Source organism: Papaver somniferum, chromosome 3, assembly GCF_003573695.1.
Source record: "Papaver somniferum cultivar HN1 chromosome 3, ASM357369v1, whole genome shotgun sequence".
Classification (NCBI taxonomy): Eukaryota; Viridiplantae; Streptophyta; class Magnoliopsida; order Ranunculales; family Papaveraceae; genus Papaver; species Papaver somniferum.
Genome location: NC_039360.1, coordinates 206,361,443 through 206,433,531, shown reverse-complemented (window position 1 = coordinate 206,433,531; position 72,089 = coordinate 206,361,443). Strand labels below are relative to the sequence as shown.

General features: G+C 35.7%; 2 protein-coding genes across 5 annotated transcripts; both read right to left on the bottom strand.

Annotated features, from left to right (window-relative positions):
* Positions 1–23,245: 23,245 nt before the first annotated feature.
* LOC113358508 (dentin sialophosphoprotein-like) lies at positions 23,246–31,060 on the bottom strand. Of its 2 annotated transcripts, none has more exons than XM_026602103.1 (12): positions 30,466–31,060; positions 29,519–29,745; positions 28,215–28,288; positions 27,873–27,950; positions 27,299–27,627; positions 26,804–26,872; positions 26,623–26,714; positions 24,473–26,482; positions 24,305–24,382; positions 24,092–24,203; positions 23,898–23,948; positions 23,246–23,810 (listed from the first exon to the last, which is right to left on the bottom strand). In XM_026602103.1, exons 1-12 carry the CDS (start codon positions 30,847–30,849, stop codon positions 23,760–23,762), a joined length of 3,555 nt encoding a protein of 1,184 aa, XP_026457888.1. In that variant the 5' UTR covers positions 30,850–31,060; the 3' UTR covers positions 23,246–23,759. The 2 variants fall into 2 exon arrangements, with proteins under 2 accessions (XP_026457888.1, XP_026457889.1); XM_026602104.1 differs by having other exon boundaries at positions 29,519–29,732; positions 30,466–30,594.
* Positions 31,061–46,326: 15,266 nt separating this feature from the next.
* Positions 46,327–51,354, bottom strand: LOC113358507 (nephrocystin-3-like). Of its 3 annotated transcripts, none has more exons than XM_026602101.1 (9): positions 51,204–51,354; positions 50,534–50,740; positions 49,911–50,184; positions 49,608–49,763; positions 49,296–49,513; positions 49,100–49,191; positions 48,714–48,849; positions 48,276–48,607; positions 46,327–46,954 (listed from the first exon to the last, which is right to left on the bottom strand). In XM_026602101.1, the coding sequence occupies exons 1-9, from the start codon at positions 51,248–51,250 to the stop codon at positions 46,704–46,706; spliced, it is 1,713 nt and encodes a 570-aa protein (XP_026457886.1). In that variant the 5' UTR covers positions 51,251–51,354; the 3' UTR covers positions 46,327–46,703. The 3 variants fall into 3 exon arrangements, with proteins under 3 accessions (XP_026457886.1, XP_026457885.1, XP_026457887.1); XM_026602100.1 differs by having other exon boundaries at positions 49,911–50,193; positions 51,204–51,351; XM_026602102.1 differs by having other exon boundaries at positions 49,911–50,193; positions 51,115–51,211.
* Between the last annotated feature and the right edge of the window lie 20,735 nt (positions 51,355–72,089).

Sequence of the window (72,089 nt, the reverse complement as noted above, 5' to 3'; positions counted from 1 at the left end):
CTTCTTCACTTCTTCAAGTCTTCGCAATACTTGTAATGTCTCATATCCTAATACTTTCAAGCTAACCTATACGAAGTTGTCTCTAGTACATAATCAAGCGACTCTTAAATGAGTTTTGGCTCACTAAAATATGACAACCAAACTTGAATTACCAACGCTTGGTGGGTTCAACCGAGCTATGATCCAACAATATCCCCCTTTGTCAATTTTAGTGACAAAACTATTACATCATATGGACAAACAATTACAAGAATTCATTACACATACGCTTGATTCCCGAATTCAACATCACAATAACCTGAATACATCCAATCCATAAATGTCGTTGTTGACATTATAATAACAAAGCTAATACTCCCCTTAAAGATAAGATAGGTAGATTTTCAATCCGCACGTCTTTGTTATTCCCTTGTAGTCCATATAACTACAAGCATCATATGATATGCTACTCCCCCTTAGTTTATGCTTTTACTTTTTCGTTAGATAAACGTTTAAGCACAAATGTCCTTTCACTTAGTGATACCAATCAATATAAATCAATACCAGTATCACTTGTTTACTCCATATATTTCTCCCCCTTTTTGTCACAAAATGACAAAAAAACGAAAAAATAAAGGACAAACTGGAAGGATCTTACAAATCTCAATAGACTTGCAACCTATAGAGTTAAGCACGAGGGTTCCACACACCATTTTTGATAACCAATATCAAAACCGAAACTACAAAGTAATTTTATTTTGATATGTTACCAAGAAAACAATTGCCCGAAGCAATTTTCCCTAATAGTTTAGCAAACCAAAAATCGGCTAAGCACCTTAGTTCCTTTGCTAAACCGATTGTACAAATACAGTCGCTTGTTCGATAAAACCAAAATAAAGATAACTCTATTTTTCTCATCAGGTTCTAATTATCCATATAACTTAGACCTTTAAATTTTAAACAAGACAAGTACTAGGTTAGTTAACTAGCATTTATTGTTATGGCATTCGATTAGACTTGAATAACTGATAGACACATTTTTGTGTCCGATTTGTCTCGATTCTATATATTGTTAGGGCTCATTTTTGTACTTATTATGGTGTTTTATTTATTTGTAGGTATTTTTGGCCAATAAACATTTTTGGAAAAAATTGGCTAGAAAAGTTGTCGGAAAGCACCCGGAGGACACTTGCTATTCGGACCCCCGGTTTGGATAAGCGGAACCCCCAGGACACCCCTTAAGGCAGCTGCTAAAGGAACCCTTACTCTGGATAAGGGGCGCCCCCCCTTTCTTCACAAATTCAAATTTCAAATTTGGCGGTAAAACAAACCAGCATGCATGCAGATTAGGGTTCGCATTCTTGGGAAGATTTAAGGAGATTCAATCTCGGATTTTGTTGGGCTGGACTTCCTAGAGCATAACAGGGTCGGTATATGTGATTAGATCGAATGAATTGGGTTAGATCGACCGAGAGAAGGAAACAGAGGTGTTGTGGTCACGGGTTGCTGTTGGAGTATTTTTCGACAATTTAGGGATATTAAAGGCTAGAAAAGCTTCCCCAACATTTGTAGTTATCTAATAAAGAGTTTGGAAGTATTGGGAGAGGTCAAATACGCGTGAAGAGAGTTTGGCAGAAAGAAAACTCCGAAACTTGCTGTGGAGATAAACCAAGATTTTGGGGGAGATTTAATCGAGCTGTGGCCTATAAAAGGAGAGGGGATAAGTCATATAAGAGGTACGCAACCTTAAGAGAAGTTTAGAGGAGAATAGAGAGCCGAAATCACGAGTTGAAAATTGTTTTTTGCTGCTGCTGCACCAAGAACACGAAGAACATTGACGCACAAGCAACTGTCGCAGCAAACTATCGTTGTTTCACAGCAGTACCTATGTGTCATTCATCACAGCGGTTGCATTAGGTCTTTAGCTACTATTTCTCCGTGTAACAGTGATTCTGCAACACCGACAAACTATTGCGAATCGTCTGTATTATCACTTTTCATCTTTTTAATCATCTTTTGAGCCATAAACAATTATTTTGAGATCATGATTAATATGAGGAGCTAAACCCCATTGCTGAGGCGATAGAGGGAGCTATTTTTCCAACAAAAAGCAGTACAATCTATTTTATTTAATTTATTGCAATTATTATTATGATTATTTGCCTTGAACTATTATTGAATATGATTTTTATTTGAGTGATTGTGATCTATTTTGATGGAGTATGCTTAGTTTATAGACTCTTGATGCTTCATACTTGGTATTTACAATTATTACTTTTGAAAATCTATTAGTTGCAATATTTTAGAATCAAATTAAACGAGAAAATTGCATGAATATAAATATTTGGACCAAATCACTTTGAACTTGGAAAATAGTGGAATCATAGCCTTAATGTTCTTTTAATATTGATACCAACTTTGTCAGTGTTTGTTATAATTATTAGTGAGTTTTCTATTTAGTTTTGAATTTAAGTCTAAAGTTATCCTTCACAAGTTCGAGAATTGAATCACTTTTTACCACTATCTACAAATCACATCAATTTTTGGCGCCGCCGACGCGGACTTGTTTTTAGGGTTTTAGATTTTTTTATTTTTTTTTATTTTTTTTATTTTTTTTGTTATTATTTTTGTTCTTTTTTATGTTTTTGGGTATTTATCTTGTGTCTACAGGTTCTGGATCATAAAGAAAATTGAGCCAAAGAGTTTGGTGATTTCATAAAGACTTGGAGCTAAAGATTAAAGCAAAAAGAACAGAAAAGAAAACAATTTTATTTTAGACAATTTTAGTTTAGGGTTTGTTTATTTTCTTTTAGAAAAAAAAAAACTGTATTAGGGTTTATTATTTTTGTAATTTTTCTTTTCTTTTTGGACTTTTGGACTTTGGGACATTATTTTTTATTACCCTACGGAAGGGTACTTTAAATATAAACTGTTTGCAGAGAAGGACAACAATTACGATATTGTCTCTGCACCTTGGGTTCGTACACTTGACATCGGAGTCAGTGGCCCGAGTCGACTACAGAGGTTCATCCCCCGTCTGGTACGGGAAGTAAGTTTGTCGAAACACTCGCGAATCCCCTGTCAGCGAGTTACTGTCTTCCTTCGTATGCAAATCTGTTGAGGACTTGAAAATGGCTGCTTTAATTTCCTAGTAAAGGGCAAGGACTGGCCATATAAGATAAGGGTTCGGATTTCATCACCGTTCTCTTCTTTCCCGCCTTAGGAAAACGACACCAAACGCGAACCTAAGCCTAAAATTTTGACTAGAACGAGACCGATAGGGTAACGATCTTAACAGGAAAGTCATTCGAAAAATATTGGTTACTCTTTTAAGCATACTTCGAAGTTCTTGACGGTTTCTGTAAGTTGAATGCGTGACTGCACCGCCTTGTAATACCGGTGAGGCCTTGGGTATCAAAGCTCCACCAAGCTTCCCTCGCCTCTATTCAACTTACTTTAACTCGGATTGATTCCAGAGGGGTTTACTTAAATTGTAACGAATTCCCGTTCGAAGGATTAGAAGCTGGTCTAGAAACAATCTAAGTGGAGCCATCATGCTTTTTGTTTGCTAGAAATCAATAGGTTTGATTTGATTGAGTCGGCCTTGATCAGTGTTTGCTTACCCTTCCAATTTAGAAAATTCTATTGTATGCCTGAACGTAAAAGAGACGCACTAGGTAGATTTGTTAAAGAGAAACCTAATAGTTCTAAGCGTCTCGATTACCTTAATCTAGAGAGTACGACTTTTGAAGAGTCTGTTTTTGAACGTCCTTTGACTGAGGAGAGAATCCCTGTTGCTCCGATAGCGCCAGAAATGGCAACTTTGAAAGCTTTGTTGAATCCAACTAGGACTACTCGTCCCTCATGTATCAGGTTAGATGAGACGGAAGCAACTTATGAACTTGAACCTGGGACCTTATAGCTGCTCCCAATCTTTTTAGGGAAAGAAAATGAAAACTCCTATTTCCATGTTAGGGACTTTGAGGAAATTTGTAGTACCCTCAGGATTAGAAACCTAGATGATGATGCTTTGAAACTTAGGTTATTCCCCTTTTACCTGAAAGATAAAGCTAAATCGTGGCTATATAGTTTGGCTTCCGGGTCAATCGAAACGTATGAACAACTTACATCTGCCTTTTTGAACAAGTTTTTCCCTAGGCACAAAACATCGTCTATTAGGATGCAAATATGCACGTTTTCTCAACATGAGGGAGAAACTTTGTATAGGTATTTGGAAAGGTTCAATGATTTATTAGCCCAATGTCCTCATCATGGTTTAGAGAAGGTTAGGTTAGTTCAGATCCTTTATGAGGGTTTAGATTATCCCACTACAACCACAATAGAATATATGTGTACTGGTGGATTTGAGAACCAAACAGTTGATGACGCGATGACATATTTGCATGAAGTCGCCGAAAAGACCCAACAATGGGAAAGTAGTAGGGGACCCCAGAAAAGAATTCTTCTCGGCAGAGGAAACGTTAATAGGGTAGAAGGAGGCTATGAATCAGAGGCCAAAATTGCTGCTATAGCAAAAAGGTTAGAAGCTGTAGAAGTGGGTAACACTAGTGGTAGATTGAAGCCTTTTTGGTAAGGCCAGAATAATGAAGAGCAAGCCAATGCTCTATATAATAACACTAGGTTTGATAATCGTCAGAAGTTTGACCCATATTCAGAAACCTATAATCCTGGTTGGACAAACCATCCGAACTTTTCATGGTCTAAGGGCCAGAGTCAGGGTCAGTCTAATAATTCTAATGCTCCCCCAAGTTTTAGATACACTAGGAATACATCAGGACCAGAAAATAAAATGACTAGCTTAGAGGAATCTATTAAGATGTTAACAAAAACTCAGGAAATGTTAGCACAAAGCCATGTTAGTTTTCAACAGGAAACCAAGCAGAATTTTCAAACTAATGCTCAGAGCCTTGCTAAGTTAGAACTTCAAGTCGGCCAAATAGATAAAACCTTGAGTGAGAGAGATAATGGTAGGTTCCCTAGTCAGATTAATCCCAATCCTAGAGGAGTTCATGAAGTAGGTGCAAAACCATCGAATCAATTGAATACTATTAGAACCCTTAGGAGTGGTAGAATAGTAGACAATCAGGTAACCATGCCCGATAGTGAACATACTGTAGTTCACCCCTTAGAACCACTAGCTAAGGAAACTGATAAAATTTCTGATGATGCCAACTCAGTTCCTGAGAGGTCTGATTCTGTGCCTAGAGCCCCATTTCCTCAGCTATTAGTACCAACAAAGAAGGAATCGAACTTTAATGACATATTGGAGTTTTTTAAGCAAGTTACCATAAACCTTCCTTTATTAGATGCAATTAGGCAAATTCCTGCTTATGCCAAGTTCCTTAAGGATATGTGTACGCGAAAGAGAAAACTTAGCGTCCATAAGAAAGCCTTTTTAGCTAGTCACGTAAGTTCAATTATTCAAAACACTACAACTACAAAGTACAAAGACCCAGGTTCCCCTATCATTGCTTGTACAATAGGTAAACACCGGGTAGAAAAATATTTACTTGACTTAGGAGCCAGTGTGAACCTACTTCCGTACCATGTGTACACATCTAGGACTTGGTGAAATGAAACCTACTCAGATAACACTGCAGTTAACTGATAGGTCTGTTAAAATTCCTCGAGGTGTTATTGAGGATGTACTTATTGAGGTCGACAAGTTTATCTATCCAGTGGATTTCGTGGTCCTAGATACTCAACCTGTCCCTGACCCAGAGAACCAGATACCTGTGATTTTAGGTCGCCCGTTTTTAGCTACGTCGAATGCGATCATTAACTGTCGAAATGGTGTGATGAATTTATCTTTTGGTAATATGACTATAGAGATGGACGTTTTTAATGTCAGTAAGCTACCTTTATGAGCTAGATGACACATGTGTTGAAGAGGTGAACATGATAGAAGCCTTAGTTCAGAAGTCATTACCAAACATTTTATTTGAAGACCCATTAGAAAGTTGTCTATCCCATTTTGGTTTAGATTTTGATGACGATATCACTATTAAACAAGTGAATGCTCTATTAGAATCTACCCATGTGTTAGACACTGATAGATGGAAAGCTAGGTTCGAACCGTTACCAGTTTCTGAGACTACCCTAATTCCTTCTTTAGAAGAGCCCCCAAAGTTGGACCTTAAACCACTACCCGATACTCTAAAGTATGTGTTTTTAGGCCCATCTGATACTTTAACTGTGATTGTAGCTTCCGATTTGGATAGTGATCAGGAAAGTAGGCTAGTAAAAGTACTTCAAGACAATAAGGAAGCTTTAGGGTGGACTATAGCAGACATTAAGGGTATAAGTCCTACTGTGTGTATGCATCAGATTCATTTAGAGGAAGACTCCAAACCTTCTAGGGAGATGCAACGTCGACTGAACCCTAACATGAAAGAGGTAGTTCGAAAATAGATACTTAAGTTGTTAGATGCGGGTATTATTTACCCAATTTCAGACAGTAAGTGGGTCACCCCTGTTCAGGTTGTCCCCAAGAAATCAGGTATCACTGTAGTCCAGAATGATAATAATGAATTAATCCCAAACCGAGTGACCACGGGATGGCGTGTGTGTATTGACTATAGGAAATTGAACAATGTCACAAGGAAGGATCACTTTCCTCTTCCTTTTATCGACCAAATGCTAGAGCGATTAGCTGGACATAGTCACTATTGCTTCTTAGATGGCTACTTCGGTTATAATCAGATCGTTATTGCCCCAGAAGACCAAGAGAAAACCACTTTTACCTGTCCCTTTGGTACCTTTGCGTATAGACGCATGCCCTTCGGGTTATGTAATGCCCCTACGAATTTTCAGCGTTGTATAATGAGCATATTTTCTGATAAGGTAGAACAGTTTTTAGAGGTCTTTATGGATGATTTTTCAGTATTTGGTTCATATTTTGATGAGTGCTTGCATCATTTGACATTAGTGTTGACTAGGTGTAAGGAAAAGAATTTAGTGCTTAATTGGGAAAAATGCCATTTCATGGTTGAATCAGGAATTGTCTTAGGGCACATCGTTTCTTCAAAGGGTATAGAGGTAGACAAATCCAAAATTGACCTTATTAAGACTCTACAGGTCCCAAAAACCGTAAAAGATATTAGGTCATTCTTATGGCATGCAGGTTTTTACCGTCGATTCATTAAGGATTTTAGATTGATTTCTAGACCTCTTTGCAATTTGCTTGCAAAAGATGTTAAGTTTGTCTTTGATGATGCTTGCTTAAAGGCTTTTGATAGCTTAAGACTTTACTCACTACTGCCCCGATATTCCATGCACCTAACTGGAACCTACCCTTTGAAATTATGTGTGATGCTTCAGATTATGCTATAGGCGTTGTGCTAGATCAGCGAGAAAACAAATTACTCCGTGTGATTTACTATGCTAGCAAAACTATGAATGATGCCCAAATGACCTATACAACTACCGAGAAGGAATTGCTAGCCATCGTGTTTGCCTTGGATAAGTTTAGATCCTATTTATTAGGTTCTAAGATCGTAATCTATACTGATCATGCTTCTTTGAAATACCTTTTGTCTAAGAAGGATACCAAACCTAGATTGATTAGATGGATCATTTTGTTACAAGAATTTTGTCCAGACATTAGATACAAAAATGGTGCAGGGAATGTAATAGCAGACCACTTGTCTAGGCTAGTTGTTAATTCCCTTCCTACAAGGGATAGTTTTCCTGATGAACAATTGTTCTTTGTTTCCCAATCACCTTGGTATGAAAATATAGTGAATTATCTTGTTACTGGTCGAATTCCTCAACATTGGGGTAAGCAAGATCGTTCTAGGTTTTTATCCGAGGTTAAGCATTTCTTTTGGAACGATCCTTATCTGTTTAAGTATTGTCCGGACCAGATTATTAGGAGATGTGTATCTGAGAGTGACCAGTCTAGTATTATCTCCTTTTGTCATGAACATGCATGTGGGGGTCATTTTAGTGCTAAGAAGACTGCTGCTAAGATTTTGCAGTGTGGATTTTACTGGCCTTCATTGTTTAAAGATTCCCATAGTCATTGTGTTTCTTGTGAGCGTTGCCAGAAGTTAGGAACCATTTCCCGTATAAATATGATGCCTTTGAACCCTATTTTAGTGATTGAGAGGCATTGATTTTATGGTTCCATTTCCTATTTTGTTTGGTTATCTTTACATACTTGTCGCTGTAGACTATGTGTCTAAGTGGGTTGAGGCGGTTCCGTGTAAAACAAATGACCACAGGGTCGTAGTCCAGTTTTTGAAAGAGAATATACTTACACGTTTTGGTACGCCGCGATCTATAATTAGTGATGGAGGTTCACACTTTTGTAATAGACCGTTTGCTCTTTTAATAAAACAATACAGTATTACCCATAAAATAGCAACCCCATATCACCCTCAGACTAGTGGTCAGGTAGAGGTTTCCAATAGGGAAATTAAACGTATTCTAGAGAAAATAGTTAATCCAAATAGGAAAGACTGGTCTTCGAGGCTTACTGATGCCTTATGGGCTTACCGTACTGCGTTTAATACACCCATTGAAATGTCACCTTATCTTTTAGTATTTGGCAAGACATGTCACCTGCCTGTTGAGTTAGAGCATCGAGCCTATTGGGCTATTAAGAACTTAAACTTTTCACTTGACAAGGCAGGAGCTCAAAGAAAGCTCCAGCTCAATGAGTTGGACGAGATTCGTAGATATGCATACGATAGTGCTAAGGAGTATAAGAACAAAATGAAACTTGTGCATGATAGGAATATTTTACGAAAGTCATTTTCTCCAGGTCAAAAAATTCTTCTATATAACACTCGGTTGCATCTATTCCCCGGGAAGTTGCGCTCTCAATGGACCGGTCCTTTTGTGGTCCGTACTATTTTTTCTCATGGCGCTGTTGAGATTGAGACACCAGATGGTAGTAGTTCTTCGAAGGTTAACGGTCAGCGATTGAAGCCCATTTTAGAGCCTTTTCCTACATGTGATGTTGAGGAGGTCCCTCTGGAGGACCCTGTTTACCTTGATTGACCATCGAGGCGATTTTGTATGTTGTATATTATTTTTGTAGGTTTTTGGTTACACTTCACCCAGGTACTATCTTTCCGACTTCTCTCTTTACTATTTCCTCATGTTACTTATATTTTTGGTACTGTTCTTTAATTAGAAACATTGAGGACAATGTTAGATTTAAGTTTGGGGGTGGGGTAGAACTTTTTGTTACCTTTTCGTTGCAATAAATAAACTCTAGAGCCTAGAAATTTATCCTTATTAAGGATGGTACTACCCAATCTAAGTGGATGGAAGCATTTTGGTTGTAGGAGTTGAGGGACCAATCTGATTAGATGGAAACATCTAAAGAGTCTATTCATAAAAGCACAGAGCTAAGGTGTTAGAAATAACATGGTAGTTTAGCCATATCTCATTGAGTCCTTTTCAGTTCTATTTTTATTTTTTTGTCTTTTTAAAATATGTTTCTCTAAGTGATTAGGTGGGGCTCACGATTCAAGTTGTTACCATTGCTAAGGTCAAGCATGCATGCAGATTAGGGTTCGCATTCATGGGAAGATTTAAGGAGATTCAATCTCGGATTTTTGTTGGGCTGGACTTCCTAGAGCATAACAGGGTCGGTATATGTGATTAGATCGAATGAATTGGGTTAGATCGACCGGGAGAAGGAAACAGAGGTGTTGTGGTCACGGGTTGTTGTTGGAGTATTTTTCGACAATTCAGGGAGATTAAAGGATAGAAAAGCTTCCCCAACATTTGTAGTTATCTAATAAAGAGTTTGGAAGTATTGGGAGAGGTCAAATACGCGTGAAGAGAGTTTGGCAGAAAGAAAACTCCGAAACTTGCTGTGGAGATAAACCAAGATTTTGGGGGAGATTTAATCGAGTTGTGACCTATAAAAGGAGAGGGGATAAGTCATATAAGAGGTACGCAACCTTAGGAGAAGTTTAGAGGAGAATAGAGAGCCGAAATCACGAGTTGAATTTTTTTTTTTGCTGCTGCTGCACCAAGAACACGAAAAACATTGATGCACAAGCAACTGCCGCAGAAAACTATCATTGTTTCACAGCAGTACCTATGTGTCGTTCATCACAGCGGCTGCATTAGGTCTTTAGCTACTATTTCTCCCTGTAACAGTGATTCTACAACACCAACAAACTGTTGTGAATTGTCTGTATTATCACTTTTCGTCTTTTAATCATCTTTTGAGCCATAAACAATTATTTTGAGATCATGATTAATATGAGGAGCTAAACCCCATTTCTGAGGTGATAGAGGAAGCTATTTTTCCAACAAAAAGCGGTACAATCTATTTTATTTAATTTATTGCAATTATTATTATGATTATTTGCCTTGAACTATTATTGAATATGATTTTTATTTGAGTGATTGTGATCTATTTTGATGGAGTATGCTTAGTTTATAGACTCTTGATGCTTCATACTTGGTATTTACAATTATTACTTTTGAAAATCTATTAGTTGCAATATTTTAGAATCAAATTAAACGAGAAAATTGCATGAATATAAACATTTGGACCAAATCACTTTGAACTTGGAAAATAGTGGAATCTTAGCCTCAGTGTTCTTTTAATATTGATACCAACTTTGTCAGTGTTTGTTATAATTATTAGTGAGTTTTCTATTTAGTTTTGAATTTAAGTCTAAAGTTATCCTTCACAAGTTCGAGAATCGAATCACTTTTTACCACTATCTACAAATCACATCAATAACCAAAACCTCCACTTTGATAAGTCTAACTAAGATCAGAATTAACTTAATTTCTCTTATCTGGAATCGAATTGGACTAAACAATTCATCCCGTAAACCTTACCTTTCATTAAGTCATAAAAAATTCATACAAACCAAATAAATCAACTTGCATAATTATTTACCTCAACCGGAAGCAATTGAAACAACATAGACATTAAAGCACCACAATTGCACCGAATTTTGTAAGCCTAAACGATTGATACCAAACAATAAAGCAAGATAACTATAGTTTTTCTTAACCGGAACCAATTGAATCACACACACATCCATACACAAATAATGGAATAAAACATCAATTGTACCGAAATTTTGTTAAGCAAAAGCAATAAATATATGAAATAAAATCAGGCTTTTCTTAAACAGGAAAACGATTAACTAACAAACTCGTTACCTCAAATTTCGCATCCTCTTCTCCAATATGTTTGCATCTTATTCCAGGGAGAATTGATATTGAAATATCATTATATTGTCATCCTTATGCAAAACAAAAGAATAACAACAACCAACCTTTACCAGAGAAAGGTTGAAAACCTGTTTTTAACTATTGCAAGCAAAAGTTGAAAACCCCGAAACACATATGCTTTTATGCTAAACCAAACGATTCAACATATTGTGACTTTTTCACATATTGTTTCTATAGAAACCCTCATGATCCTTTGATAAATCCTACCAACATGGGATAGAACTTAATCATGCTAAACCAAAAAGTCACCCAAACCATAAGGGTTCATAACATTATGAGATCGAATATCAAGGTAATAAAACCGAAATCAAACATCTCATAAACATACATAGAAATAATATAAAGCATTCAAGCATAGGCTATGTAAATCAAAAACTATCACAAGAAAAATTATAAATCAAATAATTTTATTCATAATAAGATAGTTTTATTCATAATAGACCTAATACAATCATTTAAAGAAATCAAAAATTGATGTCTATTTTCCTGGATTAAGTATTACAGCATATAACTTAATCTCTAGTGGTGCTTTTATTGTTCACTGAGGTTTCTTCAGTGTTCAAACGTTTGAAGCATGTCTCAAGAGACTTGTCTGCAACTACTTTCTGTTTTTCGAGACTAGTAAGTTGAAGTTTTAAGTTTCCAAGTTCACTTTTCATCTCTTCTATTTTAACCTTTAGTTCACCCCGATCTTAAACCAAAGTAAAGAGATTTCCAATGAGTTCTTCAAACTCATGCATAACTTCACGCATACCATATATGGAAACCACTTGGTAAGATCTGAATCATTGAGAGCAAAAATACATTACTCTTCTTGAGATTGATCAGAGTTAGGATCAGAACCGATTCTTGAGACAATCTTCCTGATTCTTCGTTTTGGGACAAAACCTTGGCAGTTTCTCACCTTTCGTGCTTCCCTTTATTACTCCTTGTAACACTGCGAGTTATAGGAGACATACTTTCAAAAAGTTTTACTAAGGGAAGGAAATAAACCTAAGAGAAGATTTGTCATAAAGAATATATACATAGTTTTTAGAAAAACATGGTTTTCGAAACTACATGACATATTTTTCGAATTTCTCTTTTTATTGAGGGGAAGATATTCTCTAAAATATCTCTTATTATTGAAAATAGAAGCTACCATAAACATGTACCCTTGATTTTATGTGTTTTTCTCATCCAAAGATTATGAACACAAAAGAGAATGAGAGTCCGCAGTATTGATACAATTAAGTTGTATCGGGGTAAGCTTTTTCTAGCTTACAGCGAGCATCATAAACTTAGTTCATGTTTCTCCTTGGGAATTTATGCCCAAAATATCTTCTCCCGGAATAATGATCTTTTCTAACTCTCGAGATATGATCATGTGGAGAAGATTTACTGATGTGAGAATTTTCAGGGATAGTTAAATCTCTCTTAATTCTATCAATGAGATTTTCATAAGATTTTCTCATTCTAAGGATTTCCTTATGATTCACATCAGTGTGATTATCTGAAACAATTATCGAAAAATCCTGATTGTTTCTTTTGGCAGAGATTCTCTCTTTCCCTTTCTTCTGGAGTTGTTTTTCATCAAAACAACGATTGTTTCGATATGGGTGAGGAGGAACCTTTTTCCAGAAGCGATTATGAACTCTTTCCTCTGATTCTTTCGAGTTGATCTTATCGGGTAGTGGTATGATCTATCTTTCTACTGAGGAATGGTCTTTCAGGTTTTTAAGACAAGAAACTTCTTTCAATATTTTTATCACTGTATGCTGAAGAAGTATAAGTTTCCTGTCAAGTGACTGAAAATTGTATTCCTTAAGATCACGTTCACGGAATCGGTTCAAAGTTTCCTTCGGACAAGATTTCGTTTGATCATCAGTAGATATACAAGATGGTTTCTTATCCTCTTCTGACTTGATGTAGTTAGGAAAACTACCATCATCTTGATCTGTTTCATATATGACTAAACAAGTTTTATCACAATCTGTAAAAGTCGAGCAAGGTCTTTTAGTTTCCTCAACATCAGAAGAAATCACAACAACATCATTAGTCATAGTCATAGGACGTGTCTCCTTTTCTTGAGAAAGAGATTTACCAAGAGCTTCTAATTTGACAGTGAGATCCATATTCTCTATGTATAGAATATTCAGTTGAATGTCTTTATCTCTGATCTCATGTTTAAGAAGATTTGTCTCTGTCTTTAATATCAGCACTTTAGAAGACAGAGATTTTATAGGCTTTAGGAGTTTTACCAACTCTTTATCAGCATCTTCCTTTCCGTCAGAGATGGACACAGATGTTTTCGCAACTCCTGGATCATGAGTCAACAAAGTAGTAACATCTTAAACTTTTGAGTAGTCATACTCTTGCATAACGTTAACTAAATCAGACATAGATTCAATTTATTATAGGTTGGATCGCACCAAACACATATTGTTAGATCTTTTCGTGTTTGCCTGCTCTGATACCAATTGAAAAGATGAGGGTACCCAAATATACCTCAAACTAAAACTTTTCCACCTATAAGTACTTTCTCCGAAAGTGATTGTCTCGAGACAATACAACAAATCGGTTCACACTTTGTGTAATCGTCTACGGATACGAGATCGAGACACTACAAAAACGAAGTATGTTTACTTGATAAAAGTTTCGGACTTAATCAAACACAATAGGATTACTTATCAAGTAAATAGGAATTAACGTTTGTGTAGTTTACTTTAAATTATAATAACAACAGTTATAATTGCGGAAAATAAAAGTAAATAACACAACAAGATTTTGTTAACAAGGAAACTGCAAATGAAGAAAAACCCCGGGACTTTGTCCAGAGTTGAATACTCTCAGGATTAAGCCGCTATACAAAATCAAACCAAATTCGTATAGTTGAGACCAAGCAACTAAACCTATAGTTCACCTAGTTCCGTCTGTATTCCCACGCCTCTGACCTGTAACAAGTCACGTACTTGGAAAAATTTCTTTGGTTCGTATTCCAAACAGTAAAGGAACAACAAATCTGTTTGGTATCAACTCTTTTCAACCAAGTGATGTGAGTTCGACAAAAGGCTCTTCTGTTTATCTCAATAAACTCCTTTGTCAGGTTCTTAGATCTATCTTATTATTAATTACCAAAGTAATTGTTAAGATTTTAGAATCAATACTTGTGATGACAAAGAATTGTATTGATGCCGATCTACACAATTAATCAATCTAATCTATCACAAAGATAAACCGATTATAGTTGGATAAACACCTGCACATAATCAACTTGAATCTCTTGTGATCAATCACGCACAAAACGGAGTCTGTTAACAATGGATTATCACACGACGTCTTTAGCTCTATAAACAGTCTAAAGATCCCCGTCGAAACTTCGATATAGTTTGAGTAAATCTTATACCAGAAGAGAAGATTCTCAAGCATAAACGAACTAGGTGCAATCAAATTTCAACCACCATTAGTCAATCAAATCAATCGAAAACAAAAGATAAACCGCAATTATCTAGTTTCCCACCAACGGTACTAATAAAGTTTCTCAATCCCAAAGAAGTCTTTAAACTGAGCGGTCGTAAGAGATTTCTCCCAATTAGGTTACTCTCCTCTCCGAATAGGCGGCTTCACCAGTAGTAGCACAACTGAGATAGTTTTGCTGTCTCTGAGGATTAGTTTGCTCGAAATGTAAACTTTGATATTTATAGACCAAGGAAGTTTGGACACCAAGGAATTTGCAAAACCGAAAATATTCTCAAGATATGCAATATATTCTAGATTCGGTTTCCATAATTCCTGGAAATGCTTTGTCCAAATAATGACCGAAAATCTCTTAGAAAATCCCCAACTAGTAAATGCACATTACTAATTTTCATTTTCCAAAAATAAAATTAAAAACCTTAAATAAAAGATTGTTAATTTATTTCATTCGATCCGGGATTTTCTTCCTTTAGCTATTAAGGAATAACTTTGAGCAATTAAAGATAAGCGTTACTGCACATGTTCAAAGTATGTCGAAATCTACTTTGTAAGTCCTTTGAAACCGATTTGTCACACTTCCAAACAAGTTTAGAATTGGTTCATCTGACTTTAAAGAACTACGTGATTGATCAAGAACACTCAATTACCAAACATGGGTTTCACGGTTCTACCAAAACAAGTTTCGGTTCTACCTCCATGTGAGTACTTTTCATAGTCACGCTAGTTACCAAAATTCGGTTGACTAGGTACTAGGATCGGTTCCCCACATATATATGGTATCTAACTTGTACTTGCTGCACATGTCTTTATGATCGGTTCCCCTTTGCCTAAAAACGTGTTGCACATGTCCATAGGATCGGTTCCCCTTTACCCAGAGTCGGTCATATCAATAACACTAAATCGATCATACCATCTCCGGTGATTACTTAAGATCGGTTTCACTAATAAAAGTCATACCAATACAAAAGTCAGGCTTTTGTGAATAGTTTTACCAAGAACATAAAAAAGTCATGAGCGGTTATACTAATCACACACATTGGTAGTTCAAAAGGTATGTAATGAATAACAATGCCAATAATGCCTGGCGTTTTCTCTTTCGATTCACAAAACAAGTTCATGAATTTACTTCCTTAACACAAATGTAAAACACTATTTCCTAGGATGAAATCTTCACTTTATACCCATACATAATCACAATAGCATTCAAACGATTATGTCGATGTCTTATCTACAAAGTTTAATGGTTAAGCAATAAACCTCGTATTGTATTCCTTAATACTACGTCTAACTAGAGTATAATCATTCATGCTTCGCTTTTTTGTTTTGAATATGCACGACTTAAAATATACGTTAGGGGATGAAACAGTTCAAGTCAAATATCACTAACTTCAAGTGGAAGGATGATGTTGTCATTGTAGCTCCTTATTTCTTCACTTCTTCAAGTCTTCGCAATACTGGTAATGTCTCATATCCTAATACTTTCAAGCTAACCTATACGAGTTGACTCTAGTACATAATCAAGCGACTCTTAAAATGAGTTTTGGCTCACTAAAATATGACAACCAAACTTAAAATACCAACGCTTGGTGGGTTCAACTGAGCTATGCTCTAACAGAATGATCTTAATCATCTTTTTCATATTATTGTTTATTATTGTTTCTAGTTAATTATTCAACCAATCCCCATTTAGTATTTATTTTTATTCTAGTTTTTCAATTCAAATAATATATCAATTACATAGCTCCCTGTGGGAACGATCCATATTATCGCTATATTACTAGTTAATTAGTGAGAAATATCTTGAGTTATTTGTTGCACTTATGACAAGCATCAAGTTTTGGCATCGCTGCTGGGAGAGAAGTCGCTAATTGATTTGTTATTTTTTTTAGCTTCTTTTAGTAGTTTAAAGTCTTTTTTACCCTTTTCTTTTAGTTTTTCAGGTTTTTGTGGTGTTAACAACTAGTGAAAGTGTTCAACTCTCATCAAAAGCTGGAGGTAAATTCTGAATACAGGTTCTAAGTATCACTTTTATTTTGTTTTTAGATTTTAATTTGGATTTAATCTTTTATTTTTAGATTTCTCTTATGAATCGTCATGTTTCCTTACGTAAATACATGTACAGTGCACAAAATCAATCATATGACAATAGTAATCAATATAATTTCCAATCTCAGTCTTATGAAAACTACCAACCATACCAAGGGTAAAATCAAAAGAAATATTTTGGCTATGTTCCATACCCTATGGAACCTTATGCATATTCTCATACATATCAACCTTATAATGAGCATATAAGGGAGCAGCCACAAGGATAAGAGGATAGTTTTGATCCTAATCATGACTCTTCTAATTTGGCATATGTGATGCAACAAGATATGAATAAATTGGACCAACAAAGTCAAATTAAGGAAGAGTACAACAAAAAGACTGAAGATACACTCCAAGAACTTAAGGACTATGGATATTAAATGACGAGGGTACCAAGTACACCACAATATGTTCGTATCAACCTATATAAGACACACCTTGTGTAATTTAATTCAGAAAAATACTGTCAAGGAGATTGTTGTTCAACAAGGTGACACTGTGTATATAGGTATCAAAACTGAACTTAACTATTAGGATCAAACCCCAAGTGTCGAATTAATGTAAAAAGTATGTTTACTCTAATTATAAAGACAATCAAAATAATGTGGAAGTAAAGTAAATAAGAAGACACAAGTTTTTGTTAATGAGGAAATCGCAAATGCGGAAAAACATGGGGACCTAGTCCAGTTTTGAATACTCTCAGAATTAGTTCGTTGTACAAAGACTACTACCAACTTCATATAGTTGAGACCAGGTAAACTAACAAAAAGTTACCTAGTGTAATGACTTCATCCACCGATACTGTCCCCACTTAGCCACTGTGGTTATCCGGCAGTGTAGGGTTTTCAACGGGCACCGATGTATTTATCCAGTAGCAACTTCCCGGGAGGTCACCCATCCCTGGATTACTCCCGCCCGAGCACAATTAACTGCAGAGTTTTCTGCCAACTCTGGAGACAATTGTGCTAAAAAGGTCTCGGTGTTAGGAAAGGACAAATCATTACTTATATTCCATCCGGAAAACCACTGCCAAATATCGGGGTATTACACCTAGTTTCTTCAGTATCTCTATGCCTACTAACAATCTAGTCAATGGACGTGAATTCTAAGATAGATTCCACTACTTTAAGTTGCTCAACCTGCTGTGAAGACTTCAAGTACTCAACTCCTTTGGATTGTATTCCCAAACAGTAAAAGACTAATCTGCATTCGGTAATCGCTCTAATATCAAGAACTAAATCAGAGATATTGTTGAGTTAAAAAAAAGGCTCTTTCGTTTAAACCAATAAACTCCTTTGTTCGATTTAGATCAACCAAGATATATATTATCAAGATAATCAGATCTATGTTCACAACCTATCAGATTCAGATCCTGAAGAGAACCACCAAATGATAGATCGTCTATCTATATGACTAGCTATAAATATAAAGAGTAGATGCAAGTTATTTCGCCTAATTAGGTTACCTTCCTCTCTATAATTTGTAATACTATTAGTCTTCTATCACTCTGGCTGCAAAATGAAATGCGAGTGTCAGGATAAGTTTGTACGAAGAGAAAACCCCACTATTTATAGACCAAGTTAAGATTGGACACCAAGGAATTTCCATAACTGAAAATATCAAAAAAAAAATGCAATAAACGCCAATTTTTGTTTTTGTCATTCTAGCTAATATCCATAGATGACAACTCAATATTAGATAGCATACAAGTATAATTTACTAATATATCTTCCATAGATATGTTTTACTTACTTGGAAAATAAAACATATAAATTTGAAAACCTTATAAAACATTCTCAAGTATTTCGGTTTGGGATCTCACCTTGAGTATCAAGGAATATCTTTGAATAAGAAAAATAATATATTTTAGCATGTGTTCAAATTACTCACTATGCCGACATCTTGACTTTCTTAAATAACAACTCATATTCCGGTATTCACACAAACCTAAAGTACATATGAAACCGAAAATACGTTTTTCTATTGGGAATGATCTTGCGAAAGTCCCTAATAGGGATCGTCCTTCTATAGATTCCCAATGCATGGATCGGTCATGCTATAGATCCCAATAGAGATCGGTTCCGCTACACGTCCCCAATAGGAACCATACCACCAATTTTATTAGTTTCTTTAAACTATGAAACAAGTTTGGCAAGTTTACTTTCTTAAACTCGTGTAGTTAAACATAGTTTTCTAGGCATGGAATGAACCCAAAATTCATTACACAATCTAGTAACAAGTTACAAAGATAGTGTTTATGTCATAATTACGAAGTTCAAAATATAGACATTATACTTCGTAATTCAATGTTCCAAAGTTGTGATACAACTTGTATATTCTTGCTTGACACTTTGATCATACTGAAATGATCAAGTCTCCCATACTAGAGATTCATATATATAACTTCGGAAAGAGTTTTTAATTCAACTAAGGAGCTATCTCACTTAGGGTTGAATATTTGTTCTTCTAAAAATCCGAAGGATTAATTTTCTTCTAATTATCTACCACTAGATGTGTTTGATTATAGCATTGTGTAGGTTTTCTGAGTGGAACCAGAAGTAGTTACCCTTTTTTATATGCCTTGGTTTCCATCTTGGACCTTTTCACAACCTCTTCATCAACTAGATTCTCGCAACTTCTAGGATCAATAACTAGACGATAAAATTTTCCTTCTATCGTGCAAGTTGACTGGAATATATAGGTGCACAACCATATAGCTATCTTCTTGAAGTGGTGTAAGGAAACTTTTTCTCACCACAAATTTTACTCCTGGATCTCTAGAAAAAAATCCGTAGGTTCATAATCTTCAGGAGCATCATCAAAAATACCATCATCGCCGCTGTAGTCTTCAGTGAAAAACACCTTATTCACCTCGTTCTTCTTTGTGAAAGTCACTGTCTTTATGTCTAGATTCTACATATTTATTATATCGGCCTCCAAAAGTATTAACTGGGGTTTTACTTTGTGTAGTCACGAAATTAGGTTTACTATTTATACCTGGTATTGAAGTACTACGGTTACTTACTGGAGAGGAAGCAACATTGATACCCCAATTTGAGTTTCTACACGTCGCTTGTTTCTCGATTGCCTAGATCTACGATGTGCATCCGAAATCGAAAAAAGTGAAATATGTTGAGTGTGTCCTGATATTGTTGAGAAAGAGTACCTACTACTGGGCGACTGTTTGTGCTTTCGTCTCCGACAGGTCGTTAAGAGTAAGTATTCGGTAAAACTCGGTGGTATAGTCATCGATAGAATGTGCTCCTTTGCGTAGGTTTTGCAGCTGTTGTTACATCATGCAACGTGGTTATTTGGAAAAAAATCAGCTTACATGTGTTTCTTCATCTTCTCCCATGAGACTAATTTCTTGTTTCCCTCACGACTGCTTTGCAGTTTGCGTTGTTGCTACCACGAAGTAGCTCTTCCACGCAGCATAGTTTCTACCAAAGAAACTCATTTATTTTTTGCACATATTTAAATTCCAAGACTTCCTCAACCGTATTCAACAAAGAGAGTAACTCTTCTGGTTCTAAACCACCATGAAATTTAGGAATCTCTACTTCTATTCCTGCCTTCCAGCGATCAGAATCTTCGCCTCGAATTATTCTACTACCAAAAGGGTTGTCAATACTCTCTTCTGATTTGTCTTCTTCTCTTTCTTCTTCTTCACGCATAATGTTATGCCGAACCAACCTACCTATGATATCTTCCATTATTTGTTTTCTTAATGCATTAAGATTTTATGGAGAAACTCCTCGACCTCGACCTACTTGTAGTCTTGGTGGAATCGTATCAACCCTAGAGTTGATTTGGCTCTGGTAACCACACTAGTGTAGCGGATATTAATAAAAATAAAGAAAAATGATAGTTTGTTCAGACCTCAAATTATTCCTTAGGATCACGACTATGAAAAGAGGTAATTATTTAGACCTCAGTTTCCCGACTATAAATAAAAATCATAAATAAACTTGAACAATTTCAATAAAATGAAATAAATTTTATTAACCAAATGATTTGTTAGAATAATAACTTTGTAGACTCTTAAATAGAGTTGGGAAAAAAACTCTAACTTGTGCAACAAGAAAGGGTGAGAACAACCTGAAACCGACTCAAACGCTAATTTGCTATTATTGGAAAATTTTAGGTTACCTAAAATAATGAAAGTACTCTATAAATAATCCTCTACCCACAAATGGCTACCCAAACAGATTCCTAATAGAAAAGTTATTTAAAAAAACAAAAACTTCCCTAAAACGGCAAAAACGACCTTATGAGGCCCTAAATGATGGAATTCGGCTAAATTTTGAAGATCATTTAACGGTGCATGTCTTGATCATTAGGTCGTTTTCCATCAATTTAGACCCTTCTTGAGATAAACTGCGACACGGGTTTTTAGTCTCCAAACATGCTATAGCTTGCTCATCTGCATCATGTTAAAACTCTCAGAGCCATAGGAATTTTCCATTACTAGGCCACCTATTCTCCAATGGAGGTTAGTCCAGAGATGCCTTTTGACACATCACTCTCGCAGTAAGAATGGATTATGTCCAGACTAGTGTCAATTTTGCATGGTCAAAGAAGATCCAAACTATGATATATTCCTAGGACGCTCGTGGTTGCACAGTAACAAAACAACATCTAGCATGTCACCCTAACCATCAGCAATACCTCTAGTAGACCCTGAGACTATTTTCCATCAGAATATAAGTGACTAATGAATCTGAATATGAAACAGTTTATTGTGGAAGAGGTAATACCAGACATCCATAAGAGTCATATGCAAGTAAGTTTTATTCAACACCTTTATCTGCGGCCGGTCATTCTACGTACTATCAAAGCTTGGGGACCTGATCCCGAGATCAACCCCTCTCTGACCAGGTCATGTGAATGGGCTGCTGATCCTTTTCAATATTTCATCAAGTAGGTATGATTCATCTTTGCAGGAAACATGATAACTAATAAGATATTCATGAGAAAATTAGTATCTAACAATGTGAAGGAATGTCATGGACAATTTCCCGTGACGTTATTGAATTTTCGTAACGAGACTAAGGAAGTGAAACCTAATCCTTTTCAAGTCGAAGACTTAGTCCTGAAGACAGCTAAAGGTGGACACCTCTGCGCATCAACCTCTTCAACAAACGAAGAAGATCCTTAATGAAATGATGAAAGTACCAAGTACACCACAAACTTTTCGATATCAATCTATAAGTTTGATACCTTGCATGATCTATTATAGACAAGTTATTGAAGTTGTTGAAACTTGGAATCAAGTGTATGAAGAATGAGTTAAGAGAATGTTATGTAATGTAATATCTGTATCTTTTAATTCGTGTATTCTCCATATGTAATAGAGTTTTGTCACTAAAATTGACAAAGGGGGAGATTTTTAGAGCATTGCTCGGTTGAACGCACCAAGCCATTGGTAAGTCAAGGTTGGTTGTCATATTTTAGCATCAAAAATCATAAGTCGCTTGATTACATTACTAGAGTCAACTTTTCTAGGTTTAGACTAGGAAGTCTAAAAATGTTTAGACATACAAGTATTACTCCGAAGACCTGAAGATTCCGAAGACATATCGACAATGACCATACTTCCGCTTTGAAAAAGTATCGAAACTACCGATTATACTAGGATTTTAATAAAAAGCTAATGAAAAAGGATTCGAAAAAATATTAAAAATAAATAAAAATAGTTAATTAATCATAATTAAACTAATTCCATACCCAATACATCAATTAACACTAATTAAACTTGGTGGACAAGGGGTTTTTGATATTACTTCAAAATGTCCGTGGTTTGGTGTATTGAGTTGCCCCAAATTCTTTTTGGTCGCCCCTAAAAACCTCAGGTTTATTTACCATAATTGTTTTCTTAAAGATAAAAATATAAAGATATTAATATATTGTTTCCTATTTAGATAGGTTTTAAAATGATATTGAATAAGATCTTATTGGAAGTACATTTATAATGAAAATAAAATGAGGATATATGTGAGAGTTTATTGAAAAAGAGGATATATGTGAGAGTTTATTGAAAAAGTACGAAAATAAACAGAAGCGGGACATAATTTTGAAACTTACAGAAATAGTAGACAAAAATTTTGAAAAAGATTGAGTAATAAATAAAGAGGGAGGATCCCTTTACACTCTTATTTTCACACTATCTCACTCATTGGGACACATTTTTTTTAATCAAAATCAAACGGCAACGTGTATTAAGCTAATATTTTCGCATTGAATTCACTTTTTGTGGGTATGTAGAGCTTTGTAAGACGAACGTGTCTCCAAAATATTAGCTTCAAACATGTTTGATTTTGATTAAGAAAAATGTGTCCCAACATGTGAGATAGTGTGAAAATAAGTATGTAAAGGATAATTCTTCCTCACAGATAAATAAATAATATCTGAGGTCTCCGGATAATTCTTTTCCCAGCCCATATAGATAATTTCTTGACCGGAAGAACTCTCAAGTAAGAAATTAGTGAAATCCTGCTGTACACTTTCCTTGCACTATAATTTAATCTACTGTTCTACTGGTTACAAAAAGCAGATATCCAGGTTCTGTTGCTATAAGATACAAATCAACACAGGTAGTTGTGCTTCACTTATATAATTTCAATTAAAAGAATATGAAAAACTCGGGCCACTGCCGAAACTGGGACTCTGATCAGCTTCACAGATCTAGATCCCCAGCAATTAAACATATATTAACCCAAAAATGGCTCAAATACAAGATTGCATACATCTCATTCACATCTGAGCTGTCGCCATCCTTTACCTTCATGAACAATTATAATGATGGATCGCCAGTGCAGATTTTACATGATTAAACAAAAATATCTCTGCACTCGCTTCTCATCCCTAGCTAGATCCCACAAAAATGTCCACTTTGAGTTCTTCACCGGTTGCAGCATAGAACGAGATCAACGAGTTTAACTGTTGTTGCCCATAAGGTAGGTAACCCAAAAGAAGCTACTTGGATCCGACAACCCTTAGTCTCTTGTGTATGGTAATGCAAAGTCATTAATTCTCTGCTTAAGATGCTAGTAAAACATGAAAAAACATGAGAAAACTTTGACCAAAAGGAAATAAGGTATCTTTGTGATATAACGACAATGAATAAACGGTACCTTAAGCTCTTCATGAAGTAAAATGAATATTTTTTTGAGCCGTTTATGCCTCTGCATTAGAAAAAAAAAAATGTTTATTTAAATTTAACAAAAATGGATACCCTAAGTTATTAGAATGTGGGGGGAAAACAAGTACAGCCGATCTACTCTAACCCTAAAATGAGAAGGTAAACTGGAAGGGGAGCATAACATACTGTTCCACATTGACGGTAGCTTTCCTTGAGCTGCTCGAGGATATCATAATATCTCTTCCTATCCTTAACTTTAGCAAGAGCAAGGTCCTGCCCAAGTTTATCGAAATCATTCCTGCAGCCATTAGATTTCTCATGATCAGTACCAAATTTCAATACTACCGTCGGGTGACAAAAAAACATATGTTAGTATATCAAAAACGAAGACCCGCAAACCTGTAAGTCTCTAAATTCTCATTCAAAGTGCAATAACTCTCATATTTCTCACAATATTCCTGAACATAGTCTTTGTATCTGCAAAAGTAATAACCATCATCAGTATGCACAAAGAAATTTCTATGGCATAATACAAGAACCACATCACAATCAAGTGAGACTACGCACTGTGAGATGTCCTTTATCGGTCCTCTAAGTTCCGGCTCATCCTTTTCATATTTGGAATAAGGACAGTTAACTTCGTCAGAAGAAGATTCCCTCCTTTTCCGGCTGCTATTATGGCTCCCCATCACGAAGCTATCCCTCCTCTCGTTTGGTTCTGGCATGGTACTAGATTTTGAGAGTTTTGACTCCTTTACATTGTTAGGAACAGCCACTTGTCCTGAACTTTTGGTCTCTGGTTGTTGTGGTAGAGAGACAAGTCCCTTTTTATTGGTGCCCAAGTAACCATTCTTTCTCGACTTACCACCCATGTCTGACAACTTATTCAACTGGGACCCAGCTTCAGAGTCAGTGAGGTCCGTCCTCGGCATCTGCGGAGCCTGATACTGCCCAACCCTTTGTTGTTGCCTCATCCATGAATCTTCATTTTCATCTTCTGGTGTCCTCTTCCTAAACGAGCTCTCTTGGGTACCGCCAATTCCAACTCTTGAGTTTGGTGGAGACAGTTTTCTTGACTCTTGGATCGTTTTCGCTGATGTTCTTCCATTTAAGTCCAAGTTATCTGGAACAACAGATTTATTCTTTGAATTCCTAAAAGAGTTGTTTCTACCAAACTGCTTCTTTACCCCCTGAGTTTCTTCTGCAGGAAGTTCACCCAACTCCAACTCTGAAACCTCCCTTCTCAGTACTTTGCCTTTCCGATTGGCGATTGGAGATTTTTCTGGATCAGTTTTGGTAATATCCTTCGGTAAAGACCCCATATATGAATCTCCAACATCACATTCCCTTACATTATTACCAACTGACTTCTCATTACCATAAGCATCTTCACTATGTTTGTCTCTGCTCATGGAGAACTTGTCATGTGGAAGACTAGGACTTCTTTCAGATTCGACACCACGGGCTAAGTTATCAGTGTATCTGTTGGCCATGTCCAACGCCTTTCCTCGCGCATTAAGATCTCCAGATCTTTGACCTAAACGTTGAGCATCTGAAACAGATATCCCAGCCATTGATAGGTTATATCCTTTTCGTGAGCTTGTATCTGAAATTCCATCCCTGCCAACTTTGTTTGATAGATGCACATTATAACTATCGTGGTCAGGCCTATTAAGACTTATGTGTTGTGGATCCTCTGATGCAAAAGAGTCCTTACTTCTCCCAGATGTCTGTGGTGGATTCAAGCCTCCTGGTTTCATCCTTTTAGCACTCTCAGACTTCTCACAGGAGTAGTTTGGCTCCGAACCCTTTCTGGATTTGGCTTTCGCATTTCTATTAGAACTGTCAAGGTCAAAATAACTAGTCATATTCTGATTTTCATTACCGCCATTTCTGACAAAGGACCTCTGTCGGCCATCTCCTGGCTGACTAAGACCAGGCATAACGTTTTCCTCCAGCGATCTCGTGTTTGTTTCAAGGGGAACTGTATCATCATCACCAAGAATATCAATTTCTATATCATCATTAGGTAAGCCTCCAACAATGTCAACTATATCAGACATTCGAGCATCTTGTTTATCTTTACTAATCCCGTTGCGCACAAGTCCATCATCAGGAGTTCTCCAAGGCATAGGTGCGGTCGTGATATGGGCCGGTAAGTTACTCCCAGGTTCTTCTCGGTCATCGTCGCCTGTCATAATATCCACATCAACATCAGAACCTTCTTTGCTGCTTGAAGAGCCATCACTTTCGCTGTCACTACTACTCCCACTTCCAGCCGGGCTTCTACTTTTGCTTCGGCTTTTACTCTGGCTTCCACTGCTTCCACTATCACTACTATCACTGTCACTATCACTGTCACTATCGCTTTCACTAGAACTAGCATGCCCATCACTATGATCCGATGTTTTCTTGTCACCAAATGTCTTAGGAGAATTTTGTTGGATTGCAACATTTTCGGCTATATTTGATTCTTCTACTTCAGATTCAAGTTGTTTCTGATGTTCAGATGCTTTGGGTGTAGCTTTTTCTACCGCACCTTGACGATGTGTTTGATCATGGGCGATCTCAGCTGAACTGGACAAGAATTATTATTTATTTATTTATTTTAAAAAAAAAAAAGTATATAAAATGAACAAAAAAGGAAAAGAAATACATAATTCAACAAATCAGTACAGACTAATGTTCCAAAATCGGTACAATGAAATGGTAGGTACCTTCCACTTCCAGATGATAGTTTCTTGAAGCTTTCCACATCTAAATCAACTCCTGTTTTCAGCAAGTATCTTGGAGCTTCATAAATTGCAATCTGATGCTCAACATAAATAAAACGATAAGACTATAAGATTCGTAACGTTCGTTAAAGATATTTTACTTTAAAAGGTTTTAACTACTAACCTTTTTCAAAATCGGTTCTAGCTTTTTCCAGCAGTTGGGAACTGAGTCGCCTAATTCTTTCTCGAGTCCCTACAAGAGAACGGAATGCAAATATATCAACATTTTTTTTCCTTCAGAAAGTTCAATTTGAAAAACTGGAGTCTGATGCATAACGCAGCGAACTGCACCATCCCCTCTGTTACAATTTGTCAAAGTTGGATATTCTGATTAGTAAAACCTACCACAATTTGGAATACACTGAGTGGCATATATAACAAAATAAAAAAAAATATAATAAAACAAAATAAACCTAATACTTGTACATATTGTTTTTTGGAAAACCAACGATGGTTGTTGACCCAATATAACTCAACTTCGACTTAAAACAAAAACAGCAAGGATAAACATTACAGACGCCCACTTCCTTTAGTTATACATCAGATCATGCGAATCCATATTCATACTAATTATTATCATGTGTTTATAGTAGTGTAGTTGCATTTACGTAACACTTACCTTGATCGTCATCCCTTTTGGATTTTCTAGGAGTATTTTAATCAACATACTCTGCAAATCCTTGGGTGTGGCTTCTAAGCCCTTCTTAATTCTAGATGCTTCACGTCCAACTGCATGAACAGTCCTGCTAGGAGTCACCTTCTCAGTGACTGCATTCTCTTTACTTGATGCACAGGGAACTTCTATAGCTGCTGAAGCCTTTGAAAGACTCCCACCACCAAAGGGAGATGTTGAAGCAACAGGTTGCTCAGGAGATGGAAATGGCAGCCTACCCTTAGGAGGAGTTGCTGAAGAAGATAACCCTGCCTTGAAAACAGATTTAGGGGGACCTGTCATGGCAATGGATGCAGATTTTGAAAGATTACTCCTCATTTGCTAACCTTGTATATGATGATTTATCAACACATTTTAATTTACAGATGACGCCAAACGTATGATTTTAATCTCATAATCGATTACTTTAAATGTTACTAATCAGAGCCGAAGTTTGTTAAGAAAGGAGGTTGATTCTTTTATAGGCTTGCAACAAAAACCAAGGTCTTAGTTGAGCTTTCATAAACATGCTGATGTTTACCTTGAGATAGTGGTTCCACTTTCCTCTTCTTAGGAGCAGGTTCTTTCTTTGACTTCACACCCATTTTCCGCGGATTACCTAGAAAAGTACATTAACATAAGAAGATACACGCAAAAAAAAGTATTAGATGTTAATGTTAATTTAGCAGTTCAAGTAATTTAGATGTAAGCAGGTCAGTCTTTTCAATTTTGAGCAAATTTCACGGCCTTGGGAGAGATGGAAAAATGTATTCAAGAGAGGTTCATAACTAGCATGTGCCAATGATTTAGCTCCTGATTTTTCCCAACATATAAACAAGCAAAATATAATGGAAAGAAACTGAATTGCAGGTAGAGAACTCACTATCAACTGCAGCTGCAGCTATTGATTTCAATTGATTCTTCATAGATGGATTCCCGTGGTCAAGGACAATAGCTCTACAAAATAAATTTAAATTAATCACTACAGTTGTACAAATACATGTCTTCTTCAATTGAGAAGAAGAGGTACAGTCACTTTAAGTTATAAAAAAACCCATGCAATAGCCTAATACTTCAATGGAAAATATTTTAACACAACATCAACTTTGGAAAAGATAGCGAATATAACAAATTGACCACTAAGTTCACCAACTCAAATGGACCCACAGTACAGGAACACCACGATTATTTAATGTTAAACCCCTGAATAGCAATTTCTAATTGGAAATGTGTAGTAGACCTGCAATACAGAGGACATAGTCTGAAAGGACTGCGGGGGGAACTATTCTAAAGGTAACATAAAAAACCCAGTGGGAAAATTTTCAAGGGATCAACAGCAGAGTGAAATCTTAAAGATACAGAATACCGTAGTAAGTCTAAAGATGCATGCAAGAATTAATTACCTAAACTTACAACAAATATAACACACCTAAAGGGGCAAAAACTTGTATTGATTTCAACATTTGGATATCCAAAATGCTTTCTTCACGAGCTGCTAGAAGAGCAACAAAAATGTGAGACCCACCCTAAACCTCCTCACTAACAATGTATATATAGAAGTAAAACTTCAAAAAAGCTATAAGCTTCTCTCAGATATCTTTCAAACTGTGTTTTATCTATCAAATCTAGTTCTTTGAAATTGCCCACCTCCCTCCACCCAAAACAGTTAAGGCTACAGAAAATGGGATAGAACTTTATATCATGCTTCGTGACAGCTTTTTCCAAAGTGTATCACATTTAATTTCAGCTTTCTCCTGGAAACATGGGACTTGAACCAACACATAGCTCCAATCCTATTTCGTATGAAAGACAAGATTTTATAAGAAGTTTAGCAATAGTTCAAATGTCATAATTATCTCCACCTTTTCAATAAAACTTGCCTCTCAAAAACTGCAAAAGAAAGAGCGAGCAACGATATTTCAACATATTTTGCTCTGACACCCACGCGTTAGATCAGTCTTTCTCATCAGTAATATGCAGGATGCAGGATGAGGGAGGAAAATGGTCACAGATAGTAACACTAATAACGATCCATGTAACGGACACATTTTAAACTCAAAGAGATAAGCAAATCCGAAAAGAAGTAATGACGCAATTGGAAACAGTCTAGACCAACCAAAATCCTTAATCACCTAATTATGCAACTCCAAGCAATAAAGCAAGTTGAACAATACACTCATCACATACTTTCTAGATTTGCTTCTCTGTTCAGCTTCCTCTGACCGCATTTTCACATGGTTCTTTGTAGATTCATCCAAGATGCGTTGGACACTTAGCTTTCTCCATGGGCATCCAGATTCAATAAGCAAACCTTTTCCATCGTCACTACTTCGGCGTTCTTCATATATATCACAAAGATCACCCACTTCCTGAGACCATGTAAATCTGAAGTCCTTGCCGCCTACATCAATAACCTGATTCAAGCATTGACTTCGTAAAAAGTTTTTGATGTTTAACAACAACCAGGTTTACACATGCAACCACACAGGTATAATGTAGTAACAAATATTAATCTCAAAAGTTCCTGAATCAAAAAGCCATTTCGGTAGGTGAACAAAAAGGATGCCTGCAACATGTATAAGAACAGCAAAAAACACTAAAACCCACAGCACAGACACTGAGCAGGAGGATAATCCATATACACGTTTCCCCCATCTATGATCAATTAACCTTAACAAATGTGAAGAAATATATAAGTTACGTTCCACTAAGTTTTATTAGTGGTTATGGTTCATTATTTTGCAAGACTTTGTCCAAGGTCATAACAGAATCGTTTGAGTAACTTAGAGCCCCTAGAAAAAAAACTGTCTGACTTGTTCATAAGTTAATGAACACCATACATGAATCCTCTAACTATATTGTTCAAATTTCCAATTTCATGAATGTAATGTATTGTGAAGTGTTTGAAAATCAGACATAATACAATCACTTAATGTGAAACTAACTTAATCCTTAAGATAAGCCTAACATCATAAACTAATACTGAATCAAATTGAAGAAACCCAATTTAGTTTTTTATGCAATTCAACCCTAAAACAAATTTGAGATTTGCCTAACATAGACACTGAACTTAAATTCAATCAAATTGGGGAAAAGAAAAGAAACTTAAATTAGAGAGTAAATAAAGTACTTACGTTTCCGAAGGAATTATTAGCATTAGAATCAAATTTGATCCGAGCAGTTTCACCTTGAGCTTCAACACGTCTGATCCCTTCAACAAGATCAGGAGCAAGACGAATAATCATAGCATAAGAAAGTGGGTCATCACTGACAAGACTATAACTCTCGTCAGGAGAGGATGGAACTTTTGCACTTTCATGGCGGTTTCGAACAGAAGATGAGGCACCACCACCAGTTGAGAGACGATTGGAAGTTGTTGTAGATATAGGAACGATTGGGCGATTAGAAGGTGGTGGAGGAAAAGGAGAACGGTTTCTTTTACCACCACCACGACCTCCACTACCGCCACCACCACTACCTCTGCCTCTACCACCAAGTTTTCCTGAACTACCGTACATGGCTTGAGATGAAATTGAGACGGGCGTACGTTAGCTAACGTACGCTAATCTGATAGAACATGATAATTCGTGAGACGACAAATTGAACTAGACAGATGTAGAGAGACAGAGATAGAAAATCAGAGAGACAACAAGGAGAAGGGGAAGGAGATGGAGGAGGAGAGAAGATGGAAGAGGCTTCTGTTTTTCCTTTTCTTTTCTTTTTTCTTTTTTGAAAATATTTTAATTTACCGAAAAAACGAGATATTCTTTTGATTTATTTGAAGTCCTTTTTATTTGTTGTCTTAGTTCTGTGGAAGTCCTTTAAAGCTATTTAAATTTAGCGAATAATCCCTTGTTGGATGGGACTTGGGTTGGGTAAATTTAGCGAATAATCCCTTGTTGGATGGGACTTGGGCGGACATAGGTACTATATTTCAAAATTTTGGGTAATTTTGGCATAAATTTTATAATCCGAGTTAAATTTGGACAGGCATGAGCATAAATGTCTTCAACCCAAATAACTCGCCCAACCCCAATAACTATAACATTTTATAGTTTGTATTATTATTTATCTAGAATAATTTTAGTTATTATCTTCAAATATAATAATGAATAAAAATTATATATATCTCATTAATAATTCAACATGAAAAAAAAAAACTATATTATTATATATAATCTTCAGTTATTTGGAAATTTAAGATAAATGGAGCAATTAAATTTTATTGTTACTAAAATTTCGAAAATGATACATAGCCAGCTAAATAACAGCTGCCTAGCAACTGATATGATGTGGCAATTATGATGGCAGAGAGAAGGTTTCTTCGCTTTATCCGCGTCATAAAATTATAACAGAGAAAATGGGCCGACTTTTTTATTTGAAAAAAATAAATACTCAGATAAACAACAATTCTGATTAGAATTTTAATAGTAAAATCAAGAAAAAAAATTATGGTTTATTTGCTTCTCTTTCAAGGAGGACTCAATAAAGAGTTAGTTAGCTGCAACAAATTCTCGAAGATATGAAACCTTAATTTGACTTTAGTGGTAATTTGTGCAGGACAAAATCATGATTATCGTGTATATCGATCTTTGGGGTTACATATGTCTCAACACTAGTTCTATACATCAACCATGATCAGATCTGTATGTACTATAATTAATCAATCTAAAGTTTATCTTGATGAAGCATTTGGTTGTTGTGGTGTGATGGTTCTATTTCAATGCAGAATTTTCCGATAGTTGATCTTGTTCGGATAACAATTTTCCTGTTTTTCCATTGCTACAAAATTTGTTGAATGGGTGAATAAGGTTCGATGAAATATTGGTGACGGTAGCAACACATTTTCTTTTTCCCGTGTGGTGTATAGAGAAGAGAATTGATATGAGAAACCCTAGGTTTATTTTATGTGGAAGAAGAAGGGAATGCAGAGGATTTCCATTGATATTACTAAAAAAAAACTCTAACCAACTCCAAAAATTTGTGTTTCATTGTTTTACTTTTTGCTGAGGACGTGGATACCAGAGAGAACACCTCACTCTGCCACGGAGACTGCCACGTTGGATCAACTGTTACGTAGCTGTTATTCAGCTGTCTATGCAGCACGATTGCTAAAATTTGTTATTATCACATTAATGTATGGTCAAACTTGGGTTAACCTAGGAAACCCGAAGAATGTAACTTGAGCAGCATCTCCATGGGTTTCATGGGTTCTAGTTCGGGTCTACTTCAACAAAACCTTCTAGCCCGACCAACCAACTCAGGTCCCATCCCTACTTGTTACTTTTTCTTTCTTTTTTTTCTTTGGTAGTAAATCGTGATTTGTATACTTGTACGTATCACGCTCGGTCACGAAAAGATCTGACAAGAATTTATGATACGGGTCATAGTTCTCTAGGAGGACGAAAAGATCTGACAAGAATTTATGATACGGGTCATAGTTCTCTAGGAGGATATGAGGCACTTGGAGGCGCTATTTTTAAGTTGTGGGCATAATTTGGTATTTTTTTTTCAAAATTTGAGAGAAAATAATCGGATCAGAGGAAAATGTAGGAAGATTTGGTGGAAGGTGATTTATGTTGTTTTTTTGGTATCTTTGAAAGGAAAGAAACTGTAGGGCTTTTGGAAGTAGGGTTATTAGTGTTTTGGCAGTAGGGTTATGGAGGCTGAGTAACTTATTTCTTATAAAACATATTATTTTTCCTTTAATTTTTGAATAACGATGTGTTTAATCTGTAAATCAGGTTTTTCTTTTTAATATAACCATTCCTTATTAAAAAAAATGATAAGATTTGCTTCAGGAATATAATTTTCTCTAGAAGACACATGCACACACACACACATATATATATATATATATATATATATATATATATATATATATATATATATATATGAAAAAGCAACTAACGACAAATTTGCTTCGAGAAAATAGTAAAGGATTTAAGAGTTTCTCCAATGGAATATATGTGAAGATAAACGTCTAAATCCACATAGGATGGATATTTATTTTTCCTAAAATTCTTCTCCAACCCCAACTTCTTAAATCAATGTGAAATTTACATGGCTTAATTTTTGTTAGATGTCCTCAGGGTGAATGTGTGGGTTGTGCAAGGCGTGACAGGCCGGTGTAAAAACTATGTTATACATTTATGAGATAACCTCTAGTCTACCTGGTACTTGCTACTGGAAAAAGACTTTGGTTTGGTTTGGTTTGGTTTGGTTTGGTTTGGTTTGGTTGGTCCTCAGGGTGAATGTGTGGTTTTAGACATTCACCTTGAGGTTGTCAAGTTATCCTAATAAGTTTTTTCTTAACAAAAAGGGAATTAGTCATTTCTATCCCAAAGATATGGGCCGATACACATTCTTGCCCCGTTTTTTTCTACACTATTAAAACTATCCTGTCGTTTAAAGTAAACAGCCAAAATTGTTTGATAAGTGGGACCTAGTTGAGCTGTCAATTGAAAGTCCAGGTGTTAGTCCAAGTGTTAATATCTTGTAATGGGAAAAGACGCATATAGCCTTTCTTCTTCGTTTCAACTCCATCGAATAGGTTAGTATCAGATGTAGATTTCGTTGTTAGAGAAGATGGCGGGAGAGTGGTGAGAAAGATATGGTTTGGGAAGATTACGTGCATGAATTTAGGATATATCCCAAACAACTGCATCTAATGTATCCTTATCAAGATATTTCACACCAGAAATTAGTTAGGGTTTTTCTCAGAATTTTGTTACTCTATCGGTATATAAAGAATCAAGGTCTAAGTTTGTTTCTATCCGTAAACCAGTTGATAAGAGTGAAGTTTATTGAGAAAACCTAAGTAATTTTAGGCGAGTGATTTCTGTATTTTGAAGAAACGGGGAAGGAGATAATGGTTGATGAAGAGTTACTGAACAAGAACTCTGCTGCATATACTAAAAGGTATATTTTCATTAGCTAACTATGCTTTTCATCTTTGTTATTATGAATTTTTGGTTTTCGATTTAGGGATTTCTTACTGGTTCAAATTAGGGTTTTCAATTTTTTCAATTTAAGGCTTTTCAAATCGACTTCAAATTAGGGTTTTCGATTTAGGGATAATCACAATTAGATCTTTACAGTAGTTTATGGAATGATAAGTGTTCTGTTGATGAACATTACATGAATTTTTTACTAAATTGGTCTATTAATGGTACTTTGGTGGTTTTGTATGGATAATATGCCTCTGTGGCTTAGTATGAGATTTTGAATTAAAACTAAAATTCAGAGGATGCAGAAATGTGATCATGTCTAGAAGCTGTGCTTGATAAAAAAAAATTATCTACTTCTTTTGTAAATGGTGTGATAACCCTCATTTTTCCATTCTCCAAAAAAGCATGTATACAGATAAGATGATCCTCTTGCAAGGGTTGTCGTTTAATGAATTGGTTTTTCATAGAAAAAAAAAAATTCAATTTCATACAGTCAATTATGTTTGTATATAAGAGTCATAAGAGTTGAAATCTTACATTGATATAAGAGAATTCTGGTTACACTTCTATGAGTGCCATGTGCATATCCTGTTTGTTGTATGTGTACTGTGGTTTTAGTAGTTTGGTCCAAAATACTCTTTAAAGAATCGTCTTATTTTCGGAAAGGTTCAAAGAAATGATTTTGATTGAGAAGTTATATTCCGAGATTCGTATGCTTATAGAGGAAGGGATATCTGTCACTTGATTAATGAGTTCCTGAATCGAATCTTTTCTTTTTGTTGCGTGTCTTGAAATAATTGGTTGAATGCACACAGAGATTTGAGAAAGTCTACTGATCATGTATGTATCCGTTTATGAGAGTTCTTTGGCATTTTTGTGTGAATTTTCTAGTGCAAATCTGTTATAACTTATTTTGAATACTAGTGACTTATTATTTTTGTTCTCTTGCAGTTACATGAGACCTAATTCTGGACATATGGTTGCAAATACTTGGAGACAGGACAAAGAAAATGACAGGTGATTTGTCTTATTATGCTAGTGAAAGATGATGTTTTCTCTATTAGTTGATAGTTAGCCCCTATTGTGTAAGGGATCATATTTTGTTGTGGTAAACCATGCCATAAACTAGGTTTTTTTTTGTAGCATATGATGATATTTTAGTGATAATAATCTTCTATTATGTAACAGGGATTCAACACCTCATAAAGGTCCAACGACAACTTTATCTCCCAGGAAAAGCCCAAGGCTGATTGAAAAAGCTAAGAGGACGGTTGGTGTTAGTTTAACTAAGATGGTTCTGGATTTTGAGACCATGTTGAGGAGCCGACACAGGCTAGCAGTCAGGGAATTGTGAATCTAGATGATGATTCACTAGGTAACTGAATTCTGGAAATCAGCCGCGGATAAAGTAGATGTTGTTGAAGAAGCTGTCAATGCGACTAAGGAATCAGTGTTGCACCTTCAGAATCTTAATGCAGATGATTGTCACCCGGAAGACCAACCATGGAGCCAACCACTCATATACAGTGAGGGTGAAGATGATGCTGATTGGAAGGAGTTTTTACACAATTTTAGTATGAAAAGCAGTGCTGGTAAGGATAGTGAGGAAGACGATGAAGGTAATGTTCATATTTTGAAATTTTAGAATTCATCGATTATGTTATGTTTACAATTTGATATTAATGTGTATTTGTATATGCCTCTGAACATGTAGATGATCATTATGACCAGTTGTTGGAGACGGATGATGAAGTTGAAGGTAGTGTTGGTTTCTCTTTTAAAATTGGTTTTTACAATGATATAATGATACCCGATGTGTTAATTACTTTTTCCTTGTTGATTGTCATGACTTGAAGTTTTCAAAGAAGTTAAGGAACCACTGATTGATTTTGAGATTGAAAAGGGTAAAGGGAAGGAAATTGCTAATGGATCGGAAGATCATTATGGTCCTGAAATGGTTGGTAGGCCATTACCTAATCATGAAGTTAGAGTGGTTGATAATGGGCAACATTGGTTTGATGACAGTGATTTTGAAGATTTCCTTGTTGCTGCTGATTCAGTGGATAATGAGTTATTCCCTGAACCAGAAAATGAAATACAAGTTGTAGTTGATGACAGAATTGATGAGGGGATGGAATTTCCAGACAAGACCGCTTTTAAGAACATCTCAGAAAATACTGTGTATCTACTAGGACAGAATGCAGGTTTAGTAAGAGTGATAATATTAGAATCAAGGCTGTGTGTAAAGGCTTTGGAGAGCCCATTCTATGTCCGTGGTATATATCTGCAAGGAGGATCCCTGGTGAGGCGACTTGGAGCATAAGAGATTTCCACTTGCACCACACTTGTATTGGGGATCCTTATGGGAGGAATTCATGTGCAAATCCAGAATTTGTAGCTCAACATGTGATTAACAAGCTAAGGGAGTCACATGGAAAGAATGTACCTAAACCTTCTGAGATTGCTGCCGAGTTTTGGACAAGCCACAACACCTTGATCCCGTATCACGTTGCATGGAAGGCTAGAAACAATGTGTTGGAGAGGATAAACGGAAGCTTTGATGAGAGTTTTAGACTCATACCAAGTCTGTGTGAAATGATCAAAAGGACTAATCCCGGATCAATTGCTACTTTCACTTACGGAAGGTAATATTATTTCTTTAATTGTTCGTAAAATTGATTAGTTTGAGTTCTAGTTTTAAAACTTTCCTTGTTTTCGTGCAGAGACAATCGATTTGAATCTGTGACTATATCTTTTGATGCCCCAATGAGGGGTTTTATAAATGGTTGTAGAAATGTGGTTGGGCTGGATGGTTGTCACCTGAAGGGAAAGTATGGTGGTTGTCTACTATCTGCCACTGCTCTTGATGGGCAGAATGGATTGGTTCCTTTGGGTATCATGGTTTGTAGAAACGAGTGTGCGGAGAACTGGTTCTTGTTCTTGAATAATCTCAAGCATAGATTGGCTGATCATCCCGTTGAGCCAATCAACTTCATATCTGATAGACAGAAGGGTTTGAGAGACGCTGTCCAAAAGTTGTTCCCTACTTCACCACATAGGTTCTGCTTCAGGTTACAAACTAACCTCCAACCTGATCATTTTATTGTTACAAAATACATAAAGTATGTTCTATATTCATGGCAGGCACATGTATGCAAACTTCAAAATGCACTACAAGGGATCTAAAGTACACACACTATTTGGAATGCTGCTAGAGCTTATAAGCCTAAACACTTTCAGGTTTGTTTTAGTCCGTAAATGAAATGAGTGACATTTTTTATTCTTAGAAAGTAAAATTCTTGTAACACTAAATATGTTTCAACTGTAGGCACACATGGATAGTATGATGTCAGAGAATGTTAGTGCTTGTCAGTATTTGATGGGCGAGGATCCTAAAAGCTGGTGCAGGGCCTTTTTTGACCACAAGAGCGCTTGTGAACACTTGAGTAACAACTTTTCTGAAAGTTTCAATAACATGATAACCAACATTAGGGAGAAACCTGTCTGCAAGCTAGTTTTGATGTATGGACAGCTAGTGATGGGGCTGTTTTACAAGAGAAGAAATGCTTGTGTTGGATGGGATTCTGGGGATTTGGTTCCTACTGCCAAAAAATTATTGAAGAAGATGTTTAAGAAAACAGGGGAATATAAGGTAGAAGGAGCGGTTGCTGGAAGCTTTATGAAGTCACAAGCATACATAATACAATATTCACTGTTGACCTTGAGAAACATACTTGCAGCTGCATGCAATGGCAGCTGAGGGGTTTCCCCTGTCAACACGCAGTCTGTGCTCTGCAGCAAATCAGGCCCAATTGGGTTGAGTAAGTGTGCAGAACACATGTAATTTTATCTATGATTATTTCTTTATTACCAATATCTGAAATGTTAAACCTGTTTGTTTTTCTTGTGTGCATTTTTATAGGTATTGTGCCAGATACTACTCAGTGGATAACTACAGGACCACCTATTCCCCTGATATGGTGCCATTGGAAGGGCCTGAGGACTGGGATGAGGTTTTTTCCTAACTCTCAACTATTCATGTTTACTTGTCCTTAATTGGATCTGATTTATGTTTGCACTATGAACTTAGACAACCTTTTACATTACATTATTAGGTTTACCTTAAATATCCGTGTGTATCTACTTAAAAGTACAATTGTGATACATGAATTCAAAGTACTCTGTGAAATATCTGAACTCAATTCTTCTCAGTTCTTGTATGAACCCTGTACCTAGCTACTTAATGGATTTTAGTGTTTGGAAGCCGGATTCCAGACCCTGCAGTAACATATATAGTGTAGATATTTAGGATGTTTAATTTTTGCGGCGGCTAAGTAATCATTTTTAGTATTATGCAATATTAACTTCCTTTGTTATTCTCTTATACAACCAAGAACAATTATTGTTCCTCCATTGCTCATTAGGAAACCGGGCCGGCCTAGGAAGAACAGAAGGAAGGCCTATAATGAGACCCTATCCGAGAAGAAAGTCAGGTGCTGCAGCAAATGCAAGCTGCCTGGTCACAACAAGACAACTTGTCCTGGTGGTGCAATTGGCTCTAATACAAAGAGAAATGGGTCTACATCTGAATAAGGCGGACTGGCATTTCAATCCCAATCATCATCACAAGCTAGAAGTGCTGGTGGTTCTATGCCTGCAACGAAGAAGCCAAGAAGATTTACTTGAAACTAGTTTTGGCTAGGATGTCTTTTGTTTTCTTTCAAGTGAGACCTATAAAACTTCATGCATTTGCTCTGTTTATTTGGTTATGTTTTAGATTAGCTTTTACTTTGTTTGGATATTAGCTATCTTCCATAGATATTGTTTTTGGATGTTTTGAGTATTGGATATTTGATTCAATGTTATCAATAAGTGGTAGTGTTAGTGTCGTTAGCTTGCCTTGCTCTATTTTTACGATTTTATGGTTTTTCTATCTGGATTTTAACAGGTGAAGAAGACAAAGTTTGTCGATGAGATCCTCCTGAAGAAATGAGGAAACAAGTTTAACTGAAGGGTATATTGGGCATCTCAGGTCATCCTAAATCTGCCACATGTCAGTTAACACCAGTTAACTTGTAACTGTATGGAAATCTTTGTAACGGGATTAATTTGTAAGTTTTGAAAAAAACGGGATTATTTTGTAAACAACTTAAGAAACTGGGACATATGTGTAAATGACCCTAACAAAAATTAATTCCAATATATTAAATAACCATTTTTATCTGTAATAAAATCTTAAAATTACTAATAATACAATGTACATTTAATCATAAAAATATCACAAACGACACCATTGGAGACGAATTATTTCCCCCCTAAATTTATGTTAAAATTGGAGTGAGGATGTCTTGTTTGTGGTGCCACCTAGGAAACACACAACAACCAGTGGAGGAGCTCTAAGTTTCGGATTTGAGTTTGATATCATTTCGTGTTTAACTTTATATTCCATTTCATGTTTTTATATGGCTTCTGGTTAGCGTGCATTGTATTATTTATTGCCCAAAAAGTTTATATATATTGAAAGATAACGTTTCTTTTTCTCGCTCATAATTACATCAAAATTGATTGAGGGAATTAACTATTCTTTCAAATCATCAATTATGTCACATATCTTACGTAAATCTAATACGTAAATTATGTATTACTTCTTCTTTTCTTTTGTTGATCTATGGATTTAACGATTAATCGAATTGTTTAGGCTATACATAATAACTTTGTATAATTTTGTGGGTAACGTGGAATAATTATAAAGGTTTGTTTGGTTATCTTAATCATCTATTTTATATTGAGTTATAGATAATAAAAACATGGGCTTACATTTAAGAGAGGCATATTTGTATAGCCCTCTCATTAATATAAGAGACTACAGGGGGTTAATTTTGTGATTTTCTTGTTTTGCACCAAATTTTGCAACTATTGAAAAATGGTTTTCATAATAGTTAGATAAATATTTTTTTCTTTCTCGATGTGGGGGTTATGTCATGATTCAACTTCGGCTAATAAAATATCTTTAATTCGTATAAATGATTAAATTTAAACAATCAAAGCATAATAACACTTATGAGATTTCTCCAAAATTTCTAAATTAAAGTGATGTTGATCTCAAAAAGAAATTATAAAATATTTGTCGACATTAATAAAGAATATTGTGAGGCGCGCTGAGTTTTTCACTGTAGAATATCATCAATCATCGTTTTTAGATGATACTATACTCATAAAATTACAAGCAAACTTTTGAGTATTAATCATAATTAGTAATCTGTTGACTTCAATGTAATTACCAAAAAGCTAAACCAATTACAAAATATCGTTGATCCTTAGAACTAACTTATCAATTATGAACTATTAAAACATAATCAGGGGCGGATGTATGCACAGGCTTCCCCTGGATGAAGCTAGGGATCGATCACACAAAAAAAAATCAAAGGTAATAAGTGATAGCTTAATTTAGTCTATCCCAAGCTACACATAGAGTCAATCCAGGGTATGATTTTTCTATCAAGCCAGGGTAAGGAATTTTGTGTAGAGGTTCTTAAAAGGAGGGTGCGACTATGCGTAAGAGAAGTTGTTTTTTTCTAGTTTTCTTCAATTTTCATGTTGGAAATGATTTGTTTAACGGATATGGAAAAATGGGATTAATGGAAGATGCAATGCAATAGGTGTTTGATAAAATGACTGACAGAAATCATATTTCTTGGAATACTAAGTTTTCTGGTTATGCTTATGCGCATATTTTGATTGTGATGGTGTTGTTAAGATGTTTCGAATCGTGGAACGAGAAGGTGTAGAACCACATTTACTGACATGGACGTCATTTATATCGATGTATAAACGATGTGGATTATAGAATTGTTTGGATATATGAGAGGGAAAATAAATTGTTCACCTGGTGAAGTAATTGTTGTGGTTTCATCTTCTTGTGCCGAACTGGATATGTTTTAAATGGCTAAGCAGGAGATCCATGGGTATGTTATTAGTGGTGGTTTTCAGGATTATATGTTTGTGCAGAATTCGCGTATATCTATTTATGGGAATGTAGTTAGCACGTAACGAAGTGCGGTGAGGTCATGGACAGGTGTTTAGTGTCTGATCAAAGGGATGATTAATATGGAATTGGAGAACACTTGACTTACATGCGTCAATCCAGTACCTTTTTTTTTTGAATCATGGTGCTTTGTGGTCTCTTATTATTTGTATTAGTATGTGATTAGTTCTGAAAGATTTATTTTCATACGGTCAACTCGAGTTGGTGCCCTTGGTATCAATATTGCGACTGGTGGTGTTTTCATTCTTCACAATAGGGCAAGTAATGTCGTTTCTGTTTATGTTTACTATCTCTTTGACTTAATCTGTTGGTCTAGTTCTGATGTCCCTTTTTTATATCATGAAGTGGATTTGCAAGATCAGGAGCTTGCTCACAAGATTGGTCAAAAAAAGAAGTCCAAGTACACAAAGGTTCTTTTCTTGTTCTATTAGCTACACCAGTGTTTGTATTTTACGACCTCATCTCCAAATTAGTTGTTGCGCCAATTAGTTGGATACAAGAGTCCTTTATCAAAGATTTAAAAGGTATCTTTTTTACACTATGCAACAAAAAAAAAATATTAAAGCCCCCCCTAATCTGAAATCCTAGTTCCGCCACTGAATATAATCACCTAAATTAAAGTATACTGGTAGTGATGTAATAACTACATAAGTGTGTAATAGCACTACTAGATCGTACAATCATAGATAATCTTTATTAATTTCCTAAGTCTTGTTATTTTTATATAATTTATTTATGATTATCTATACTTCCTTTAATCATCATTTCACTTCATTCCTTTATGCAATCCTTTGATCGTGGGTAGCGATGTCTGATATTTGTATTTCAATTTTCAAGAGTAATTCCACCAGAGCGGTGTTGTACAGTGGTGATGATCTATAAGCAGTTTTTTTTTTGAAGAGTAATTTATGATCAGTCAATTTGACTGAGTTATATATAGGTTATAAACTTTGTTGGTGATCAGTCCATTTGACTGAGTTATATATAGGTTATAAACTTTATTGAAAATTTAGAGTTAGGTCAATAACAAAACTCCAATAGGCATGACGATTGTTATCTTTTAATAACGTATTTCTCATATACACGTTATAAATGTTTACGTGAAACATATTTCAAGATACAAATAATTTTTTATAGCAAGTTATGATTACTCGTACATATGAGAAAAAAACAACTTGGTATTGCTAGTATTTAAAATTACTTGAAATAAGTATAGATATATAACAGTGAGGACCTGTACATGTCAATTGGAGATGTCAGTTATCGTTAATAGATATTTCATGCATTCTTATAACATATGCAGTTAAAAACTCCAATTGATATGTCTATCAGAATAATATTTAGATTCATGTATATACCTTTCACAAGGTAATGTCCACGTGACTATTCCATCGTGAACTTCTAGGTGTATGAACATCCATGCACATAAATTTTTAAGCACGTGAACTTCCTATTACGTTGAAATCATCCAAGAATATCAAAGGCATGGGATGAAAGTTCTAAGAAAAGACAATACTTCCATGACATTCTTAAAACAATCCTAATGGCATGTACACCGAACACCCGTTAGTAACACATGTAATAATTTATGAAAAAATTTCTTATGAACTTCCAACAATGCTATCATTTTCATAAATTAAGACAAACCTAAAACGTACGTGAAACAAAACAGAGTTGCATTCTACAACAATAAAGCGACTTGATCGATTAGGTCAAGCACCAATAAGTACTCAATATTTAAAAAGTAACTTATCATTTTAGAACTTTCACTTGTAAATTACTCAAAGTTAGCTAGTCACAATATTGTGATAAGCGTTCATGAAAGGATCTTATAATAATTAAAAGGAAGTCATCACATATCAATTCTCATCAGGAGAGAATGGTAATTCTTTTCTTTTGCAGTACTAATCTTGTATAATATCTTGTTTTGTTGAGTGCTTCACAGACAGTCTAATCTCATCGAAAGCGGCATCACTTTCTTACTCATACAGGCAAGTTCAATTGAAATAATTTTGAAAGTCCCCAGCTCATTCACACGGATGAACTTCTTAGTTAAAGTTTTGATTCACCCCTTTATTGTTTGTTTAGTTGTCATTAACAAGTATTTGTGGTAAATTTTATTAGAGCATTAGTATATCAAGCTATATTTTGGTTTCCAATTTTGTGACGTGTAATTCTCAATATTGTTAAGTTTACTTCATAAAATTTGGTTTTGCTTGTAGTCTTATGTAAGATTCGTACACCGTCTATGTTTCAAAGTTTGAAAACTAAGTGATATATTTGAAGAAATTTGTCAATAAATACAAAGTTGAAGAATGAAGATAAAAAAATTAAGGACTATCAAGCAAACGTCTATTTAAAAAAAAACACATCACCAGGCTATAGCCAATAATATTAAATTTCCTAATCATATATATTTGAGTTGATTTCATTCTAAAATTTAGCGGGCATGACCTTGATCACTTATTTGATCAAAACACATAAAAAATATGAAGCACAAGTTTGGTTGCATAAATTTGGTATTGGTGTAGAAAACGTATCCAGGTTAGTTTCAAAATCCCAGTACGTAATTGAAAATAACGTAAGGTAACTCAAATACTTAGAAAAATATGGAAGATGCAAATTATCATATATAATGAGTTGGTTTCAAAATCAATAGCTAATTGGAATTTAAACCTGGCTACTTATACATGGTTTGAATTGGTTAAAATTTGATGTACTAGTCTCATAAGGCTCCATCAGTCTTATTTAGGTAAATATTGATAAAATCATATCTTAGGTATGCATATTACCTTGAAAATCAAGTTTATGGATTATTTAACGTTTGATACCCAGCAAATGTCCAACACCTAGTTTTGGTACCCAACATTTAAGATATTAAGGGTCGGTACCTTAACCAGTTGGAGACTGTTAAGTCAAGCATTGACCAAACAAATATATTGTTTCTATAACAGATCATTTACTATTACGTTATTATCCCTAACTGTAGTAACATTGACCCGTGAAGTCCAAATGACTGGTTAGATTTTAGATAGTTTAGATTACAAGTATACCTATCCCATTTCGTCTTTTCTATCAGAAGATTAAAGTGGTGGACATTTTCATTTCATTTTCTTCATTTCTCTCTGCAACGGTAACTCGAAGAACAGAGTAATAAATAGACACTTCTCATCGCTGAAAGCTTGTAGTTTTTTTAGTGGAGATAGTGATAAAAGGTTGTAAATTTTTTGATCTGATTGATGGATTTTTCAAAATCAGATATTATTATGTAAAATTGGGGATGAGTTTCCACTTGATTTCATTTGTATTTGTTGATTGTGATGGTGGTGGTAGTGGTGAGTTGATGGTTGTGGAGGTGGTAATGGTGAGTTTTGATGGTGTTGGTGAATGTTATTTGTGGTGGTGGTCGAGATGAGTGGAATTCAATGAAATTTGATTGTTGAAATGTCGAGAACCAAGACTTGTTGCTAGTGGTGTGAAAGTGGAGTAGTTGAAAGTTCTGTGTAGGTTGGTTAATGGTTACTCGAGTTGATGTAATCGAAAACAGGTGGAATTCTGGTGAGTTAGTGACTGCGAACTGGTTGGTTAATTTTTTCAAGCACTTTGCAGGAGCCTTTCTGGTTATGGAGTTATGTCTCTCTGTTGTATTTTCTCCCCTTTATATAGCTCCTTACCTTCATTTTATAAGCCCCAAAACCCGAATTAGGTAAGTACCCATAAAAAGTTTCATGAAGGACCAACAACAAAACGTTCATATAGTGGAAGACATTAACACTCTTCCCAAACACATAGATCAGACCAAAGCACTAGCTGATCCTCACGTCGTTACAAACCCTCTGTGTCCTGACACAAACAAAATGCAAATGACACAAAGAAAGTGCTACGAAGTAAAAAAAAAACTGCCACCAACAGATAAAGGACCTACATAATTAAAATAAAAGGAAAACAAAATCCTCGGTAAACATTTCCCGATCGGTGTACCTCTCTGCGATCGCTATACACTAAAACGATCGGTATACATTTCCCCGACCGGTATACAGTTTAATTTTTCACCCATTGAACATGGCGATCCCCTGATGCTTTCCACGTCGTTATTATTCGCTGGCACGTTGGAGTTTTAGGGAACTCCCTCTTCCCTCGTTGGAGATGATCTTACAAGCCCTATCTACTAGCAGTTCAATTCTGCTTTGGATCGCACCTACTTGTCCATGCATAAACAATTCAATTCCTAGAGAAGAATCTCCAAATCCAACACTGCTCAGACTTTGTCGGGATTTGTCTCTATTCAACTTGCCATGGGAGCACAGACAGATATCGACACGTGTCAGCTTTCAGATTTATCATCTGATACTCCTTGTCTATCAGAAGAATTACGATTGTATTGAGTAATAATTATCGTCTCAACAAGAAAGAAAAAACACGGCGCTTAATTAACAACGCACATGAAAAAGAAAAAGAAAAATGAATATTACTTAATTATGAAAATTCCCTCCAAACTTTTCCGCCAATATGACCTTTTTTTTCTTTTTGTTTTGATACAGCCGCCAGTTAGTTCATTTGCTTGCTTAAGAAATTGCATGGTTACCGCTGCTGTTGACAATCTCTTCTTCTAGATATATAAAGTTCCTAAACGAAGTCATTATCAAAACTCGAAAGCATTGTCTAACCTTTGGGAGATTTTATTAAGATGATACCTGAATCCTGATGGAGAGTCAACGGTCTAAAGCCGTGTATGTTGAATAAAAAATACAGTATTTTACTACCATCCCTCAGAGCTCCTTTCTTCTTATTCGTAGCAATGTAGCGTGCTTCAAAGTTTCAACATCATAGACATGAACACCATCTTCCTTGATTCCCGCAAAACTGGGTGGTAATCTATTTTCTCAAGTGGACAAGGAAAAACGTCAGTCGGGGTATAGATTCTTCTTCTCAAGAGAGAAAAGAAAAACTCAGAAATCAGATCATAGGAGAGCTAAACATGTAATATTCCTTGAAGGAGAAACCAAAAGTAGCCAAAAGGATCATACTGATTCGTTGTCAAAATTACACTTGGAACAAATTTATCAGTACACGATATCATTGTGGGTCAAAGAGTAAAGCAACAACATTTCATCAGATATCAGACTGCCTGCAGAATATCTCATACATCAGACTACCCATCAAAAAAATAAAAAAAATCTCATTCATCAGACACCTTACTTTATACTTGGCATTACTCGCCAACAAACAAAAGTTACTAACATCAATATGAGTTGAAGAACAGAAAGCAGCAATAGAAACCAAGACTTGATTCATGTGAGAACCGTGAGGAACTCGTATTTTTTTTGTTCAGAGCACGATTTTTTGCCGAGGAAAATTCTACACCTACTGTATTAAACTAATACGGAATATTTTGTTTGTATCTGGTTCTCAGCATGGATAGTCTTCTTTGTAGTAGCACTTTCTCATCTTTCCTTCCCATTTTGTTCAAGTAGAAGACAACCTTCTTTAGCGTAAGCATCACCTCTTCACTATCATAACCTAACTCTTTTTCCTGAATGCTCAGAACCCTGTTCAATAAACCTAGTACCTTCTCGTCATCCTTCCCAAGTCTGCTCTGAATTGATATCAGGCAATCTAGAGCTTCCCCTGTGAAACAGAGACAATGGCCGCATTAGCAGATTGGTAGTGATTATAATAAAGTAGGAGGATACTATAATACTGTAATTTGTTTTCTAACAACATCTTTGCAGGTGTGAAAATTTATTTATTTATGTAGGCAAAACCCAAGAGGTGTCAAGGTTTCTTTGAGCACCCAACCAATCCTCATGGGGCCTCAAACCGTTACTGTTGGTTAAGATTTACTCCAATGATTGGACACAAGGGAATTCCAATCCCTGACCTTCACAGTGTGAGGTGAGTGTTCAACTCTTCAGCCACCTTGTGTGATTATTTTCTCATGAAAACAATTTCAGCAGCGGTATTGGAAGAACCTAATGGAGTTGCAGGTCAAAACCAAGAAGACCAACCATGTTGTTTGTGGTGCTAAACGCTTTGATTAAAGAAGTGTCTAAACACCAATCTCATGGTAGCCTGGTAGGGGTCTTCTTGATCCTCATTAAGCCTTTCTAATGCTTAGTGTCTGCAACATATTATACAGTAACATTCCCTACAATACAACTTCCTTTGATATTAATATTTCATCGAATGGCTGCAGCGCCAGGTTGTTGCACATGCAAGCCGCAGTACACCCAAAATGTTGATGGGTTTTTCTTTATGATTTCTGTTTAACAAGATCGTTTTTCGTGAAAATTATAATGCACCAACCTCTTTCTAGGAATGTCCTCATCATACAGAATTTTTTTATTTTTATCTTCTTGTATTCCCATTCTAAACCAGGAAAGAAACTTTTCTTTCAAACTTGTTGGGTAAACCTAAGTCTGGCCCCCATTTGAGTGACGGACTTTAGCCATTTCCTTGTCTAAATGCAAAGTCTAGTAGTCCTTGGATCCCAGAACCCTAACTTCCAATCGAACTTTTCGCGTTTCTTTCCGCGTAACTGTTTGTGCCCAACAGCCTCTACTGATGGGGAGAAAGAGAGAACCCTGAACTCTGGAACCGAAGGACTAAACTATCCAACTAGACAAGAAAAGGACTAGACTCAGAACTAGTCAGTGGTCCCCCATTTGGGAATTTAGTGAGATGCATTTTTAGAATAGAAGAAAACTAGTTATGTGAAGGTCGAACAGTGGAACAGGTCAATAATGAAGACCATGTGAGCGAAACAGTGCATCCCCAAAGGTTAGTCACTAATGCCAAAACGTCCCTCTAAGCTGCTAAAGCATTCTCCTTAAGATTCAGCTCTTCTGAGGAACTACTAGTAATATCCAGCAACTTTAAGACCAAAAAACTCGGTGAACAGAAGCGGGCAGGACCTTCTCAGAAAGCAATATGAAAAAGGTCCACTTACCAACAAGAAGAGAATCTTTTCCAAACGCTTCCTCACGGATCCGCACAACCTCCGACGTAAGATGCTCAGCCTCATCGTCCTGTCTCAAGTGGTAAAGTGTAACAGCAAGGTGCAACATTGGAACAGAAATAGACTGCTCGTTCAGCTCAACAGTCTTTCTCATGATCTGCAGACCGGATCTCAATAAGCGCTCAGCCTCTGCGTAATTTTTTGAGCGTGAATAAGAAGTGGCGAGATTTATAAGGTGGGTTACTAAATTTGGATGTTCGTTTCCTTTATACTTCTCAGTTATCAGCAAGCACTCCCCTAACAGCTGTCGCCCTTCGTCTTCTCTGTAAATAATTATAAAAGCATCAAACAATATACAGTGATGTCATACATTTCTAGGTCATATCAAAAATAAGTCATCGAAGTGTCTAAGAGGAATGTAATCACCACCTTCCTGCAACGTGAAGCAACTCCGCCAAGTCTATTCTCATTTTCTCCACAAGTTCGTCATCTAATGCTAGGAATTTTGAATCATTAATAACTTTGATACCGTTCTTATACAATCTAATTGCTTCATCAACGTCTCCTGATACACAAAATTATAAAAAGCCATTAAAATTTAAACATTGGATTTTTTTCACAATGGCAACAAATGAAGCCATACAAACGTTTCTCTATAGGATGATAAGAACAAGACATTTGGGCGCAGCAGTGTTTATCATGTGTGGATTTGAGAGGATTGCTCCAATACATTTCTCTATAATCATTACAAAATAATAAAATATAAATGTGAGGTAAGAAACCTTTGCATGCAAAATAAAACTGATACAGCTTACCTTCTGCACACAATGCATGGGCTAGGGAACACATGGCAACTCCAACTCTTCCATCACTTTCTCCGTATAGATTTGTATATATCCTCAGGATTCTGTGAGTGCAACAGAGAAACAGAGCGGGAGAGAGAGAGAATTACAAACCATGCTAATCGAGAGAGACAAACTGATACACTAAAAATATACAGGAAGTATGAACCTGTCAAAAGAATGTTGAGCATCTGCAGCCTTCCCTTCCTTGATCAGAAGATTCCCAAGACCTAACAAAGGCATAACAACATCTTCACTTTCAGCACCTCTGCTGGTCTCTATAATTGTTATTGCTCGGTTAAAAACCTCCACGGCTTTTGAGGCTCTCCGAATAGAAGTATAGACCTTTGCCATCCCCAAAAGTGGGGTTACAAGATATGGACTACTCTGTCATAAAAAAAAGTATCTATTAGCATACTGCTGTTCGTGTAACAGACCCTAATACAGAAATATGTTCATGAAAACAAGACTAGGCAGTTACCTTACCAAATAATCCCTCTAGAATTGCAAGACCTCTTCGATATACGAGCATGGCTTCCTTGAACTTCCCCAAATTAGTATACATACTTCCCATGTGCATCAATACTGAATCCAGTAGAGGTTCTTCGTTCTTTAAAGTAACCACAATCTCATTCAACTGTTATATCAAGATTCCATAGAAAATCAATAATCAGATAGCAATCACTAAAACTTCCATGAGAGCATTCTGCAAGACATTAAGACCAGCTCAAGAGCTAATTAGACACAAACAAATATAAGACTGGCTTCAGATGCGCGAAGTTACCATCTCCAAGAGATACTCAACATACTCAAGATCTCCAACAGCCATGTATCCCAAGGCTATGACATCTAGCATGGCAGCTTGCTCTATCCCTTTAACCCCTGTATCAATTTGCTTTTTCACTGCATTGTAATTAGCTCGAAGTAGATCAATAGCACCGACTAAATTCCCCACCTTAATTAAGCTTTTTACTTTCACGAAGTACTCATGTAACTGTCTCTCTAAGTCATTCATGGCGTCAATGGAGTTACTTGAGCCAGGAAGCATTGTTTTAGACCTGCTAACACTGGACACGTATACCATGTATTACAACACTAGGTCACACTACATATTTGTCTCTCTCAAAATTTTGCAATGATACTTGGCACAGAATAAAATCAACCATCCCAGGAAGTACATTTCAGAATGTAATAGAAGGTATGAACGTCAAATATCAGTAGGAAAAGGAGCAAAGCATTGAAGTGCTTAACAATGTTATGACATTTATCCATCAGATATAAAGGCCACAAATAAGATTAGACTTCCTAGAAATGTTATGACATTTGTCCAACAGTATAGAGGCCACAAATAAGATCAAACTTTCCTAGTTGCAAACCAATCGCACAAAAAATAAAAAACATTCGCACCTCTGGGATTTGCTTGAGATTGCATCTTCCTTGTTACTGCTGCCCAATTCAAGTGATGAATTGGAGGTAAAACATCTTACACCACAAACATGAGTAATAATTCTCCGAGGCACCACATAAAGTTTGATAATTTGCTTTCTGAAATGGACATGAGATGGGGATTGTACCCCACCGGGCGTTTCCAAATTTAAGCCTTCTTGGTCCTTCCTGAAAGGTACGAGATAAGAATAAGCGGTTAGTAAACCTTTTTTCATCTAGAAACTGAAAAAATAAGGGAGAAAACTGGTACCCCTTCTAATATACAACTAACAAAACTGGTGTAAATTACTAGATAATGATTCCGTGAAGAAGCCTATGGTGTAGTCCACAATCTCATCTCTCATGACATTGTTCATTTTCAACCATGGATAAAAAACTCAAATCCCATTTGAAAACATTCCAATGAATCACAAATTTCTTTTCGTAATAAAAAATAATAAGGAAAACAGTATAAGCATCAAATTCTAGGTCGTTAGTGTCACTTAGTTGCAAAAGTATCAAAAATCAGAAATTAATACGATTCTCAAATTTGTACAAAATACCTAAATGAAGAACTTCCTCACTGTCAATTCCATTAACGAGGAAATCTAGGATTTGTTATCTAGCTACGCGAAGGATAAGATATGAATACCTGTTGAAATAAGGATACGACGGAAGAAGAAGTGAAGCTGCTGCCATGAAAAGAATAAAGATGAAAAACGATAGAACCTGATGGTGCTACTGTTAATGTAGGACATGGGTTTTACAAGGACATAAGGGTTTAGAGATCGGTACGCACAGCACCATGGTTTGCCATATTGCCCGGTACGGTGGTGCCCTGATGCCGGATATGTTTAGTCCACAAAACCCGATCCGGATTAATATGTAGTCCAGCGGCGAAAAAGAAATAACCAGAGGTCCAAAAAACGTTTAAAAAGTTAATAGTACTTGGCTATCCTCACCACTCACGTGTGGACAGTTATTCCTCATTTTTCTTTTTTCTTTTTTAGAAGAAATTCTTCTTCTTCATTGATTTCATCTACAGACGAATTCTTCTCAATCAACAACACTAACAACAAAAATCAACCTAAACCCATGCTTAATCATCACTAAAAATCGATCATTATAAGCAACAAAAACCAAAAATCTCCAATCAATCTTCTTCAACAAACCCTAACTCCATTTTCAACAACCCTAACCGTTCCACTAATTTTCAATCTGAGAAAACCCTAGATTCGATGAAATTAAACAAGATTTCCCTAGTTTTTTAAATGGAGATTCGTTTTGGATCTGATTTTGTGATTCGTTTTCTTGTTACTCCTTCACCAACAACAAAAAGGAAGAAACGTTGGTACTCCTTCACCAAAAATAGGTACAGATCTAAAAATCACTTCTAATTTTATTTCTAAAAATCACTTCTAATTTCGTTTCTAAAAATCACTTCTATTTAGATATAGATATGTATTATGCTTGAATAAGCATCAATATATATTGATACGTATTGTTCGATACCTAGATTACATATGTATTAGATACACAATACGTACTACCATGCAAAAGGAAATAATATGTTCTTGATAATACTTGTTGATATATACCCTTTGTTGGGGATGATTTCGATAGCGCATACTTAAATGTAGTGTGTAATGTGTATATCTGTAAGTTGTTTTATGTTGGTAGATATTGATATGTACTTATTGTACTCCTGAAAAATGGTACCCTTATATGCAATTGTACTCTATTTTATGCTAAAGCATTAGTAAATGCCAATATGTAGTGTTAGATACTTAGATTATTGTTGTGTCTATTATCTAACACAACATAGTGACACGTACTATGTGAAAACTTGCTTTATGCTTGAATAAATACCACTAGAAATCAATATGTAATGTTATATACTTACATGATGCTACCTAACATAACTCTAGCTTATGCTAGAATATAATCCTAGGAAAAAACGATCGCTTGTGTTAGAGCACTGCTCGGTCGAACTTGCAAGCGTTGCTATCTCAAGCTTGCTTGTCAATGTTAGTGATCAAAACTATAAGTCTTGATTTCTATTCTACTTATAGTGATGTCTCGGACTAGGATATATTGTGTAATTAAGCATTAGACTTCACGGTGTTCATCAATTGAAGACGAATAACTACTAAGGTGAGCTTGTGGAACTTCATCAACAAAAGGTATGTGGAGACTAAAACACATCTATCACTTGGAAAGTTTATTTCTACTTTATCTCTTATATTGAGACATAAGTCGTATTACTATGGTTTTCGTTTATACACATTTGAGATTTTGAGCTGAGATTAACTCGCTTACATATTTATCGAAATATGTGTTGGTAAGCTTTCGCTTCAACCAAGTTCATCTTATATTCTTGATGAAAGTCAAAAGATGATCATGTGAAAATCTCCGAGTAACATATTACATGGTTTGTGTGATACAATCATTTGGTGTAAACTTGGAATGTTTCGTTATGATTATTTCTGTAACTTTAAAATTGCTTTGATGTTAATAATGTGTGAAAACGGCTATTGTCATCCTCTAAGAAAGTTTCAGCGATTTAAATAGAGTTTAGAACTATTGGATTATGAACATAATTTTAATTCTTGCATGTATGTGATCCATGACCGGAACTATAGTATGCATACCCGTATGCGTACTTGTAATTTTGAAATTCCGTGTACCAAGTAGACATACCGGTACGCATACTTGCGTAAGGTATAGGTCCGGGAATTTCTGCTGGGTGTTGGAAGTGTACTAAAGTATGCGTACCCGTTCGCATACTGGCGAACCCAAACTCATACCGGCTACTTAAGCATGCGTACCCGTTTGCATACTTGAGTGACTAAAGTTCTAAAATCGGTTTGTTCATGTACTAATACATTTATATATTAAGGAATGACATTCTTTGCAAAGCGTAGCTATAATATTCATGAATTGATTCGAGTGAATCAAACCGGTTTTGCTTCAATTGTTTTCTTGTATACTTCTATGAGAATATAACAATTGAACAACTCTTTAACTAGTTTCATTTGAGTCATTTGAACTAGTTATGGTTAAGATGAATAAGGTTGATATGAGAGTGTTTATATAGCTAACCTTGGTTAACTACCATTGAGACAACATGGTGTACACGTTTAGGTTGGGTTACATGAACCTAAATAAGGGTACATTTCATTTGAGTATAAAAATCTAAGTTCGATCTAACAGTTGAAAGATATTAGCTTGAATCTAATAAGGTTTTCATATAACGGTGAATATTGAATGCTTTATTACCAAGGTAACTTAGATTGAAAACCCTGATTTGAAAACTATATAAAGGAGAACTCTGGCAACTGGGAAACTTAATCCCCACACCTCCTGTGTGATACTAGTTTCATATCTAGAGTCGATTCTCTTTTAACTTTAGTTCACGAAACCCTGTAGGTTAACGACTTAAAGACTTCATTGGGATTGTGAAGCCAGACCCAACAATTTTCTCTGTAGTTGCATGTTATGATCTTACTTATTCTATCGTGATTGAGTATTATCTTTGCTAATATTTTCTTGAGATTTATCTCTGATAGGTAAGATTAAAAGTAGTCACAAACATCTTCGTATCATCGTTTGTGATTCCACAATATCTTGTTCCGCTACCATATGATTAAGATTATTGTGAGGTGATTGATAATACTAGGATGTTCTTCGGGAATATAAGTCTGGTTTATCAATTGGTTCCTTTGCACCTTGATTTATCAAAAGACGGAGCAAAACTCGTAGCTATTTTTTGGGAGACAAATTTATCTATTCCCATAAACTTTTTTGTGTGAGACAAATTTGTTTATCAAGTCTTCGACTTTGGGTCGTAGCAACTCTTGGTTGTGAGTGAGGTCAGCTAAGGGAATTAAATGCGTAGTATCCTGCTGGGATCAGAGACGTAAGGAACGCAACTGTACCTTGAATCAGTGTGAGATTGATTAGGGTTCAATTACAGTTATGTCCGAAGTTCATTGGTAGTAGGCTAGTGTCTGTAGCGGCTTAATACAGTATGGTTCTCAAAGCTGGACTAGGTCCCGGGGTTTTTCTGCATTTGCGGTTTCCCTCGTTAAAAAAATTCTGGTGTATGTGTTATTTCTTTTCCGCATTATATTTTGTTATATAATTGAAATATCACAGGTTGTGCGTTGAATCGATCAATTGGGAAATCCAACCTTTGGTTGTTGATTGATCCTTGAACATTGGTCTTTGGTACTATTCAAGTTACTTCTCTTATATTCAATCGGGATCGCAAATTCCTATTTGTTGATTGCAGATTGAATTGAGAGATAGAGATACAAAAATCTTTGATATACTTTTCTCTATATTGAGTCTGACTGTCTAGTTGATTCTCTTGAAAGTATATTGGAGTTTGTCTATTCAGATTGCCAAACGAAATATTGGATGTGGTTGTTAGACCCCTGGTTTTCAGCTTGATGCAGTGCATATTGATATGTGCTGATTAGAAGGATAAATTATGCTTGAATACACATCAATATGTGTTACTTGGATATGTAGAATAAGTAATCGCCAAAAACGAAATATAAACAAGCAAAAACTAGGGGGAAAGTGTACATATTATATGTCCTTAGGGAAAAAGTGTTTCATTTAATGCAATGCATATCAATACATATGGTTCCTTACAATGAAAAAATGTGTTTGTTGATGGTATTTATTATTTATGTTTTGTAGGAAATTTTCCCACTGAAAAAATTGTGTCGTCTAAGAAAGTGATCCCAGGTCGCTGTTACTATATGCTTCGGAGTAGACTCCTCTGGTGGATTTACAAGGCCTTGGTAAAATACCATGCTGCTAGGAGTTTCTATTCAACTCCAAGAGAGGAACGAGAAAACAAAATAAACCAAAACGGAAATGGGAACAAATGCAAAAAAAAATGATGCAGAAGAAAAGGGTGTTGCTGGCATGCAGGCTATTGAAAGTAACTTCCCCTGAAAATCAATTGGAAACCCAACAATGGAACTGATGGTTATATGGTCTCGTTGATATTGATATGTACTGAAGTATTCTGACAGTACATATTAATATGTACAACTGTAGTTTGACTTGCATCTATCGAATAGATTGACAGTATATATTTATATGCACAACAATAGTTTGACAATTGGGTAAGTGTTGTACGACTAATAAGATGCGAAGGAAACATCTCTTAATGTTGTTGAGTACCTCAAGGTGGGTTTATGAATAGATTGGTGTTAACATTTTCTTGTTCATGCGCAGTATGATGTTAACATTTTGTTACAAGGCATGTGTTTTTGGTTATTTAGTAAGATACCAGGTACACAAGGCATGCGTTTTTGGTTATTTAGTAAGATACCAGGTACACAAGGTAATGCTGGAGACGGAAACAGATGCCTCCTCGTACATGTAAGCCTGCTAGTCTGATCTGTGGTTTTTTAGAGTAAAATCATATTATGTAGTGTGATCAAGCAGTACATATCGTGTTGTCCTAAAGAAAAAATTGGGTGGATTTTAACATTATCAACTGAAGTACAAAATTGACTGCACAAAAATAAACTACTGGGTCAATTAAAATTTATTTTGACATTGATTTCTAAGTACATACCGTTACATACGGGAAAAAAAGAAACACTGATACATTTAGATGCACAGTTGAAGCATAACAGATAAACACGTCATATTTATTTCCCTTCGACAACACAAACACAACCTATCCCATTCCAATCAATTTGAAAATATCACAGCAGTTTGTTGTGTACCAAATAGTTCACCATATCCTCTTAACAGTATTTTTTCCGAACTTTAAACCACGTTGCATGTGACTTTCCTGTGAATATAGAGAAACACACACTAGTCAAACATAATCCCAGGATCTTTCAATATCAAAACAGAAAGAAAATTTGAAAAACGGCCAAATAGAACGGTACAAGCAAACATGTATTGATGCAGCTGACCAAGAAAAATAAAAATCAAACAGACAACCCATGTAAATTGAGAAATAGATATCAAATAGATGTGAAAGACGTTGACATATTTGACATTCAACAAAGACAAATCACCTATGTACGCACAATAAAAAAAAACTATAAAAAAAAGTACAAGAAAATATGTATTGATGCAGTAGTACATATTAATATGTACACAATGAAAACCTTATACTCGTTAGGCCTGTAAAATCAAAAACAATACATATCGTTATGTACATAGTATATGCTTGTCAGGTCGGTAAAATAAAAAACAGTACATATCATTATGTACATAGTATATGCTTGTGCGGTTTTTGCTGATTTATCCTATGTTACATATCAATATGTACTGCTAAAAAACTGTACATATCAATATGTACATAGTATATGCTTGTGTTGTTTTTGCTGTTATATCCTACGCTACATACCAATATGTACTGCTAAAAACCTAGTTCATGGTTGATATGTACTGCTTAAAAACTCTTGTATTATATGATTCTACCTAAGATACATATCAGTATGTATTATGAACATGTCTAATAGCTATTAGTTGGGCTATAACAGCTAACTTTGAACTATTTGTCCATGCAATAAAAGAGCTTTCCCTAGCTCAATAACTGAGGATAGATGCAACAAATATATAGCACCTTAAGTACACATATACATATATAATTGTCGAAGCAAAACAATAAGAAGCTCCACTTGTGTCCATAAACTATTATGGGTCTCAAGCAAGTGAACATATGCAAAACAAATGAAGTTGCAACATACGCACCCTAAACGCCTTATGAAATATCTATATGCAGATAACAAGACTTGTGCAAATTTTCACCCTCAGCGGCTCCAACAACTCAATATCAAGCACCATTCACTGAGATTTTCTGAAAAGAAGGATAAATTATGCACTACAATAATCAGTACAAGAAAATATAAATATGTACTGAAAGAAAAGTGTATTGAAGGAAAAGTGTATAATCCCATGGTACATATTGATATGAAACATATGATTATACAAAATCTTCACACAAAAGAATCATGCATTTAAGAAGAAACAAAAATAACATCATATCGTTTAACCCATGTGGTTTCAAGAGACAATCATCGTCTTCCAATCTTCAATATTAGATCCAGATGAAATTAAAGATTATAAATCAAAACCCGAAGTCAATGAATTTATATCTCCTTCTTCTTCATGGATTCTTTCGTGAATCTTCTTCTTTGCTTGTTTCACTTCTTTACCATCGCATATTATGTAACATGCCTGGATTTAATGGTGATGGAGATGATTAAAGAGCACTAAAATGATCTTCAAACAAAAATCCTGAAAACACCCGCAGAGAAGAAAAAAACGGATCTGATTGTAGTATTTTCTCTGGTTTTTGTTCATCAACCCACATCGCCATAACTCTTCGATGTTAGAGAAGAAACTAAAAAACATAAAAATAGATCTGATTTGAAAGTTGTTTAAGGAATTTTGTTGAAGGAAGCTTATTTATGGAATTCTTTAAAAAGTATCTCATACCACTCGCACGTGAAAGGATCGACGAGTAAAAAATCTGGTCCAAAAACATGTTTTTGGACCGAAGATTAATTATTTTTAAGAGCTGGATTACATATTGACCGATTTTCCTATACTGGATTAACTAGTAATTCCTAGTTTTTTTTTTGTATATGCGAAAGCCCGACCCAGACCCAGACCCTTACCCCGAAAGTGTTTTGTGCCACGGTATGCCCCTACTTTTCTCCCACACTCGCAAACACACACAAATACCCACCACCTATTTTTTCCTGGGACCCACCCTCTTTAAATTTGTGGTCCAAAATAACACCACCAAGGTTGTGAAATCATAACACGAATCGTTATTTTGTGTGTGCTTTGGACCACAGATTTAACGATATGCAAAATAACGCCACACAAGTCGATTTTTAAAATTGGTAAATATAATATGTATGCGTACAAATAATAATAATATATCACGTGAAATAAGTTTTATAACTAAAAATTTGATGTGTTACACATTGTTAGAGCACTGCTCGGTCGAACTCGCATGCGTTGCTATCTCAAGCATGTTTGTCAATGTTAGTGATCAAAACTATAAATCTTGATTTCTAGTCTACTATTAGCTAAGTCTCGGACTAGGATAGAAAGTGTAATTGAGCTCTAGACTCCACGACGATCATCATACAAAGACGAAGAATTAATCAAGGAACTGGTGGAACTTCATCGACTATAAGGTATGTGGAGATTTGAACTTATCTATCGCCCAAAAGTCTATCTACTCTATCTCCTATCTTGAGACAAAATTCGTATTGCTATATAGACTTTGATTATACACATTTGATATTTCGAGCCGAGTTTATCTCGCTTATCTATTTCTCGAAATATGTTTTGGTAAGCTTTCGCTTTGGCCAAGTTCATCTTTACTAGTGACGAAAGTCATATTAAGTTTCAATTACTTGAAAATTGCTTTGACGAAAAATAGTTCGTGAACAACAACTATGTAACGTTCTCTAAGAATGTTTCAATGATTGAAATGAGAGTTTAGAATATATAACCTTGGAAGGATATAAACATTTTGTGGTAACACATACCCGTGTAAGTCCTTATTCCTTGAACCAAAGTATGCGTACTTTGCTGCTCAGGAAAACCGGAACTAAAGTCCGCGTACCAGTACGCGCACTGTCGGAAGTTCACGTCCCGTGAATTTTTGCTGGATTTTGTGAACTGAAAACAAACTTATTCCGGGTACTTAAGTCCGCGTACCAGTATGCGTACTTAAGTTGGTTATTTTCTAAAAACGGTTATTCGTGAACTTAAACTTATATAAACTAAGGAATGCATATTTTCAAACCATGGCTATAAAGTTCATGAATTGATTCGAGTGAATCAAATCGTTTTTGCTTCGATTGTGTCTTGTATACTTCTATAAGTTCTAAGCAATGAACAACTCTCTAACTAGTTCATTTGAGTCATTTGAACTAGTTGTGGTAAAGAAGAATATGGTTGATATGAAAGTGCTCATATGGCTAACCATTTATTTAACTACTGTTGAACCAACTAAATGTACATGTTTGGGTACGGTTACAAAAACCTAAATAAACGTGCATTTCAACTGTGTGTAACTAAGTGTACATGTTTCGATCTAACGGTTGAAAGATATTAGCTTGAATCTAATCATGTTTTCATCTAACGGTGAATATTTAATGCTTTGTTACTAAGCTAACATTGATTGCGACAACTCTAGCAACTAGGAAACCTAATCCGCACACTTTATGTGTGATACTAGTTGTATTAGATAGAGTCGATTCTCCTTTAACCTTAGGTTTCTTCTCGAGACCCTGTAGGTTAACGACTTGAAGACTTCATTGGGACTGTGAAGCCAGACCCAACTAATTTCTTTGTAGTTGCGTGATCTGATCTTGTTGTTTCTATCGTGTTTGAGTACAATCGTAAGATATAAAAGAAGTCACAAACACCTTCGTCTCATCGTTTGTGATTCCGCAATATCTTCTTTCGCTAATCGATTAAGATTATTGTGAGGTGATTGATAATTCTAGGTTGTTCTTCGGGAATATAAGTCAGGATTATCAATTGGTTCCTGTTCACCTTGATTTATCAAAAGACGGAACAAAAACTCGTAGGTATTTCTGTGGGATAAAATTTATCTATTACCGTAGACTTTTCTGTGTGATACATATTTGTATATTAAAGTCTTCGACTTTGAGTCGTAGTAACTCTTAGTTGTGGGTGATATCAGCTAAGGGAATCAAGTGCGTAGTATCCTGCTGGGATCAGAGACGTAAGGAGCGGAACTGTACCTTGGATCAGTGTGAGATTGATTGGGGTTCAGCTACAGTCCAGGCCGAAGTTAGTTTGTAGTAGGCTAGTGTCTGTAGCGGCTTAATACAGTGTGTGTTCAATCTGGACTAGGTCCCGGAGTTTTTTTGCATTTGCAGTTTCCTCGTTAACAAAACTTCTGGTGTCTGTGTTATTTCTTTTTCGCATTATATTTTGTTATATAATTGAAATATTATAGGTTGTGCGTTGAATCGATCAATTTGGAAATCCAACCTTTGGTTGTTGATTGAAATTGATTGATCCTTGAACATTGGTCTTTGGTACCGTTCAAGTAGTTTCTCTTGTATTCAATTAGACTCACAGATTTCTATTTGCTTGAGTAAGTATTGAAACGAGAAAGTGAGATATAACTCTTTGATATACTTTTATTAAGATTGAGTCTGACTGACTAGTTGATTCTCTTAAAAGTATATTGGAGTTAGTCCATACAGATTGCTAAGCGAAATATTGGGTGTGGTTGTTAGACCCCCGCTTTTTCAATTAATATCAGAGCAGGCAAACACGTTTAAAGACCTTATAAGTATGTGTTTGTAGCGATCTGACTATATGGACAGTAAAGTCTGTAGAAACGCTTCACTATGATTAAAAACCAATCGTAAAGAAAGTTCTGATAAACTGATTATTCTCCATAAAAAGTTGGATGAACAAATCCGGATCAACTCTGATCTTTTTGCAGAAATTGCAATGCTTAAGGATTTGAAATCTGTCAAAATTGCTTTGATGGATTTGAATAACTCTAGTTGTTCTTCTATGAAGAACAGTCGTAAGTCAGATGATAAAGAATGTCGAGATGTTGTGAAACATGATATGACTCAGAACCGCTCAGACGAGCTTAAAGATGTTGGTCCATGTTTGTTTTGTGATTCCTCCAATCACTTTCAACATACTTGTATGTCCTTCCAAAAGAGTATAAAAGTTGCAAGTAATCTTCATAAGAAAACTGAACAACTGTTTACTTCTCTAAAAGGATGTACAAAACTAACAAGAAATCCTAAACAGGAAAGTAGTGTTAGCATGGGAGATTTTTCTTTAAAATCAACATCACCCTTCCAATGGTTTCTTGACAGCGGATGTAGCCGACATATGACTGGTGATCTCTCATGGTTTGTTACTACAAGCGATTATGAAGGAGGTCCCGTAACATTTGGAGATGGGAGTTGTTGCTACATAAGCAAGAAGGGACGATCAAACTACCCGGCGTACTTGAGATTCATGACGTAGTATACGTAAAAGGTATGACTGCAAAATCTTCTTTCTATTAGTCAAATATGTGATAAAGGCCATAAAGTTGTCTTCAATGCAAATGGATGTGACATTGTGGACAAATTGGGAAAGTAATTTTTCATGGAACTCGTGGTAAAAACGACTGTCATATTCTGGATACTCAGTTCAGTAACTGTTGCAATTTGACTAAGGTGGAATCTAGACATCTTTGGCATGAGCATTTTTGTCACATCAATTATCGTCTTCTAACTAAGATCATTAACAAAGAACTTGTTAGAGGTGTTCCAAAAATCAATGCAAAGATTGATGGTGTATGTGGTGCCTGTCAAAAGGGTAAACAAACGAAAGTTCACCATAAATCATCTCGAGATTTTCTCACTAAACCTCCACTTGTTTTAATTCATATGGACCTCTTCGGACCTATTCAACAACCGACGGTTGCTGGTAAGAAGTATGCTTTAGTTACGGTAGATGATTACACCAGATTCACTTGGGTTGCATTTTTATCTCCTAAGAATGAAACCCTTGATGAATTCAAGATTATTGTTAAAAGAATCCGGAATGAACAAGGTCGCAAACTAAAGAAAATTAGAAGCGACTGTGGAACTGAATTCAAGGATACTAAGGTGTTTGAATTTTATGACGAACTGGGAATTATTCAACAATATTCACCACCCATTACTCCTCAAGCTAATGGATTTGCAGGAAAAAAAAACATGAACATTCAGGAAATGGCCAGGGTAATGCTCCATAAAAAAAACTCACCGTTAAGGTTTTGGGGAGAAGCTGTCTTTACAGCATGTTATTTGATCAACCGTGTCTACCTACGGTCTAAAACTCTAAACACTCCTTATGAGTTGTGGTACGGTAGAAAACCCAACTTGCACTATCTCAGAGTGTTCGGAAGTAAGTGCTACATTCTAAAATATCGAGAACAGAGAGGGAAATTTGATACTAAAAGTGATGAAGGTATCTTCCTTGGCCATGCCTCTGATAGTCGTGGTTTTCGAGTGTTTAATCTCAGAACCCAAGTTATGATGGAATCCGCTAATGTTATTATCGATGATATTAGTAATTTTCATCATGATAATCCTCCTGCTGAATTCCCACCAACTGAGACAATTGAGAAAGTCAAAGAAATTTCAGAATCAGTTGAAGTCATTCCAACTGTTACTGATCCTGACATTTCTAGTGACGAGGAGAAGAGCACTTATTAGGATACTCCTGCTGAACAAGAGTGTGTCCCTCCTCGACACCTCTGGGTTCAAAGGAATCATGATCCCAACAGTATTATTGTAGGTATAGATTCTACTGCTAAGACAATAGGACAACTTCAAATCATTTGTAATTTTGGTTGAATCTTTCACAAGTAGAACCAAAAAATATTGATGAAGCTCTTAGCGATCCCATTGGGTGAATGCAATGCATGAAGAGTTAAATCAATTTCAAACACAAGACGTATGGGAACTATTACCTTTTCCCTCCAATATCAATATTGTTGGTACTAAATGGATATTCAAGAACAAGTCTGATGAATTTGGCACAATTATCAGAAATAAAGTGAAAAGACGAGGGTACCCAAATATACCTCAAGCTAAAACTTTTCTTACCTATAAATCCTTTCTCCGAAAGTGATTGTCTATGGACTGAGTCGAGACAATACAACTAATTGGTTCACACTTCGTGTGATCGTCTATGGATAAAAGATCGAGACAATACAACAACGAAGTATATTTACTTGATATAAAGGTTCGGACTTAACCAAACACAATAGGATTGCTTATCAAGTAAATATGAATTAACGTTTGTGTAATTTACTTTAATTATAATAAAACAATTATAATGCGGAAAATAAAAGTAAATGACACAGCAAGATTTTGTTAACGAGGAAACTGCAAATGCAGAAAAACCCCGGGATCTAGTCCAGAATTGAAAACTCTCAGGATTAAGCCGCTACACAAAATTACACTTAACTTCGTATAGTTGAGACCAAGTAACTAACCCTACAGTTCACCTAGTTCCGTCTGTATTCCCATGCCTCCGACTTATGAATAAGTCACGTACTTGGAACAATACCTTTGGTTCGTATTCCAAACAGTAAAGGAACAAGAAATCTGTTTGGTAACAACTCTATTCAACCAAGTGATATGAGTCGGACAAAGGCTCTTCCGTTTATCTTAACATAAACTCGTTCGTCGGGTCTAGATCTATCTTATGTTCAATCACCCAAAGGTAATCGATTAAGATTAAGCCAACAACACCTTTAATCCGAAGAACCGTGTTGATGCCGATCTACTCAACTAATCAATCCAATCTACCACAAGGATAAATCGATTATTAATTGGATCCTCTTTTACCCAAACAAGTACTGTGCACACCAAAGATTATAAAACCCAAGTCAGATATTCAATATCTTCTTTGTCTTCAAATCTTTTTAAATCTTCAATAAAAACCTGCACAGAATCACTTGAATCTCTTGTGATCAATCACGCACAGAAAGGAGTCTGTTAACAATGGATTATCATAAGATCGTCTTTAGAACTAACAACAGTCTAAAGATCCTTGTCGAAACTCTGAACTAGTTTGAGTGAATTTTATATCAGAAGAGAAGATTCTCAAGAATAAACAAACTAGGTGAAATCAGATTTCAACCACCGTTAGTGTTGTAGTTTTGAAAGTGGTAGTAAAGGTTCGTTGCTCGGACTTGTAAAGATTTAAAAATAAAAATATATACAAAAAATATTAACACTGGTGCGAGAAACTGGGGCTTAGGATTCGGCCAAATTCATTTCTTAATGGTTCAGAAATTAATTCTAGGCAATTATAATTCAAAACAAAATGAATATTAACTCTATTCTTTGCCAAAGTAGATTTTATAAAATATTACTTGTATTTCTTAAGCATGGCATATCAAAAATCCCTAGGACTAAGCATAAACCATCAAATGAAATCACAAATAATTAATTAAAATCTTAATTCAATTAATATTTGTGCAAAAAAGTAAATATAGAATTAAATAAAATTGCCACATAAATGAATTAAGGCTTCCTCCATCGCCCCAGTGTTGGGGTTTAGCTCCTCATATTAATCATAATCTCAAAATACATGTATAAAGCTCAAAAGTTGATTAAAGGGAGTAAAACAATTGAGCAGAAAAATTGCAACATAAATAACTGTTGCAAAGGCGCTGTTCAACTGTTACAAGAAGAACGATACAAATGTTGTGATGTTGCAAGACCCAAACTACGACCCACTACTCTGCGTCGTAAACACTGTTGGAGAACGACTGTCTATGCAAGTCCGTTCTTCGTGTTCTTGGCCTTCATCAATGGCAGCAACAGCAGAAACTCAACTCGTGATTTCTGCTTCCTGCGCTCTCCTCTCTTCTCCCAACTCTCGACACCCCTGGTAGTCTACCCAAGGAGCCTTTATATACTCACATGCACGCTGAAATCCCTCACAATAACTCCAAATAATTCTTCTTTACTCGGGCAGTGAAGAGAGAATATTTTGAGATATTTTCTTTCTCCACGCGTTTCCAGCTCTGATTCTTCCCTTTTTTAGACTTTATACGCATCAAACAATAGTTATACCTCTCCTAGATCATCTCAGCCATACGCAAACACAAGAAATCCCGTGAATAATTCTTCTCTGCACATTCTCCCCTGTTTCCAGTTCGTGGCTTCCCTAGCCAATTCTAGCCAAATTTAATCGACCACAACACTCGCAATAGATTTCTAAATGTCCCAGGATCAATACCACAAATTTTCAGCGATTTAATCTCCCTATAACACCTTCATTTTGTTGATTGAAAATCTTCCAGAGAGTAAAAATATTTTCCCGCCAAAAAGTTTATTTGAATTTGAGAAGAAGGAAGGGTGTCCCCCTATCCTGAACTGGGGTGCGAATAGCAGGTGTCCAACTGAGGTGCCCCTTAACCAATAGTGAGAGTCCGAATAACAATTGTCATTCAAGGTTGCCCCAGGCAACTTTTCGAGCTGATTTTTCCAAAATTGTTTATTTCCTAAAAATACATAAAAACACAATATTAGTACAAAAATAGAGTTCCAACAATACGGACATTGAGGACAAATTAGACACAAAAATGTGACTATCAAATACCCCCAAACTTATTATTTGCTAGTCCTCGAGCAAAACTAAAAAATAAAACCGAGTTAATCTCGAGTGGGTTTAACAGAGGTGTACCCACAAAAACCATGACTTCTAATTGGTCACAAGTATCCACAGAGCTATGAGTACATACATATTCTCAACTTATCTCCAAGTAACTAGAATGCCAGAGAAATTAAAGGTGTCAGCTCTAAAGCTGACTGAAGAAAAGGGGAGACACATCCGCACGACTGCTAGATAAAGAGATATCCGCTACACAGCTAGATAAACATTGTAAGATGCATCCGCTGCTTTACAGCTGGATAAGATTAGGAGAGAGATAAAGATGAGAGGGACATCTGCTACACAGCTGGACTAATTACGTGTGATGAGTTAAACCAGTGCTAGAAAGATCTTGTGCCAGATTGAAAGCAGACTAACAAAGCAACCAAAATGCATCTTTCTTCGACTCTCTCACAGTGCTCAGTAGAAATAACGTCTTCTTCGGTGTTCAACTGTTGATGATAAACTCTCGAACCTCATAGAACCTTGACAATTAACTCTTCTCTTTGATTTCTTGCTTGACTTATAAATTTCTTCTTCCCTATGGCCTTATTGAACAAAAAGAACGTACTGATGCTTTTTTTTTCATTTCATTTTTCATTTTTTTTTTTTTTTTTACAAGACAAAAATTTACATGGCCATGAGAGAAGGACTTTAGAACTTGGATCTTCACAACTTGTGATGTCTTGATATCATGAAATTTAACAACTTATATCATTTGCTCTTGTACTTCTTGTAACTAAGTCTTCAACTTTGATTTTTGAATTATTCTTTTCTATTGTTGCTTCTAAAACTTAAACGTCTTCAACTTTTTCATAAATTTTGATGTCACTCCGCTTGTTGATGATGATAAGTTTCTACTGAGAGAGAGTCGTAATCCAGTAACTAAGACTACATTGTGAGGTTGCTCTGTCTTTCTGGCATTTCCTTCTGACCTACATTCCTTTCCATCATGGATGGTTAGGTCCATCACGGTTACCCTCTAAAAGGAACAAGTTCTCTCCTGAATTTCAAGGATCTCAATGTCTTTTTCTCTAATGTCTCAATAGGTTGTTATCTCTAACATTCCAATTTCTATCTTTTCGGTGAGAAACAATATGTAAACTTAGCTAACCGTGTACTATGTGACGCTAGAAGTTTCAAAGATGCGACTAAAATGTTTCTCCCATAACCCCAAACTTAAATCTAACATTGTCCTCAATGTTCTAAAGATGAAATTAAAAAGCATGAACAATGAGAAACTGTTACCACTTGAAGAAAAAGAGTTAAGGAAAGATATTACCATGTTGCATGAGATTGGGTTACCTCCCAAGAAGTGCTAAGTTTAAAGTCTTCAGCCAGACTTAGGAAAGGATTAGTCAACTCGAACCATAAAGTAACAGTCGAAATAACTGTGGGTCTTCAAAACGAAATAGAGCTGACCAAAGGAAACTACAATAACCCAAGAAAGTGAACAAGGATAGCATGCCCTTATTTAGTTTCCTGATTAAGATATTTATATCTAATTGTGGTTCAGGTTCAGGTTCTATGAAAGGGTCTAAATAAAATATTTTCCTCGGATGCATTTCCTCATAGGTTGGATCCAAATTATTAGGTCCTAGAGCCTGGAAAAACTCAAATAAGAACTTAGAATCACAAAATAATAATAACCTAAATAACTGAGGATCCTCTAAGTCAATCAGGTTTGACTTACAAAATTGACCACAGTGAGAGTAGTGGTCATTCTTAAGCAAATGTGTCGATTCTAATTTCCTAAGGCATTTAGGTCTAGTCTCACAACTTAATATTCGACACATTTGGAATATAAACGTTCCCACAGTTGGAAGAAAACTATTTGGTGGGAAAACAAAGTCAATCTGGGGATCATAGCCTGGGAAAACCACATCAACCAGAGGATGAGTTTCTAACGACTGAACTCCTTCATGGACATCATTAGGCTCGGGAAAACGAGTATGAAGGTAATCTTGTAAAATGGTCGAGGCACAGATATCAAGTCCTAAGTGTAGGGACTTTCTGAGAGTTAAAGGTAAGGCACTAGGGAAGTGATAATCACCCCCAAACTTAGAGTTTTCAGTGTCTCTAGATATACCTCTAATTATTTCTTGAATTTCCGTATCTTCAGAGTCCTTAAAATATTCAAGAGATTCTTCTAAGTTATTATCAGGTAGTGCATCTTTACTCATCTCTACGGGTCTATCTTCTTCTTCCAAGATTATTGTTTCTAAGTCGTTAGACTCTAAAACAGTATTTTCGAAATGAACCCGTTCCTATAAACCACTATCGGCTTCGTAATCAAAAGGAAAATCTACATCGTCTAAAACGGTGGTATCCGTAATCAAATCCTCGTCCTTTTGAATAGGTGAATAATCATAAAAATTATTTGGATTTGAACTAGAAATAATATAATCACTATGCAGCTCAATTGGATTACTAGACTCCTGATCACTATGCCTACATATTTCAGATTCTTCATTACTGCTATCCTCATCATCATAGTACGAAGATGATTGAACCTTATCTAAATAAGTAGTGTCTTTTATTCTAACCTCGTCCTCTAAATTAGGCAAATATTCACTATTTACATCAAGGGTAAAATTGGAAACACTATTTTGGAAATTTAGATCTTTTAGAGAAGTTCTATTCTGGGTCTCTAACAAAAGATTTTGGGTCGAATCACATGAATTCCTTATGGTATCGTGTATAGAAGGTTCACTCATGGGTGCATTTTGTTTATTCATTTCTAACACAAACCTAATTGTATTCTCAGTTAATTGTTTGAGAGACTCTTCTAGAGGAAGAACAGGTTCAGAAGGATCATAATAGGGACTAGTTTTCAATAGTTTGATTGTATCCTCTAGAGATGAAGAACTAGTACTATAATCTTCTTGCTCGTAAGACTGATGGATGTGTGGATAGTAATTGAGCTCACCAGGGTATGACCCATATCCTTCCAAAGGATTGCGTTCCCAACCACTATTCCCAACATGGTCATAAAAAGGATGATATCCATATTCAAATTCAGGTCGATACTCATTGTATTGGCTTCTATCATACCAGTTCAACATTCTTAATTGCAAGGGAATTCTACACAACCACAAACAAGGCCGACTCGACTCCACCAAAACAAACCTAAAGATTTCTAGCAAACAAAAAGCATGATGGCTCCACTTAGATTGTTTCTAGACCAACTTCTATCTTTCGAAAGGGAATTCGTTGCAATTTGAGAAAACCCCTCTGGCATCAATCCGAGTCAAAGTAAGTTGAACTGAGGCGAGGGAAGCTCAATGGAGCTTTGATACCCAGGGCCTCACCGCTATCTCAAGGAGGCGCAGTCACGCATTCAACTCACAGAAACCATCATGAACTTTGGAGTGTGCTTAAAGAGCAACCAATATTTTTCGAACAAGTTTCCTATTAAGCTCGTTACCCTATCGGTCTCGTTCTATTCCAAATTTTAAGCTTGGGTTCGCGTTAGGTTTCGTTTTCCTGAGGCGGGCAAGAAGTGAGCGGTGATGAAATCCGAACCCTTATCTTGTATTGGCCAGGCCTTTCCCTTTACTAGGAATTTAAAAACAGTCCAAATTCGTCCTCAATCAATGAATCACCTTAAGGAATACAGTAACTCGCTTACAGGAGATTCGCGAGTATTTCGATGGACTTACCTCCCGTACCAGACGGGGGATGAACCGTTGAAGTCGACTCGGGCCACGACTCCTATGTCATGTACGAACCCGAGGGGCCGAGACGATATAGTAATCGTCGTCCTTCCCTGCACACAGTTTATATAATTTTTTATTTTTTTTTTTAATAATACCCTTCCGTAGGGTGAAAAAAATAAATAAAGTCCAATTGTTTAAAATCCAAAGACCAAAATAAATTAAAAAAAAAAAATTAAAATTACAGTTTTCCTCACACACTCTAAAAAAAATTAAAAATTAAAAATTAAATCCTAAAATTGTCCTTTTTTCTTCTCTTTTCGCTTTTCGCTTTAAGCTTTTTCCTCTCCAAGTCCTTAGTGCTCCACTTCGAACGTGTAAATCAAAGAAAAAAAGACAAAGTAAAAAGGAACAAATAATAAGAAAAAAATAAACCTAAAAAAAATAAAAATAAATCTATATACAAGTCCGCGTCGGCGGCGTCATTTTGTTGTAGTTTTGAAAGTGGTAGTAAAGGTTCGTTGCTCGGACTTGTAAAGATTTAAAAATAAAAATATATACAAAAAATATTAACACTGGTGCGAGAAACTGGGGCTTAGGATTCGGCCAAATTCATTTCTTAAATGGTTCAAAAATTAATTCTAGGCAATTATAATTCAAAACAAAATGAATATTAACTCTATTCTTTGCCAAAGTAGATTTTATAAAATATTACTTGTATTTCTTAATCATGGCATATCAAAAATCCCTAGGACTAAGCATAAACCATCAAATGAAATCACAAATAATTAATTAAAATCTTAATTCGATTAATATTGGTGCAAAAAGTAAATATAGAATTAAATAAAATTACCACATAAATGAATTAAGGCTTCCTCCATCGCCCCAGTGTTGGGGTTTAGCTCCTCATATTAATCATAATCTCAAAATACATGTATAAAGCTCAAAAGTTGATTAAAGGGAGTAAAACATTGAGCAGAAAAATTGCAACAGAAATAACTGTTGCAAAGGCGCTGTTCAAATGTTACAAGAAGAACGATACAAATGTTGTGCTGTTGCAAGACCCAAACTACGACCCACTACTCTGCTCGTAAACACTGTTGGAGAACGACTGTCTATGCAAGTCCATTCTTCGTGTTCTTGGCCTTCATCAATGGCAGCAGCAGCAGAAACTCAACTCGTGATTTCTGCTTCCTGCGCTCTCCTCTCTTCTCCCAACTCTCGACACCCCTGGTAGTCTACCCAAGGAGCCTTTATATACTCACATGCACGCTGAAATCCCTCACAATAACTCCAAATAATTCTTCTTTACTCGGGCAGTGAAGAGAGAATATTTTGAGATATTTTCTTTCTCCACGCGTTTCCAGCTCTGATTCTTCCCTTTTTTAGACTTTATACGCATCAAACAATAGTTATAACTCTCCCATATCATCTCAGTCATACGCAAACACAACAAATCCCGTGAATAATTCTTCTCTGCACGTTCTCCCCTGTTTCCAGTTCGTGGCTTCCCTAGCCAATTCTAGCCAAATTTAATCGACCACAACACTCGCAATAGATTTCTAAATGTCCCAGGAACAATACCACAAATTTTCAGCGATTTAATCTCCCTATAACACCTTCATTTTGTTGATTGAAAATCTTCCAGAGAGTAAAAATATTTTCCCGCCAAAAAGTTTATTTGAATTTGAGAAGAAGGAAGGGTGTCCCCCTATCCTGAACTGGGGTGCGAATAGCAGGTGTCCAACTGAGGTGCCCCTTAACCAATAGTGAGAGTCCGAATAACAATTGTCATTCAAGGTTGCCCCGGGCAACTTTTCGAGATGATTTTTCCAAAATTGTTTATTTCCTAAAAATACATAAAAACACAATATTAGTACAAAAATAGAGTTCCAACAATACGGACATTGAGGACAAATTAGACACAAAAATGTGACTATCAGTTAGTCAATCAAATCAATCGAAAATAAAAATAAACCGCAATTATCTAGTTTCCCACCAACGGGTCGCGCTAGAGCTTCTCAATCCCAAAGAAGACTTTAAACTGAGTAGTCGTAAGAGATTTCACTTAATTAGATTATTCTCCTCTCCGATAGGCGGCTACACCAGTAAGAAAGACAAAAGAGGAAGTCCATTTTTACGAAGGATTAGTTTGCTAGAAAGGAAAACTTCGTGTATTTATAGACAAGGAAGTTTGGACACCAAGGAATTTCCAAAATCGAAAATATTCTCAAGATATTCATTAAAGCACAAATTCAGTTTCCATAATTCCTGGAAATGCTCTGTCCAAAAATAACAATCGAAATCTCTTGGAAAATCTAATCAGTAAATGTACATTACTAATTCTGTAATTTCCATACAAAGTGAAATTAATAACCTTAATTAAAAGATTCTTAACTTACTTATGTTTCAATCCTGGGATTCTCTTCCCTTAGCCGTTAAGTAATATATTTGAACAATTATAGAAATAAACATTCATAGCACGTGTTTAAAGTTTGTCAACATCTTTACTTTGTAAGTTCTCTTTCACACTTACAACCTTGAAACCGATTTTCCACACTTCCAAACAAGTTTAGAATTGGTTCATCTGACTTTCAATAACTATGTGATTGATCAAACCAACATTCAATCACAATCATGGGTTTACGGTTCTACCAAAACAA

Bases quoted from the DNA above. Each gene is read 5' to 3' on its own strand.
- LOC113358508 (XM_026602103.1), bottom strand. From the start codon at position 30,849: ATGTACGGTAGTTCAGGAAAACTTGGTGGTAGAGGCAGAGGTAGTGGT. The intron at 26,715-26,803 runs GTTAGTAGTTAA...GTTGAGCATCAG, and splicing joins TAGAACCGATTTTGAAAAAG to ATTGCAATTTATGAAGCTCC. The intron at 23,949-24,091 runs GTATGTTATGCT...TTTCTAATGCAG, and splicing joins GCTACCGTCAATGTGGAACA to AGGCATAAACGGCTCAAAAA.
- LOC113358507 (XM_026602100.1), bottom strand. From the start codon at position 51,250: ATGGCAGCAGCTTCACTTCTTCTTCCGTCGTATCCTTATTTCAACAG. The intron at 49,764-49,910 runs GTAACTTCGCGC...TTGATATAACAG, and splicing joins TTGAGTATCTCTTGGAGATG to TTGAATGAGATTGTGGTTAC. The intron at 49,514-49,607 runs GTAACTGCCTAG...TTTTTATGACAG, and splicing joins TAGAGGGATTATTTGGTAAG to AGTAGTCCATATCTTGTAAC.